Here is a 72,089-nt window from a genome sequence, read left to right on the forward strand (position 1 = left end):
TGAGATCCACAAACACCTGGGAGTCACCAGCAGCTTGGGTGATTTGCTGCTCACACGCCATCACACCAGACTGTGTCCAGCTTTTCAAGTCAATTTCCAGATCAGATTCCTGGCCTATCCTGATCTGCCCATTCTTCCTTGCCAGCACAGGAAGCTGGTTCCATGGAGGAAGTATCCTTATGGATTCTTCGCCTCTGTCACCTAACCCCTCCATTCTTCTCACCCCTGCTTTTGACCAAGCTGTCCCTGAGGAACGAGGTCCTTCGATTGTTCAAGAAGCCCAGAGGTCTCAAGATTGTTGAAGAAGCACCAGTAGAAGCTTAGGTTATATGAATGTTTGCCCCTCACTGGGCCCATCTCTATCCCTGCTTCTTTTTCTTTATTTTTTAAAATCCAGCTACCTCCTTCTCTAAGCCTCTTTCTCTAGCCCACCTGGGAATTCATACAATTGGGACTTTAAGCTAAAACACCTCTTTGCAGTTGAATGTACCTTTAATAGGATTGCTCTCATCACACATTTCTTTCCACTGTACCCCTCCCTTCAATAAACCAATTTAATCTGACGTGGAACTGTCCTACCTAGAGCTAATTTCCCCACTTCAAACTCAAATGCAAACTTGGGGTGTTCATCAATCACCCCGGGGCAGTTTTATTAACAATGTGGATGCATTAATGGTGCAGCTTAGAAGAGGCTCTGGACATCTTTGTTCATGTGAATGACCTCAACCTTTGTTTGGCTGAGCATGGAGTGCTCAGTGGCTTATTGGCTGAGCATGGAAGTCATGAGGCTATGTTTATTGGCTGTGCATGGAGATGGTGGAGTCCAGCTGGCCATTTGAGGTGTTCCCTTGCCTTGCCTGGCTCAGTCTTCTATGGGAGGGTTTTTCCTCTCTCCCACCTGGGCAAGGAATGGTGTAGGCAGCTTCTTATTTTTCTAAAATTTTGGATATAGGCAATAGTGATAAATTGATGGATCTAGTTCATCAGAGAAATGGACTGGTAAATCAAACTTGCGGGAGCGCCTTTTTACTTTATCCTGGAATTTAAAAATGTGTGTCTACTAAACTGCAATTTTCTGTAATCATGTAAATTATATCTTCTGTTTTAGAGTAATTTATGCTTAAAGTACACGACTCATATTAAAAACAATGCACCTGCAATCAAACGTACTGTAAATATTAATTCTATTGTTCTCAGCAACAAAAAGGGAAATGCAATCTCCTTCCATCAGGTTTGTCTTGATATCTTAACATAAGGCGAATTTGCAATCCTGTTACAAGTTACTGAGCTAGCAAGGGCTCTTCTGTAATAATTCAGACAGAGGACCACTTTCATATGACTGTATCCTGCTGAACTAATGAGACTGCTCATTTCATAACTTCAGTTCCATTCTTTATTATTTCATATAAAAAAAAAATCCTGGAAAGTCCTCATCCATTTTATGAAGGGGGAAAACACACACACACCACACACCAAACCTTAGCAAAATTCATTAAATAAGCATAAAAAATTCATTAAACAACCGAATTGCATTCATGGCAGCTGTGATGCAAATGCCCTTTAAGCAATGTAAAACTCCGTATTGGTTTAACCTTTCATGTTCTGTTATTTCCATGTGGAGATATATATATATATATATATCTTTATTCAAGGAATGAAAATTAAGTGCTGATCCCTTGATCTCCAGACTGAGTGAGGTGGATTGGCCAATATAAACAGAGGCCACTGATCACCCAGCATTCCCATTGCCACAAACAGCTGAGAAGGTTTAAACCTCTGCTTGGACTGTGCCACTTTAGGCCAGAGGTGTAAACCTCTGCTTGGACTGTACCACTTTAGACCAGAGGTGTAACCCTCTGCTAGGACTGTACCATTCCAATCAGAGGTTTAGACCACAGGTCAAGTCTCCTGAGAAATTACATTTCATTGTACCAAAAAAAAAAAAAGATTGTCCTATACACAGAAGAACAGCATGTCTCGAAGAAGGGTTAGGAACATAAGAGCATAGGGAGCTGCCTCCTAACGAGTCAGACCATTGGTTCATCTAGCTTATTATGGTCTACTCAGACTGGCAGCAGCTTCTCCAAGGTTGCAGGCAGGAACCTCCCTCAGCCCTCTCTTGGAGATGCTGCCAGGGAGGGAACTTGGAACCTTCTGCTCTTCCCAGAGCAGCTCCATCCCCTCAGGGGAATCTCTTCCAGTGCTCTCACTTCTACTCTCCCATTCATATGCAACCAGGGCAGTCCCTGCTCAGCTAAGGGAACAAATCATGCTTGCTACCACAAGACCAGCTCTCCTCTCCTGTTGGTTCTGTCGCAACTTTATCCATGACAGGGGCATTGCTAGGTAGGTACATAGGAACATAGGATCATAGGAAACTGCCATATACTGAGTCAGTCCATTGGTCTATCTAGCTCAGTATTGTCTTCACAGACTAGCAGTGGGTCTGACTCAGTATAAGGCAGCTTCCTATGTTCCTAAACTCCAAAATAACTTTTGTGCCCATAACCTTTGTGTGATGGTGACAGAGAACCTCTCCTGGCCAAAGGAGTTCTCTGCATTCGCCACTTCTGTTCCATCCCATCTACTAGGGCAAATGGTATCATGAACTTTGAGTGGGGGTCTCACCCAAATAGAAGGGGGCCCCGGAGGACACAGACTCCTGAATCCTGGCCTGGACATGAGCATCTCTAAGATGATACAACGACTCAATGAACTGAACTGTACCCTTAGAGGTTAGTGTTGTATGATGTCACTAAATCAGTCAGATCATATTTTATGGCTTCAGCAAATAAAATAAAATAAATGCTCCAAAATCACATAACCATATTATTCCATATAACTGCTAAATGTGGAAAGTTCAACTGTATTTTTGCAATATATATGACCCCTGGAGACCACAATGGAAGTTTGGCTTTGGTTACATTCAATTTTTCTGTTCACCACATGCTACAAGTTAACGAATGACACACAAAATTAAAACAAACCCTTACATATAAGTAATATAAACACAGAAATATTGCCACTGGCTAGGAAGTTCTTGACCATGCAAATTCATTCGAATTATATCAACCGGCAAATTAAGAAGAGAGCTGTTTAAAACACCAAAAGAGAAGTTATAATATAGCCACAAAATACATGGGTGTGTGTGTGTGTGTGTGTGTGTGTGGATTCCTTACTTTCATTTCTTCCCTTGTTTGCTGCTTGATGTACCAGATGTTGCAGCCAGTGCTAGGAAAATATCGTAATAAGATCATAATTAAATGGGTTGTTGAATTAGAAAGCAAAGACTCCACTTATTTGCATGTAAATGTGTACACACGTAATTGAAGCATCACAAGCTTCTCTCTGTTCTTGACTCCAGGAAAATATTTATCTACCAGCAGTTGGAAAACTTGCTCAACAATAGATTTCAATTCTGAAAAGGAAATGGGGAAAAGGAAGAGGAAAGAGAGCTGGTCTTGTGGTAGCAAGCATGACTTGTCCCCTTAGCTAAGCAGGGTCTGCTCTGGTAGCATATGAATGGGAGACTACATGTGTGAGCACTGGAAGATATTCCCCTCAGGAGATGGAGCTGCTCTGGGAAGAGCATCTAGGTTCCAAGTTCCCTCCCTGGCAGCATCTCCAAGATAGGGCTGAGAGAGATTCCTGCCTGCAACCTTGGAGAATAGCAATAGCAATAGCAATAGCACTTACATTTATATACCGCTTTATAGCCGGAGCTCTCTAAGCGGTTTACAATGATTTAGCATATCGCCCCCAACATTCTGGGTACTCATTTTACCGACCTCGGAAGGATGGAAGGCTGAGTCAACCTTGAGCCCCTGGTCAGGATCGAACTTGTAACCTTCTGGTTACAGGGCGACAGTTTTACCACTGCGCCACCAGGGGCTCCATTACGATTCTGTGTAGACAATTCTGAGCTAGACGGACCAAGGGTCTGACTCAGTATAAGGCAGCTTTCTAAACTACTGTTTATCTGAGGTGTGATCCTTTCCTCCTCCTTGAACTTCCAGATGTGTACATTTCAAGCAGTGGCTTATGAAAAATTAAAACACTGACAATGCACAGCAAATTACAAACTGCTTTTTTTTTTTAAAGGGCAGGGGAGAGGATGGTTTTAATATCACGTGTCAATTCTGGTAGAGGCATCTTCAAGGGCAGCCCTTTCATGAGGCCAGTTGAGGTGCTTGCTTCAGGTGGCAGATGATTGGTGCACCAGCAGAGCAATGAGATGAGGCTCGGTGGCAGAGCATCTGCTTTGCATGCAGAAGGTTCCAGGTTCACTCCCGGGCAGCATCTCCAAGTAGAGCTGGGAGAGACTCCCGCCTGAAACATTGGAGAGCTGCTGTCAGTCAATGTAGACATACTAAGCTAGATGCACCTGTTAGGAAACCCACAATATAGCACTGGGCACCTCAGAGGAATGGGGCACCCCCCTGGATTAGGGATGTACAATCAGGTTCACACATCAACATCGAACTGGTTCAATTCGACTGTTTGAGGTCGGACAACTCACCTTGGACAACCCACCTTGGACAACTCTCCGGGAGGGGGTAAGATTAAAAATATGAATTATTTTTTTAAAGAAACCTCACAGACCCCTCCTGGACTGTTGGGGGTGGGGGTTCAAGGGGGTGCCAGAACAAACTGGCCTGGTCTAGTTTGGGTGCAGTTCAGACTTCAACCAAATTGGATCAGCTGGTTCAGTGCACACCCCTACCCCTGATGAGGCCTCCCCATGCAGGTCTTATTGTGATGATCCAGTGGAGTGTGTGTGTGTGTGGTGGGGGGAAGGCTGACAAAACACCCAGCTGGTGGACTTCCTGCTGACCCCAGCAGGAATCAGAGGCATTGCCACCAAATGACGGTGTGATCTTGTGAGGTTGGGGGAAGCTCTTGTGAGACCTCGGGCTGGGATCTCTCAAAACTTTTCCTGAGTGTCAGGATATATATAAGGGAGGACTGGCCAGTGATAAGGGGCCAGGCCAGGAGGAGAGCTCACTTTGGAGGGAGACCTGGGATTCTGACTGAACCTTGGATGCAGCAGCACTGGAGAAGGGCTAAGGAGCATAACAAGCCCTGACCCTAAGGAGAAACTGCTTCCCCCCTGGCAGAAGACTCTGAGGTATTGGTGTGCAAACAGGTTTGACATCGAACGTGTTCAACATCGAACCAAACCACCCCCGTTTGGTCCAACTTCGGACCGAACCCCATTGGGGGTTCACAAATATATATATTTTAAAATCACTTACCCCTTCTGGGAGACTTCCTTTAGGTGGGGCCCTCTGTTCAGGCCTTTCCCCTCCAGTGTGGCAGCCATTTTGGAGACCACCACGCCTGCGCAATGGGCCTCTAGTAAACCCAGAAATCCTGGTAGTTTAAAACGCTGCCACCAAGCCACCTTTATAAAAAGTCTTTCTCAACATGGTTTGGGATGACTAGCAATCCCTGTTTCACTTTGCTTCCCCTTGCCAGTAGGCAAGAATAAAAATCAATTGTTCTCTCAGGCGTCTGCCTGCATGTGGAGTTAATTGTTAATTTGGCCACACTGTCTTTGAGGTGTGTTCTGCACCAGAGAAAATCCCCCTCCACCTGCTGGGTCAATAATCAACCCTCTGAGGTTTGTAAAAAAAGAACAGAGAAAAAAATTATTCAATTACTATAGATTGGTTCCATCAGAGGCTGTTAGCTTTTTAGATACACTTAAAAATACTTAGCTGATTACAAGTACACTTCAAAAGCACCCCGAATGATGCTGGGGTGCCATGTGGTAAAATCTTAGTTACTTAGTTGCTAAGAACAGATATTTTGGAAAATGCAAAGCCCACACACAAAAGCAAAATAAATTCCTGATGCACAGCCTGACTAAACAAACTGTTCCCTAGGTTAAATTCTTGAAGCCAAAATCCTGGCTTCTTGTCCTTGAACTCACCAAACTCCTGATAAGAAACAAGCCTCCTGCAGATCTCTCACCCTGAGAGATTATCCTGCAGCCTCCGCCATGAGGCAGCCGAACTCTTGCTAGTGCGCACACTCAGCCAAGCCTTCCTTTCTTGTTCCCAGAATTTTCCCCTGCAGCTCTCACGTCCCACCCACCTGTTGGACTGATTGGGTTGATCCCTGGAGTTCACCAGCCTGTCAGTCAAGACAAGGGTTCACTGCCTGTCAATTCTTTGGAGGGCGGGCAGACTGGTCACTACCATCACACTCTCACACTTCTTACAAAGCCTGGTAGAAACAGAATGAAAGAAGAGGAACTTGCTGTCAACCTTCCCACATCCGAATGGCTTTCAAAGGTCAGCTTTGAAAGGGAGCAGAGGGTCTTAGGTCAAAGCAGCATTTGACCTCTCGCCTGGGCACCTCAGGGCCTTGAGCCACCCCTGGGCATGTTTGTAATAGTTTCAGGACCGGGCCTTCTCAGTGGCTGCTCCCAATTATCAAAATCTTTCCCCAAGGAGGTCTGTTCATTTAACTCTCTCTTGATGTTTTGCAAGTGGCTGAGCACCATCCCCTTCTTTCAGGCCATTGGGTGCTAATGAGGACCATCATTACTGGAAACTTTCTGTGGCCTCCTTACTCTGCTATGATGGATGCTGTTCTTATGCTATTTTAGGAAGTGTTGCTAGCTTTGAAATGGACTCTTTGTGGTCCATTTTAAAATTATATGTTTCTAACAGATGCTGTCGCCACCACAAACAAGCAGTAAGCCACCACTCTTGACATCGTCAAAGAATGTCTCACTCCTGAAATTTCTCCTATTCCATTTCTCCTCCTTCGGAACCCTCAAATGCGATCAAATGTGATTCTCCTAGGATAATTTTTAGATCAACTAATAGAGTTGAGGATGCCCCTTTACAAGCAAAGGGAAAACCTGCCTTTACTTCAAGTCTATTATTCCTGATATGATCACCAGTGGGAAGAAAATCAACCATCTGCATCTTTTCTTCTCATCCTAACTGAAGCCTGCAAATCCAACCTATTTTTCAAAACACAGAACTGAAAGAGAGCAGAGGCAATATGAAGAAAAGCTAAACATTATAAAGATGCAAAGCCACCATTACATCTGTAGGTCTGCTTCACTGTATGTTCTGAATCCAACATTCCACGTAATACATTCTGAACGCCCTCGTAAGATCTCTCTCTCTCTCTAAAAACAGCTGGTTATGAATCACCCCATGGTATCTTTAAATGGATGATCAATAGAATATTTTCCCATAAAACATTTGGTTTGAAATCCGATTTTAAGTGCATTAGAGTTTCCCACACACCAAATGAGGGAACGTCATGATACATTGTCGTCAAAGAGAAAAGAAATACAACCCCAATGAATTGTCATATTTATTTATGAGTCTATAAAACTACATTGTGAAAGGCTTGGCACATTTTTGGGGGATGCCAGGTTGAACTTTGACGAAAAGTTAAAAGCCTTAAAGGGGACAGAGATTTGATTTATTGTTGGGCTGTTTTTAATCGCAGTGGCTACCAGTCACAGGTATAAAAGAGGTTCTGCCTTTAATGGCCACTTCTCTTGTGGGTTTTTTCCTCCTGCTTTAAAAATGATATACTTCTGAGATTTATTTTTTTTAAATTATTGATTTGGCAAGATTTACTGTGGATTAGTGCTATTTGGGTGTGGAAACACAAGTGGTCCCATTCTCCCAAGAGTAAAAAGCTGTAAAAGGGGAAGTGTGCCGTCAAAGTGTCGACTCCTGGCGACCACAGAGCCCTGTGGTTGTCTTTGGTAGAATACAGGAGGGGTTTCCCATTGCCTCCTCCCGTGCAATCTGAGATGATGCCTTTCGGCATCTTCCTATATCACTGCTGCCTGATATAGGTATTTCCCATAGTCTGGTATGTTTTCCCCATAGTCTGGGAAACATACCAGTGGGGATTCGAACTGGCAACCTCTGGCTTGATAATCAAGTCATTTCCCCACTGCGCCATTAGGTGGCAGTAGCAGGTGGAATATAAGGAGCCACCTCTGATGTAACAAGCATGGTCCATGTACCATGCAAAAGATTAAGAAGACAGACATTGCTGAAAAGACGGTCTCCCAATTTGTTTAGAGACATTTCCAAAATTCCCCTCCATTAGAATGTCTCCCCATGTTTTAAAGCTCTAAATAACCTGGTCTTGGGCCAATTCACACACTATGTTCAACACTTGTATGATGACACAGGTACAGTCATTCACATGCTATGCTGAACACAGGTAAAGAACTATGCTCCCTGTCTGTACCATGCATTCAAAGGGCCTGGATCTAGGTTCACTTTAAAAATGGACACAGGTGTAGTCATTCACACAAACACATGTGCAAGTGTACAGACATATGTCCACTCGCATGGCATAATGTCTGACTCAAGCTCTTGTAAAAGCAGAATCAAAGCATGAGGAATCCACCACTGAACTGTTTATCTCCAGATTTCATACCATGTGCTAAATACGCAGAAGAACAGCCTTCCTGGATCAGGCTCATGACCTATCTAGCCCTGTTTGCCTCAGTGGCCTACCAGATGCCTATGGGAAGTCACAAAACCAGGAGATAAAGGCATGCCCCTGCTCCCACCATAGTTGCCCTGCAACTGGCATTCAGAGGCTTCCTGCCTCTGAACCTGGAAGTAACCTATAGCCATCAGGACTAGTAGCCACTGATAGATCTGTCCCCCATGAATTCGTCTAATGCACAGTTTGATGCTACTTTCTAGTAATGACATTCAGCTCCATTTATTGTTTCATCCATAGGCCATCGCAGTGGTTACATTACATACACACGCCTAATGGTGAAAACTATAGTATCTATAGGCATGGATGATAGAGATTTTTTAAATCACATGCAGTGTAGAAAGAGCAAAGAGAGAGAAAATATTCATTTGTGGAATAACAGGAGAATAAGAGGAGAAAATCCCGTAAGGAATCTAGATCCGTCGAAACTATGGTGAGAGTCCTGGAATTGCAGATTCAAAACTATGGAGAGTCCTGGAATTCCGGATACCCCAGCGAGGGAAATAATCACTGGGGATTTCTAGAAGGAAAAATTACAGAGCGCATTCAAGTAAGTCTCCAATCCCTCCAGCAGCTATTTTCTTTCTCAAATGATCTTGAAAGAGCCTCAGAGTTATAGTTCCAATCTGATCGCATAATATCACTTCCTCCAAATGTGGCCCTGGATTTTCCCCTGAGTGACGAGTCAAGTCACCCTCCAATATCTCCCCAATGAAATCAAGCGAGGCGCCATATTCCATATAATAATCTACCTTCTTGCAAAAGTTAACACTCCTCATTTCCGCTTCTGCACTTCAGACTATTAAAACACTTGATCATTATCATCAGATTCACCTTGTTGGGGTCTCATATACAGTGGGGGTCTTTTTCTGCCTTCGCTAACATTTATATCTCCAGTTGGCAATCATCATTGAGAGAATGCAAATAACCAGGCAGACTCCACAAATAAACTAGCATCTCCTCCAGTTTGTCAAAACAATTAGTGTTCATTTTGGGTTTATTCAGTTAGATCTGCAGTGACTGATCAGTATAAATTATGTATTAGGCCTGCCCAGATATACTTGTTTATTCATGCATGGACCTGAAAAATTTCCATCTTCTCCATAGAAAAATATATTCAAAAACAAAAGGGCTAGACTCAAAGTCATAAATCTGCTTGGCCAGTAGCGTTGTTAAGTCCAATATCACACTCTTAAATTTCAGACCCTCTGTATCTTTGCTTATGACTCAGGTTTCACATCCACCTTTTCTACCAAATTATACTTTAGGTGCTTGTTTTAATTTCCTCATTGTTTTATACCCTTCGTTACCCCTATTTAGAAAGGTGCAGTTAAATAGGTGTTTCTAAAACACAGCAAAGCCATTGTCCAAACTAATTGTTTTTGATATTCCAAAGAAAACTATAGATTGCCCATAAACTCTTAGGTCACCTCTCTCTTTTTAATGCCCCTAACAGGAATGGGCAAAACTCTTGTCAGTGGTAATTCTGTATGTAATTTCACAGAAAGAAAGAAGGAGGTCATTGTTGGAAAATGAGGTTTGAATGATCGGACAGTGAGCGAGCCACTACAATTTTCCCATTTTAAAATTTTAAAATGTCCTGGTTTTAAAGCAATCATCAGTATGATTTCAAGACAGTCAGAAGATCGGCGCTGTTTCTCCATGAAATCAGGACTGTCTTGAGAATTCATTAATGTAAGGGTTATGCCAATGTTTAGAACGCCTCCTAAGAAAGAGGTTTCAGAATTTCTGACAAGCTGTTTGCCAGCCTGCTAAGTGAGACGAAAGAGATTCACCATAAGCAGTTGTAGTACTGCAGAGCCGGAAGCAACAGAAGACGGCACAAATTCTGACCTCCTTGGACTATCTATCTATCCCAATGGGAGAGGCAGTCAGGAAGAAGAGGTGGAAGTTGTATTTATTTCACATAGGGACCTAGTTTAATGTGTCAGATTGCAATGGGTAATTTGAAGTGGTCACATGCTTTGAGTCCATTGCAAACGTAGATCAGAGTACAGAAAAAAAATCGCTAAGGGACTATAGAGAGAGCATAACTGCAAAAGGCCATCTTATAAAGCTACTCTCGGCTGCTGGACACCTAGCAGGTAATTAATTCTCTCTCTTTTAACTTTTCTAATTAAGAAATGGAATGATTTGCATTATCTAAATGGCAATGTTGGTTTTTCTCTTTCTTTTCCATGATGATGGCTTGAGTTTCAGGTTTCTCGTTTGTTTTTAAGGACAGAAGGAAGGAAAATAAATTAACATTGCACTTTAAAACTAAAGATAATTGCACCTGCATATGATTCAACATGGTGCTTTCTCAGCTGCTTTACATTTTGACAGAAGGGATGTGATCAACTTTTTTTACTGGAATATTTAAGAATTAAGTTACATATGTGATTAATATACACACAGAGAGAGAGAGACACTCTCTCAATGTATTTCTTAAATCTTCTGACATATATGTGTGTACATAAAAATTGCTGAGCTAAGTGATTTAGAACAAGTAGTTTTATTTCACTATAATTAATATAATTAATTAACTCTCCCCACTAGGGATTAGTGCAATTAAATAATTTGCCATAATGTCACCCAGAGGTGTTCTTAATGACTTTTTGTATACGTTTGTCTCTGTTAACAATAACTCAAACTTCTTTTGATGGGGAAACCTATATTTCCTTCCTTTCTTTTTTCCCAAATTAAAGAAAAATCAGATCTTCATTAAGTTTGACCTGATGTTCATTTCCGCTCTTAAGGAAAGCGGATGAACTCTGGAAGAGCAAATGGAGTCTACCTATGTAAATGAGTAAAATAAGCTACAGTAATTGGCATAAAACATTACAGACCACCTCCTGCAAAGAAAAATCACACTGAATGATCTTTTAAAAGATGCACATAGTCTGGAAGTGATGTCACGTCACCACTGTCGTTTAGGCATAATGAAAAACTGATCCTTAAAAACTTTTTATGCTTTGGGTCAGATGTGAAAAACAACTGAAGGCATGGCTACACTAGCAATTCAGAAAATCAATTGCGATAAATTCTTTGGCCTGTCTCCCTCCAGTTCGCAAGCAAGTCGACAAGCAAGAAGGCACCTGTCCAATTCACACATTACACAGCTACAATTCTGGATCTACCACCAGGTGTACTGTACAACCATCAGGAAGACTCAGTCAAAGTCTATCCACTCTGGTGTGCACACCTGTATGGTACTCGTGTGTGCTCAGACACTTCTTCATCACATTCACACTTTGCATTTTTGGGCGACCATGTTGAAAACATATGTAAGAGCATGCCTAAAAAATATTGTGCAAGCAAGGCTGAGGTTAATGATGTGTGAAATATTTGCGCAATATTATGTGCAATAATCTGAAATATTGTGCGCAATACTACATGCAATAATGTGCAAACAAGGCCTAGGTTATTGCAGGGAAATACCCCTGGAATCTTTTCAGAGAGACTGTGGGATGACCATGTTATGAACACCACTCTCCCTCACTGATGCATTATGGGGGTTTTGCAGTTGCACAGACTCTTCCTCTGACTGAAAGCTTTAAAAACAAACAAATAAATGGAAGGCATGGAGTCTAATCAAGGCTCCATAGCAGCTGTGTGCACTTAAGGCTGCATTATCCACTGCCCTGGGAGAAAGTCCCATTTAAGACAACAGGGCTAACTTCTGTGCTCAGGCCCAGGTCATAAATTTTTGCAGGACAGCGCTTTACACCAAATTGGGAACCCCAACAATCTGTTATGGGGTGGGGTTGTTGTTTTATTGTTGTTGTTGTTGTTGTTTTGCACAACTGCTCTGCAATTATAACCACACCCACAATGACAGGTTGTTCTCAGAAATCAAGCACCCACTCTGTTCAAACAGACACTCCCCAAACAGAAGAAAAGCCCTTAGTATTAATTGCTGTTTGAGTATTAGCTGTTTGATTCACAGAAAGCTTTCACTTTTGCAAATAAACTGTTGGTAGCTTTGCACCACCTTCTCTTGGAAACCTTGTGTATAGCATTGTATTTACTGTAATGTTGATATTATGATGACCTAAGGCTAAATACAATAAAGTGATGACTGACTGACTATTGAAATCAATGGTCTTCAGATTAAGAGTTAGCAATTTACAGCCTCTGGGGACATAGGAAGCTGCCTTATACTGAGTCAGACCACTGGTCCATCTGGCTCAGTAATGCCTGCTCTGACTGGCAGCAGCTCTCCAAAGTTTCAGGCAGGAGATTTTCACAGCTCTACCTGGTGATGCTGCCAGGGATTAAAGAACCTCGGACCTTTTGCATGCGAAGCAGACGTTCTACCCCCCAAGCTACAGTGGCTCTGTATGTCTCTAGAAGCTCTCTCTAGAAAAGCATCTCCTGACCTTCCCATTGCAAGCCCAGGAGAAGAAAAAGTGGGGTGCGGTTGGAGGTGTCAGCTAAAAGGATGAGGTTTCCTGGCAGGGCACTTGAGATGTGAGAGGAGAGCTGGTCTTGTGGTAGCAAGCATGACTTGTCCTCTTAGCTAAGCAGGGTCTGCCCTGGTTGCATATGAATGGGAGACTAGAAGTGTGAGCACTATAAGAGATTCACCTTAGGGGATGAAGCCGCTCTGGAAAGAGCGGGAGGTTCCAAGTTCCCTCCCTGGCAGCATCTCCAAGATAGGGCTGAGAGAGATTCCTGCCTGCAACCTCGGAGAAGCCGCTGCCAGTCTGTGAAGACAATACTGAGCTAGATAGACCAAGGGTCTGACTCAGTATATGGCAGCTTCCTATGTTCTTACATGGAACGTAGTGGAAATCCTTTCAACCTCTTTTCAGACTGTTCCCTCTACCAAAATGAGTCAAAGAGCATTGCAGTGGGATTTTAAAAGAAGTGGAAGAGGTCTGTCTGTTTTATGAATAGCCATACTGTTGGGAAGAGTGTGTGTGCATGCACACGTATGTGCCCGTTTCAGTAGGAGGTAAAAGGAACAGAGCAAGGGAGAACTCTACACAGACACCCCCAAAATAGTGGGAAGGAGGACACACCTGGAAGGGTCCACCTCCCCAGTTTCCAAAGTTTGCAACAAAGTTTTGAGAGAGAGATCTCTGCTTATCTGACTGAGCTTATCCCACCCCCTACAAAAACAGGTTGACTCTCTGTAATTGCCTTTCTTTAGGAAAGCGGCAGGAGGGGAAACTTCTCCACTCCTCCTCTGGCATCTGGCTGGAGTTCTTTTGATCAGATTTCCGGCTTCACCCGCAGCTCTCTAGCGCCACCCTTAGAGAATGCGCGCAACTGCCGCTTTCTTTTTAGATTTATAGATTTTTGAAAAGATAATGCCCGGGCGTAGTGCGACTCCAGTGCAGGCAGCAGGAGCGATTGAAGGCGTGTTTGCCTTTTTCGCGGATGCAGGCGAACACTCTCCAAAGAGTTGCAGGGGGACTTTTGGAAGCGGGGGAGGAAAGGAAGGGCGTGATCTGAATTCTCTCCCTTTGGACTCCTGTTGCGCAAGCGAGTGAAATTGGCGATGTTGGCTGATAAGACTGCAGGGCTTTATGCATTCACTCGTTTTCTGGTCACTTTTCAAGTGGCGCCGCTATAAGCACCATTGACATACACTGGGGATTAAAGAGCGCGGAGGCGAGGCATACAGAGCAATTGCATTCCTCGCAATGAAACTCTGTGGGTCTTGGACCCAGAACCTGGGAGTGGGGTGAAGGAGCTGTGGGGCGGGCGGTGTCCATGGGGTCGCTAGTTTTAAAGGCGCTGGGGGTGGGGGGCGGTTGGTCCATTGGGTCTCTAAGTCACTCAGCATCTAGTTAAAGCATGATTATCCAGAAACGGGATCCTTGCCACTACACACAGACACGCAACACTATAATGCATTCGTGAAAACACACAGAACTCCCGATGTGGGTCTATATGCACACACAAAGAGAAACGACTGGGGAATCATAGAAGCACAGAACCGCAGAATGGCAGAGTTAGAAGGGACCCCTGAAGGTCTTCTAATCCAACCCTCTGAAAAGGGCGAGAATCTGCTGCAGCATCCTGGACGAGTGGCCGTCCATCCAGCCTGGGTTTGAAAACCTCGAGTGAAGGAGTGCCCACCATTTCATGAGGCAGGCTGTTCCGCGGTTATACTTCCGGAGTTCTTCCACATCACTCCAGAGTTTGTTTCAAATTCGCGCATTGAGAGAGAGAGAAAGAGAGAGAGAGAATAACAATTCGTAATGTTTTGAACCCAAATGCAGGCACACCGATCTGTAGAACTCCTGTTTTTTCCAGTGTGCACACACCAGAGGGAAACTACTCCGACATCATTCCTGACTCCTTGCCTCGTGTGCCCCCCTCCCCCACACCCCTTCCATGCCATCAGCTCCCTTGGACAATACCAGGGTAGCCTTGGCTAGTGAGCCAAGGGGCCTTCCCATTTGTTAACAGAGGCAATTACTCCCTGGTGGGGGAATGGTCAGAAATTGGTCTCTCCCAGCAGCCATCCGTCCTGATTTCATTGACCTGTCAGCGCCTCCCCTCCCCTCCCCCTCCCCCTGAATTCTCGGTGAGATCCTTTCGAGATCTGACCGTGTAAGGCTCCCACGTAGAAGGGGAGGGACCTTTCGGGACCACGGATCCTGCTTGCGAGGAGACTCCAGAAGGTGTCTGCTTGTGGGCGTGGTCTTCTTGGCCCCCAAGGTGGCTTGGCCCCCTTCGCCCCTTTAGTAGCACGACAACCTCTGGGTCCCGCTCCTTCTGCTTCCCGCAGGAAGGAAAGCCGTTTCCTCTTACGGCAAAATGGCAAGAAAGAAAGAGCTTTCGGGGCAGGGGAAGAGGAACACTGACTCCCTCTGTTCAAGCAAGGGTCCCAGGGCACCTTCAACACTGACACATTTTAGACTGGCCAGTTTGAAAGCAGCTGGAGAGCTGGAAAGATCCCTCCAGTTAATTAAAATGACAGCTTTTTTAAAAAAAGGTTATTAATAAAAGTACTTCTCAACACTTCTCCAATGACTACCATTTTAGGAGAGGAATTCACACCAACTGGGGAGAGAAGGGAGAAGGAAACCCCTTTCATTTCTGTCTATGTGCTACCTGTCTGGATCATCAAGCAAAAGTGCTTTGTTTTTGTTTTCTTTAGAAGGGTTTCCCCCGATGCAAATATATGTAGGTTTATTTGCATTTTTCTTTAGAGGTGTTTTTCTCCCATGCAAATATATGTAGATTTATTGGCATTTGTGCATTGCATACAAAGAGCAATAATAATTTTTTTAAATTAATGCACACATACAAGAGCCTGACCCTGCCATGCATACTCAGAAGCAAATCCCGTTAAGTTCAATAGAGCTGACTCCCCCGTCACTGTTGTGCCTAGGATCGCATTCGGAGGTGACCGCTTCGGGTCCTGGACATTGGACGCAGTCTCCTGCAAGCTGGGGGCATCCTCGGCTTCTTAGGCCTCAGAGCGCCACAGGATTCCTCGTGGCGCTGGCTGCAACAGACTCAGGGGGCTGGAACCCCGCCCCCTTTTCTCGCTACAGCAAAATGTCACTTAGAAACATGGATGGTTTTGCGGGTGAGGTGGGGGGAGAGCAGTTATTTTCTGCAGGAAAAAGCACCAGGATAAAGCCGTGTCTTTCTCAGTAATCATGCCATCAGCCCAAGAAAGTTGCCTCTTTTATAGTCAGGTTAAATACAGATCATCCAAGTGGTGTGGATGGATTGATCCAGAAGATCAGAAGAAGGGGCGTGTTTTGTCCAAGAGGAGGTGTAGGAGGTGCAGATCCGTTTGGAGAAAGAGAGGATGGTACGCACTCTGGGGGAGGGGGGAGTTCAACAGCACGCCTTTTATTTTGAATCAACACCTGCAGTCTTTCAGGTTCCACGAGATTCCTCTTTTGCTTAACATTTTTTTTTGGGGGGGAGGGGGTGGCTTGTGTTTGTGGCTTCATCTTTGTTTTAAAGATGAAGTCGTCGTTTCAAAGTCGTCGTAGCAGCAGGAAGCATCAGCACTTGCCAACAAACGGGAAAAAAAGGATGAGAAGAATGGTGCCATCGATGCACGTGGGGTTTTATACGGCCATCTCTAAGCTCCCTGCTCCGAGGCGCTTACAATTGTCGTTTGGAGCAGAGCGGCCGGATAACAAGAGAGGGGAGAGACGGAGTCGGCAAAAGGTGTGTGTGTGTGGGGCAAATACGCCCCCCCCCCCCGCTGTGCCGGGTGTTTGCCTCCCCGCAGAGCTTCTCTGTCTTCCAGTTAGGGACTCTTGAAGAAGAAGGAATACTTATAGTAGGGAAGAAAAGTCAAGTCTATGGGCTTCTTATGTCTATAGGGAGAAATAGAGGGGCGATGAATAAGGAACTCGTGAGCTACTAAGACGAGAATAGGGAGCTGCCTTATACCGAGTCTGGCCATTGGTCCATCTAGATCAGTACTGCTGGGCACTGACTGGCAGCGGCTCTTCAGGGCTTCAGACAGAGGTCTCCTTCAAACCTACCTAGAGATGCTGCCAGGGATTGAACCCGGGACCTTTTGCATCATGCAGAGCAGGTGCTCTGCCACTGAGGTGAAGCCCCTTCCCTTGTATGTGGAGTGGACTTAATAGAAGCTGGATGCGCATTAAGGCCATCTAGTCTGACCCCGGTTTGAGCCAGGCAATCCAGAGCTGCAGCATCCCAACAAATGGCTGTTCGGCCTCTACTTGAAGGCCTCCCGCAAGGAAGACGCCATTCAACCCCTAAGTAGCTGGTTCCATTGGGGACATCGGGATTTGGGATGGAATTGCTGAGACGATGGCGATTGGAGAATGTATCTGTCCTTCATGGAAGTAAATAAAACATATTGTGCCTATTTGGAGAAGGAAGGAAGACTGATGAAATGAGATAGAATGCAGAAGGAAGGAGGGGAGAACGCCTAAGATTTAAGTGGCCCTGGCAAGTGATTATTATTGGGGAGGGACTGTTTTTAAAATGTCGTTATTGTTCAACTTATATAACGTCTTTCATAAAACTCAGCTCAAGGCGGTTTACAAAAGCTAAAGCAATAGCTGGTTTTGTTGCACATCCGTTTTCTCCGAATCATGATGTGGGGGAAAAAAACTGGAAGTGGGGAAAAAGACAGGGGGGGAATGATAAAAGGAGAGAAAGAGAGAGAGCTCGCAGAAGAGAAGAAAGTGTGTGTGTGTGTTTGGGGGGCTCCTCAGGGATGCTGCTCCACTTCTTGGGGATTATGAAGGCGGGTTTAAGGAGCCAGAGTTCTTTCGTGGTACCTTCCCGTGGAGTAAGGAGGCTGTGTTAATCCGGGCCCCAAATGGTTTCTCAGATCCGATCTGAGATGGTGGGAGGGAGGGAGAGCGAGAGAGGGGGCAACATCCAGAGATTTCTGGAGGCGGGGGTGCCGGGGTGGTGGTGGTGGTGCGGAAAGAGAAGAATGGGGACGAACGGGGAGCGGGCGAGAGAAAGACCAACCGCGCAGCGAGCGAGGTCAGCGGCCGCCTGCCCCTTTGACGCGCGCTGCTGCGAGCGCACCCGATTAAATCCCCACCAAACAAGTGTTGGGCGCATCTTAAGATGTTCAGCAATGATTGGCAGCGATCCCGGGATTACTTCTGACGTCACCCGGCTCCCCTGCCAGGGAGCAGGGAGCGACAGGCAGACACAGCAAAGCAGAGGAAAAACCCCGTCCAAGCCACCTCCACAGCCAGCCAGCCTTGACGCGCCCCCCCCACTCACCAATTTCTTCCCCCTCCACCTCCCACCTTCCCCAAGAAACTCTGCCTCTCTCTGTTGAGGAGCTTCCCTATCTATCTATCTATCTATCTATCTATCTATCTATCTATCTATCTATCTAGGCATCTATCAATTAATTATCCCGATCGAATCGATCCAGCTCGATCTTTCTTTGAAAGAGTCATGATGAGGAAGAGGAGGGGGTGGGGTGTGTGTGCGTTTTTGGTGGAGGCTTTAAGCCTCTTCCCCCGCAGATGCCCGCTCCCCATCATTGATAATTGACGCGTGGGTGGGGGTGAGGAGAGGGAGAATCATAAAGAACAGTACTAATAATTAATAATCCAGAGGCAACGTGAGGGTGGGGTGTGTGGAAAGGTAGAGAGGGAGGGAGGGAGAATGAGGGGCTGAAGATTTGGGGAAGGGGAGGGGAAGGAAGGAAGGAAGGAAGGGGGGGCACTGCCCAAATCTTGCCTCTATTCCAAATATATACATTTATTTATTTAAAAAAATCTGGAGATCAGCAATGTCTTTTTCGCAGTTCGGCTATCCTTACAGCACCACTTCCCAGGTAAGTCCAAATATCCGTCACCTTTTGGTCCGGCTATGAAATGCACTATTACCCAGGCTCCGCTTCCCCTGCCTCCTTTTAAAAGATTCTTTCTCCTTTAAAAAAAAAAATAATCTAGTTTTTTGGATCCCACCCCCCCCCCCCCCAGAAGATGCGGTGTTTTCCCTTTGCTTTTGGCTGGAGCTGGTGTGTCTGTGTGTGTGTGAGCAGTGGATGCAATGCCGGTGTGTCCGGACGGAGCAGCTAGAGCGAGATTGCTGTTTACTCAGAAGTAAGCCTTCGCTGATTTTCGTGAGAGACTCTCCCAAAGAAGTCTGCAGCGGTGTGTGTGTGTGTGCGCGCGCCAATTTAGTCCCGTGTGCTGAGAAGTAAGCCCCACAGGTTTCAATGGGACTAACTCCCTAGTAGCGCGGGCATGGAATCTAAACCTTTTTTCTTTTTCTTTTTTGCATGGTTATGGAGTTCAGTGAGGGGCTGGGGCTATTCCCCAGTAAAGTGTGCGCAAGATTGAAACCTCAGTGGAAGGGAATTGCTCGAAGAGGAGGCCAGTGGCGAAAAGGAAAGGGGGGGGGGGGAGAGAGGAAAAGTTCAACTCATTTGCAAATCTGTTATTGATTTCCAAGTTAAGGAGATGTGGTGGTTTGGCGGGGGAGGGGGGGTGCGGTTGTCTTTCGCTTAGGCAGGATGTCTGCGTGGAGTTCGATGTTCTACCTGGGTCGATCAGTGGTCTTGCCCTCCCCCCCCAGCCCCCACCCACCCCCGCCGCTCCGAGCTCGCCCTGAGGAACTTGATTGAGATTCGAAGAACTTGAACATAAAGTTTGGCTGAGCTGTTCTGGGCTCTGTGGCCCGCGATTCTCAGAAGGGATTCGACTCCTTGCAGAAAAGAGATACGAGGCTGCACACGAGGCAGTCCCGATTGCAAAGAAACGGGACTGAATTCGGAGTCAGCCTGTTTACCCAGACCCGGTCCTAATTAAACTTGGGTTTTGGAATAGGTTTAATTGATTCCCATGTTTAAATCAATAGATTCGATTTCTTTCCACGTGCGGATTGAGTGTGTGTGTGTGTGTGTGTACACACACAAGTTGTGTGCACAATCTGGGGTCATGAGAGAAAGAGAGAGAGAGAGAGAGTTACTTACTTTATAATATTGTGTATGTGTTCTACAGACAGATTTACTTAATAGTTTAGTATTAGCAGTATGAATGGATTATATGTATATATTAATTGATTTTACTTTCTATTGAATAAATATGACCTATCTATACATACATACATTACACACGTGAATACATGTTTACTTTATATCATAGCATTAGTGTGTGTGTGTGTGTGTGTATTATACACACATATATGGTTTTTCTCGGAAGAAAATACACATATCTCTCCACAAATACAGCACACACGTGTATACAGATTTAGTTTGCAACATCATATTAGCATTATCAATGGATTATATGTCTGTTAGTAGTTTCTCTCCGTCTGAAGATAAATACACATGACGACACATGATAAATACACTGTCTGTCCACACATACAGAACACACACGTGCGTGTGTTCCAGAATTCTTCCATTGCTGCTAATAACTGATCCATAATTTATCTGCGAGTGGGTTTTTTTTAAAATACACCTGAGATCAGACCCGTCTATCTCTTCTTCCTCCCTTTTAAAGGTGGATTTCTCCTTTGCTTTAAAAGACACCCCCCCAACACACACACACTTGAAAACCTGCTGCTTCCTCACTCTGTCAGACCCCTTCTATCGCCAGCGAATCGCTGGGTTTCCTCCCCAAACCAAGATATTGTTCGGTCTCCAAAGTGCCTCCGTTTCGCGCAGTTTGCTGACAATTTGAGGCGGGGGTTCTCATTCGGATTGTCAAGATGGTAAACTCTCATTCTTTAGTTCTTGATCAGTCGAGTGCGGGCAGGAATTCTAGGGTGAATGCCACTTTTCTTTGGTTTCTGGGGGGCTTCCTAGCTTCACCAGCTTGGAACTCGCGCTGGAGAGGTTATTGGCCTGGCTTGAATGCTTTGGCCGCAGAATTTCACCCTCCTCTGAGTGCCTGATTCCTCGAGTCAGCTGTTTAACACCTGGATCCTAACCTCCTCCTCCTAAGTAAATAGGAAGCAACTGATTTCTGTAGGGCTTAGCTCGCTTGATGGGGATCCCCTCCTCTCTCCCAAATGTAGTTAGCAGCTCCTAAACAGCCCACTACCTCGCTCTCCTCTCTCCTTCCCCTCTTTCTCATTTTCTCATTTCTTTCTTTTTTTTTATGTGCATATAAAACACAGTTTTTCGTCTCAGCCAGCTCCAGCACCACCTGCTGCGACTCCGCATCCCGATCCGTGTCGGATGTGTCGTCGGGATCGTCCCAAACAGCCACCCTCTGCTGCCCCTCGTACGAGAACAGGCTCCTTGCCGGCTCCAGGACGGATCTCAATGCGGCGCTGGGCATGTACGGCTCACCCTACGCAGCTGCGGCCGCCAGCCAAGGTTATGCCAACTACCTGCCTTACAGCGCGGATCCGTCCACTCTCTATACCACGCTGGTGAGTGAGCGAAAGAGCGAGGCCACGAAAGGCCGACCATCCCTTCCCCGGGGCCTTCTCTCAGCGGTCCCCAACAGGGACCCCCAGATGTTATTGGACTACAACTCCCATCACCCCCTGCCATTGCCCACTATGGCTGGGGGTGATGGGAGTTGTAGTCCAACAACATCTGGGGACCCAAGGTTTGGAACCCCTGCCTTATGGTACAAAATGATTATCTGGGGGAGACGGGGGCGCTAGTCCCTGTGGATTTGCTGTGCCAGGCTTCGCAACCAGGGAGGAGAGAGCTAGAGGAAACCGATCGCTAGGTCTCCAGTTCCTTTAAGAGATGCGCAGGAGAGGGGCTTTCAGCAGGTGCGAGCGACTTGTCCAGCAGGGCAAAGAAAAGCTGCACCTGCTAAAATCCCGCCTTCTGCGTATCTATTAAAGGAACTGGAGACCCCCGCCCTCTTTTCCAGAGGACAGATCCGTCGTATGCGTATTTACTCGGAAGTAAGTTCTGTCGTGCTGCTCAGCGGGGTTTATTTCGCGGTCACTCTTTAGAAACGCTTCAATCTTGAGTGCCATCCCAGGGAGGAAGTCCCACAGAAATTAATGTACTTGCTCTAAGAAAGAAAGAGAAAAGGTTTTTAGGATCTTTGCAAGGCTGAAATCCTCCTACAAGGGAGCCCTATTGAACACAGTGGTATTTACTGCTGAGTAACCTAGGTAAGCCTATGGGCGGGAATATGCCCTGCGCAATGCTCCGAGGGGGGGTATGCTCTGTTAAACTCACTTAGAGAATGGTGCATAAGTGATATCTATAATGCTCTATTAAAGACCAAGCTGATCATCCTGGAGAGACTCTATCTATGTGGTCGCTAAGAGTCGACACCGACTTGACGGCACTTAATCAATCAATCAATCAATCAATCAATCAATAGTGCACTATATCTATAAAGTGCTATCTATCCAGTGAGACTGAATTTCAACTCTTACTTTATTGAGTGAAACTTATTTGGAGATGGGGGATATGCAGGATCCGGATGCAATGTTGTGCACTAGCTGTGTGTACCAAGTTCCCAAAACCGATATGCATATGAAAGGCGTCATTTGTGCGTCTCTTCTCCCTCTTGATTTGTAAACTCTTCGGAGGCAGAGAATTCTTTTCCTCAAATATCTTCTCATACAAGTTCCTGGGAAGGAGAGGGGGACTGTTCTGCCCCGGAGAGCTTACAAGTTAAGAGCGAGGAGAGAGACAGACACGGAGGACGTCTTTCTCAAGGTGGAGAGTGTGTTTGAGTAGCATAAGAGAAAATGTCCGGTCCTTGCCCCAAAGAGCTTACAAACTACGTTTTGTCAGGATGGGAGAAAAAAGAGGAGGAAAGGAAGGGCAATAAGGGGGAAAGCGCCAATGAAGAAACACCGACCTGTAGTGCTCAATCCTATGTATGTTTACTCTGAAGTAGGGGCCCGGCTTAATCCCTAGGAAGCGCATAGGCAATTGCGACAAAGGATCGGGTTATTAAAAGAATTTTTATATGAACTTATAGTGCAGTATTTAGGTAGTGTATAGTTGTTGATGTTGTTGTGTTTAAAGTTACTTAATAATTCAAAACAATTTACCTCGTCCGTCTAAAAGATAAAAACAAAATCTACGGATTTAAGCTAAAACCTGCAAAAGTGTGTGTGTGGGGGGGACAAACTGCAGGATCTTGGGGGCTTGAGATTCTGACGAGCAAAGGCTCCACTTGTGTGCACACTTCCTTGGGAGTAAGCGCCCCGCCCCGTCAAACCCAGTAGGACTTGCTTCTGGCTAAACAGACGCTGTGCGCCACACTCCTGCTTCGGAGCCCAGAATCCGCAGTGAGGAAGACTCCGGAGTAAAAGGCGGCGCGCGCCCCATCTCTGAGTAGATGCGGCCTCGTTGCCCCGAGTTAGTGGGCCTCTTTCCTCCCCTCCCAGCTTCAAGTGGGGTGGGCTGGAGTGGGAGAGGAGGAGCCCCCTTCTTCCTTTCCTCCCCTTGACAGCTTTCCGATCCGTTTTCCAGAACTCCCAGTACGAGCTCAAGGAGGGCTCTTCTGCCTTCCACGCGGGGATTGCGCAGCCCGCCGCCGCCTACTACACCTACGAGCATTCCTTGGGGCAGTACCAATACGACAGGTAAGGCGCGCTTTGATCTCGGCAGCGGGCGCTTTTGGGGGGGAACCACGTCTCTCAGCGACTGCACCAGCGGCGACATCAAGGCCTCCTTGGCATCTTCCCCGCCCCGCCAGATGACGTGTGTGTGAGTGAGAGTGAGAGAGAGTGTCTTTAGGCGCAGGTGATTTGCTTAACAGGCCTCAGGAAGCATCAGCGAACTCCATTTCCAACGCTGGAATGGTGTGTAACTAACTAACTGCAATCTTTGCATAAGTCAATCCAATATGGGATTGATTTCCGAGAAAACCTGCAGAGGAGGTCCACAGAGTCCTGAAAGCAGGGGTGACCAACCTGAGGCTCTCCAGCTGTGTGGGAACTACAACTCCCATCACCCCCAGCTGTGGTTGAGCTATAGCTCCTATCATCCCCAGTTGTGGTTGGACAAAGACTCCCTTCATCTGCAGCTGCACTCCAGGTTGGACTACAGCTCCCATCATCCCTAGCCCCTCTCCAGCTGTGGACTATGACCCATCATTCTTAGCTGCTCTCCAGCTGTGGTTGGACTACAGTTTCCATCATCCCTGGTCACCGCAAATGTGTCCAGGGATGATTAGAGTTGTCATCTGACAATATCGGGAAAACTTCAGGTTGGCCACCCATGGCTTAAAGCATCTGAAGAAGTTACTAGTCCTCTTGAGGGAGGCACACTTGCACAGGAGGAAATCCCTGGCTGAACTCAGTACAACTGATTTCTGAGGATTGGGTTGCATGGGAGAGAAGGTCTGACACAGCACTTAAAGCATTCTAAGGGCGTAACTCAGTGATTCTCAAACTTGGGTCCTCAGGTATTATTGGTCTTCAACTCCCATAATCCCCAACCAAAGGCCACTGAGGCTTGGGATGTAACTAGTCCTGTAGTAAATCTCCCATTGAATTCAGTGTGTTTTCCGCGTAAACATACGTAAACCTTCTACGCTGAGTAGAAGGACAGTGTAGGTCAGACTCAATTGCCTACACACACACACACACACACACACACACACACACACACACACACACCTGAAATACTTAGGGTTGGCCTCTTTGCCCAAATGACCTCCCAAACTGATGCAAAAAATGAGATAAGAAATTATAAGTAGCATAAAATGCTTTTCTCACAACTGCACCCCATGTGTACGAGGGGCATACAGGGCTTTTCCAGAACTTAAATTCAGCCACAGTGGGACTTAAAAACTTGTTTGATTTTGGTGGGAGACAATTCCAACAGAATAGCAATTGATATGGTGGCTCCCTAATTAATCAGTGTGTCTAACTCCTGCTAGGTATGGAACGGTGGATTTTAGCAGCTCCGCCAGACGCAAGAACGCAACCCGAGAGACCACCAGCACCCTCAAGACGTGGCTGTACGAGCACCGGAAGAACCCGTACCCCACCAAAGGGGAGAAGATCATGCTGGCCATCATCACCAAGATGACCCTCACCCAGGTCTCCACCTGGTTCGCCAACGCCCGGCGGCGCCTCAAGAAGGAGAACAAGATGACTTGGTCTCCCAAAAACAAGGCAGGAGAGGAGAGGAGAGAGGACAGTAGAAGGAACGGGGAAGACTGTGGCAGTGAAAGTGAAGACAGAGGTAAGAGTGGAAAGGGAACGTCCTTTCCCCCCAGTAATGGGAAATAATATTACATCAAAGGAGTGAGCACAGCTTGATCAGATCAAAGGTCCATCTAGTCTAGCATCCTGCTTCCCACCAGGGGCGTTGCTAGGTACTAGATCCGGACTCCAGGCTCACAGCTCCCTTTTTGATAATTAAACTCAATCATACTCTCTCCAAGAATAATTTTTTTAACTCTTATATTACTGTGCCTAAAGGCAGAAGCAGCAGAAAACTAGGTGAGACTAGGACCTCTCTCCCCCCCCCATGCTTTGTGCAGGTGTCTCCACTGCTGCACTTTCTTTTTTATGGAAGAGGTCATGGAAGAGGGAGGTGGCTGATAAGAGGTGGGGCTCTGAGCAATTCAATGGGGGCCCATACCCCATGGGCCACCCCTAATGACACTCCTGTTCTCATAGTGGTCAACCAAATGCCTCTGGGAGGTCCACAAGCAGGGCATGTATTCAGAGGTATACTGCTCTTGAAAATGGAAGTCCCGTATTGCTCGTATTGCACTGATGTGGTCTTTCCCAGGACCAGATACGCCCCAGAACTTGGACAGCTCCCAAGGCAAGAGGTCAGGACCACAGACAGAGCTGATCAGGAAGATTCAAAGCTGGGTCTCTCAACAAAAGCTGAAGTTGCTCCAGCAGTGTTTCTTAGTGAACTGCTTGGCTCCACCCTGTGACTTGGTCCCAGCCATTCCAGGAGCACGTTTGGGTCTTTAAAGGGGCCTTGCCCAATTTTTCTGGCATCTGCTTTGACAGCAATGGGAGGCTTCGATCGTGGCTGGGAGGGCCCCGGAACATTCCTCCAAATTGGAGAATATCAGCAAGGCCTTATTGTTCTCCTGCAATAGACTCTCCCCCAAACCCACAGAACTATTTTGCAATGTACCTACAGGAGCTCAACTTGCTTTGCATTGATTTTCCGGCTTTTTTTGACCCATTTCTTTCCTTCCTCCTCTTATTCTGATGCACAGATCCAAAGAGCTGTCAAGAAGAAAAGGAGTTAAGACTGAGTGATCTGGAGGACTTGGATGAAGAGGAGCCAGAAATCAAGGTAGAAGCTCAGCCGAAGCATCCACACCCAGAGGGGCTGATCGTCGGCAGCGCCTTGGCCGAGTCTGAGAAAAGCAACTGCGGCTTGACCCCACACAGCCCTTTCCATGCCTTCTCCTGTGCCAAGAGTGGTCTGGCAGCTGCAGGGAACTTTCTTAGCCACAAGGGGGCCACCCTAGCAGGCAGCCTTGGAACTCAAGGACAACCCTATGAAGCTTCAGAGAAGCCCAGAATCTGGTCTTTAGCCCACACCGCAGGGGCCAATGTGATTGTGGGTCCTGCCACCACCCCTGCCCAAAGGACAGAAAGCCCTGACTGTTTGGTGCTCCGGGGAAGGCTTCCCGGGGCTGCAGGACAATGCAGTGAAGCGAGGTCGCTGGGCAGCCTTGTGAGAACGCAACCTATCCATGAGAAGGCTTTGGATGATTTGGCCCAGCCAACCAAGCTCTTTAGGAATTCCACCTTCAACCTGCAATCCATCTCTCTAAACTGTGCTTCCTACCCAATGCTGGGGGAGACCTGTCAGTACTCAGCAGGCGCTGAAGGTAGTTGTCCACCTGAGCTCTTTTCCTTCTCCCCCTACCCAGATGCAGTGCTCAGTTTGGAAAAAGTATGCTTATTCTGTGCCATAAATGATGACAGCAGTCCCATCTAGGGCCACATAATTCACAGCCACTTTTGACTTTTGATGCTGTCATGGAGAGGGAGCTGTGATGGCCACTTTTGCATGCTCCAAAACATGGATGAGTTTCACTCATCAGACAAAACCTTTGAAAACTGGATGGGTTGGTAGTTTGAGATTGTGAAATGATATAGGATTTTTCTTCTTCCGTGTCTTTGTACAGACTAATGATCCAAGTGTAGAATTTCCCTGAAATTATTCCTAGGAAATGGCCTTATACTGAGTCAGGGCACTGATCCATCCAGCCTAGTCCTTGTCTTAGAGAAACTCTCCAGGATTTCAGGCAAAGAAAGGTCTTCCCTAGTTATCCTAGCCAAGATCCTTGCAAACTGAAACCCCAGGGAATGAAACTTGAACCTTGTGCATGCAAATCCTATGCCCTTTCATTGGAAAATGTTTCCCACAAATCTTGAGATAGTGGCTTGTTACTGTTAGAAAGTCTTTGAGATGCAGGTTGAAGTGGTGATACCCACGTTCTCATCCTAACATTTCTGAATGCTCTGACACATTCCAGACAACTGATGAAGACTAAAGCAAAAGAGAAGTTCCTATTATTAAAACATGGTGGCTTGGCCATTTCCAAATGGCCGCGTGAATCCATCCACTTTCCAAAGATTTCTTTTCCTGGGATGTGGTGAATTGAAATTATCTTTCCCTGCCACAGAGCATGTGAAACATAGGAACATAGGAAGCTGCTATATACCGAGTCAGACTATTGGTCTATCTAGCTCAGTATTGTCTTCACAGATCGGCAGCAGCTAGATGCTCTTCCCAGAGCAGCTCCATCCCCTGAGGGGAATATCTTACAGTTCTCACACTACTAGTCTCCCTTTCATATGCAACCAGGGTGGACCCTGCTTAGCTAAGGGGACAAGTCATGCTTGTTGCTACCACAAGACCAGCTCTCATTGGATCATGCTCAGGAGAGCACATTTTGATGATAAAATAAATAGAAGACATTTCAAAGAAAAATCAATGTGCTAGAAATTCTCCATCCAAAACATGATGGCAAGAATGACCAAGACAGCAGGTTGCTGAATCAGATGCTAATCCACATATAAGGTCTGGCTGTGAGCAGATTTGCTGAATCAGATGCTAAATCTCCACTAAGATCTGGTAGTGAGAGTGAAGAAAGGGCCTCTGTGCTCAGACACATGTCCTGATCACCTTCATTCAGCTTACAGGTCCAGTGAAAAAGAAATTTCAGTATCAGTTTGCAGGATTCAGATCTGATTTGCAATGAAGTTCTACAGCAATTTGAAATTTGCCTTGGGAATGTTACACCTTTGCCTTGCAATGGAACCATCTGCGGGGGGCGTGGGCAGGGGAGAGGTCTTGTTTCTTAATCTGTTTTAGAACTGCAACATTAAGCATTTGATTGGCATAGTCAACATTTCTGTTTTTCTTATAATGGCATCAATGGTGAAAGCTGTCTCCCTCAAATCAAATCAGGTGCATATGAATTCATTTTCAATTAGGTGCACATTGATTTTTGGTTTTTACCAACAGATTTGGAATAAAAAGAATTTTGGTTGGGACTCCCACCACTGCCATCCTGTTCCGTCAAATTCAGTGGCCTAAAATTGAGATTCTCGGGTCAAATTAAGCACTGTCCAGAGATACCATAGACTCTCCAAGACATTCCCCCTTTTCTCCTTTGGTTAATTATTGTTGCTTCCATTTTGTTGCCTTTGGTCAGTATTCATTATGACAATAACCTGTGTCTTAAAGAACATAGGCTCTGCTTGCAGGGAAACTTTCTCCTTATTTTTGCACCATTTTGTCTTTGAAGTTTTTTTTAAAAGTCATTTGGCTAGAGTTGTACACCTGATTTTAAAATGGCCCGGAAATGAGCATAATATGCATGGGTTCCAGGTTCAATCCCACACAGCATCTCCAGGTAGGGCTGGGTGTGTGATTCCTTTCTGAAACCTTGAGAGATGCTGCCAGTCTGTGTAGACCAGGGATTCTCAATGTCGGGTCCCCAGATGTTATTGGACTTCAGCTCCATTAATTCCCAGCTACAGTGGCCTTTGGCTGGGGATTATGGGAGTTGAAGTCCAATAACATCTGGCGACCCAACGTTGAGAATCCCTGTTGTAGACAATACTGAGCTGGGTGGACCAATGGTCTGACTCAGGATAAGGCAGTTTCCTACGTTCCTAATGTGAGTACCACTAGCCTGTGTCTTATTTCCATGCCACTCTGAAAGGGGGATATGAGGAATATAGGCAAATGGAAGGTTTCACTACTATGCAAATATTTCTTAACCCTCGGGGAAAGTGATCTTAGTGCAGGAAGGTAATCATACAATTTCGCCTGCTTCTGTCCTTCCATCCATCCAGATGTTAGTGGTATAGCATCCAACCATTTCTCAGTCCTCAGTGAAGCTTCTTCTAGGCTAAAATACACTCCTTCCTCGCATTTCTGCTAAAAAAAAATAAAAAAATGCATGCCTTTAATTCAAGGCCAAGCAGATCCAAAGCCATGCTCAAACAGGTCAAGTCTGCATTTGTAGGAAACACCACTATGGTGCAGATATCCCTCCCTGGACCACTCCAATGAGCAGATCAGATTAGACATCATGTATGGCATGATAGCAGAGTTATTCTTTCTGTTAACTTAAGAGGCATCCCATCCAAAGGGAAAGTCTTAAGTCCTGTTGGCTTCAGGGCCCCACAGGACACCAAATGACGGTTCTGTGATGGAACACCCCATGCATTTGTATACCGAGAAAATTCAGGGGAGGGTGATCTGGATCAAGGCCATGTCATGGAGGTCCATAGGAACATAGGAAGCTGCCTGTCATGAATCAGAACATTAGTCCATCTACCTCAGGATTGTTAATGTCTTTTTGCAAGAAAGAACCAAGAGCAGGGAGGAGAAAGAGGAATTGCCATGGAATGGCTACCCAGAAGCTCATTATCTATGGCAGGGGTGTAGCTATAATTGAGCGGATGGGTTCAAAGAACCCGGAGCCCCAAGCTCCAGAGGGCCCCCCAACTCCACCCCCTCTATTTTCATCATTATCTCCCTCACTCTGCCAGAAAGAGGGGTGAACACAGGCCCCCTCTCCCCTAGCTATGCCCCAGATCTATGGAGGGGAAAACCTGTGAGCCCCATGTCCACAAACCTATGGACATAGCTAAGAACTGCTGTTGGGAGGGGAGAGCATTTTACTCCAGTCCATACTCTGCCATGAATCTTGCAAGGTGACTAGGAAGTGGGCATCATTATCTCATGGCCTTACTTACACTTCAGGCTTGTTCTGAGGATGAAATGGGCAGACATTCATGGGGTGACTTGGATGGATGTTGTGGGTTTGCAGGGAAGAGTTAGACTGTTGTCCCTCTTCCATGCCACTTCCCTGATCCATTTCCGGCTCTGTGCTGCTGCATTTTGAGATAGAATAAAACATGGAGAGTTCCACTAATTGAATTCCTTCATGACATCTTCTTTGGCCCTCAGTGGACAAGCTTTAAGCTTGCAGATAATTCTCTCATTGAACTTCAGACCTTCCTTTGGGGGCATTGCTTGTTTAAGCAAAGGGCTCCACTGACTGAGATGGAGAAGCTTGTCTAAGGCTACTTAGCAAGTGTAGGGAAAGGCAAGATTCAAATGGGAGAAGTCTTCATTTGTAATTTAGTCTCTTTACCACACACACAAAATAAATGTAGGGGGAAAGTAGCAGAATACAATCCAAAAGGATGCAAACAAAATTCCAAAAATATGATCCAGAATACCCATAAATACGATCCAAACTCATGGAAACAAAAAAATAATAATCCCAAAATAAGATGCAAAATGATGCAATATATATATTTATATACCACTATTCAACAAATATTTATATATCGCTTTTCAAAAAAAAGTTCCCAAAATGGTCTACATAGAAATAAATAAATAAAATGGCTCCCTGTCCCCAAAGGGCTCACAATCTAAAAAAGAAACATAAGATAGACACCAGCAACCGCCACTGGAGGGATGTTGTGCCAGGGATGGATAGGGCCAGTTGCTCTCCCCCTGCAACTGGGGGATCACAGCTGTTAAAAGGTGCCTCTTTGCTGAGTTAGTAGGGGTTTATATATCCATAAACATGAACCAAAATGATACAAACACATCCTTTTCTCAGATAAACTGAATGGCTAGGATAAGAAGCTTCCATAAGTGTATACTACTCTCTGGTTTAAAACTTAAAGGTAAAGTGTGCCATTAAGTTGATTTCGACTCCGGGCGCCCACAGAGCCCTGTGGTTGTCTTGGGTAGAATACAGGAGGGGTTTACCATTGCCTCCTCGCGCACAGTATGAGATGATGCCTTTCAGCATCTTCCTATATCACTGCTGCCTGGTATAGTACCAGCGTGGATTGAACCAGCAACCTTCTGCTTGTTAGTCAAGCATTTCCCTGCTGCTCCACTTAAGGCACAGATAAATCATAGAACTTTTAAGTTGCAAAGTATCTTAAGGGTTATCTAGTCCAACCACTTACTCAGGACAGGAAACGGTTAGAGCAAGAAATAAGTGGGAGCCATCTTCTGAAGTGTGTCCTGTGTTGTCACACTTATGCTCCCTGTTACCTTTCTGTGCAGCCTCAAACATCTGTCACCACAGCTGGAGACAGGGCCCGGTGTTTGGGAAAGCCAATGCAGCTGTTGCTGTGCTATGTTCTGTACAGAGTATCAATTTCCTTCTGTTGTCTGATGATATACATTATTGTTCAGCAGTTTGTGTCTTGTGTGTGTGTATTTTGTCTTGCAGTTTGTGTCTTGTGTGTCTGTATTTAATTAATGATTATAGGATGCAAGGAAAAGGCTTTCATATTATCCAAAGTCTCCCTCATTCTCGATACTATTTTCAAGTCATTAAAAAGTCACTTGAGCACTCCTCCTGAAACTTTTGGGCACTGCGGCAAACTGCTTCTCTTTTGAACTGAACACCAAGGAAGATCTCTTCCATACCCTAAACCCTTTCAGAATAAAAGGAGGGATGATTCACTCTTGGAGGAGCTCACCTCCTTTATTTATGATTCTGCATAAAATATCTGGGAGTGGACTTCCTGACTGGAAGGAGGCAAGGCCAGATCAGCAACTCATTCCGAGACACAACAGACAGCCTCATCTGAGAACAGATGGTCATTCTACTGTGTCTCTTAATCGGGAGTGTTAAACAATCCAATTGTATTCCATATAGCGATGTGGCAGGATCACACAAATTCAAACTGAATTCCAAAAAATTGTTTTACATTCAAATCTGTTCCAAAAATCCAATTCGAATTGAATCTGAATCTATTTGACCCGGTTTTGGTGCCTTTTAAAACCGATTTGGGGGGGGGGTGCTGAATAGTTTTTAAAAAGTGGCAAACAGCTCTCTAACTGAATTAAAATTGAATTTCAAAAATTCAATTTGAATTCAAATTGGATTGCCCTTCTAAGGGGTGATTCGATTTGAATTCAAATCACCCAAATCTGAGTCAAATCTATTCTAATTCAGATCAGTTTGCACATCCCTATATTTAGCATGGCCTTTCTGTCAGAGGGTGGGAGAGTTCTAGATCAGAGGAAAAACTGCCCTGCTGACTCCATTCCAGTAAAGCATTTATGTGTTTTCCTTTGTTAAAACAGGGTTTGGGAGAAGTATGAGAACCACTCAAGGGTCTCTAGATCTGAGTGAAGTTTGTCTCAGTCAGCATAAAGACAAACTGAGAACAGCTTTCAGGCCAGTGCTGAAGAGGTGAGAAAGGTAAGTTTCTGTTTGTTTGTTTTATTGTTAAATTTATATACCACCTTTCATTAAACAATCTCAAACAATGTTGTTGAGACTCAAATGTTAATCATTTCTCTTTTGGCTTACGACATTTCCTAACCTGAAGATACAGTAAATTGTTTTGTCATTGTGGAGGACAGTTATTTATTTCCTTACTTCCATCATTTATATATCACTTTTCAGGCAAATCTCACAAAGCGGTTGAGATACAAACTATTTCATCAGTGCACATGAACATTGTGAAAGCCCTTCACAAGGAGAATCTTGATGCAACTGTTTATTATATCACATCAAGACTGACTTTTTGCAGTGTGTGATGAATATTTAATTGGATTGTTGATTTTTATACTTTGGTTCTGCCTTTCATTAAAAACAATCCCAAGGCAATTTGCAGCACATTAATACAATAAAACAAGTCAATATAAAATAGGTAGCTCTCAAGCCAGAGGTTACCGGTTCGAATCCCCACTGGTATGTTTCCCAGACTATGGGAAACACCTATATCATGTTTCCAATAGTCTGTGATATAATAAACAAACAAATATTGGGCAGCAGCGATATAGGAAGATGCTGAAAGGCATCATCTCAGACTGTGCGGGAGGAGGCAATGGTAAACCCCTCCTGTATTCAACCAAAGACAACCACAGGGCTCTGTGGTTGCCAGGAGTCAACACCGACTTGATGGAACACTTTATTTATTTATTCAATTTCTATACCGCCCTTCCAAAAATGGCTCAGGCACACTTTACCTCTAGCTCTCATTAGGTTCTCAGCAAAATGGTCTACTCTAAAAGGTGACTGAGGGATCTAACATAACATTTCTCCACATACCTTCTGCCAAACACAAGTGAGAACCCTGATCTCCTTTCTCTTCTTTCAGGCTTAGCCAGTCAAATATGTCGGTGAAACTTCTCAAGAAGGTTTGGTACCTCCCCAGCTTTCAAAGGAAGACATCAGACTTCAATGTGAATTTTCTCTTTCTCTCCCTCCCGCCCCTCTCTGCACCTTTCAAAGCATGAACTGCAGTTTTGTTCTCGTGGTGGTGAAGGACTATTCTTATATATGCACAGCTTTCAAGGGATACCACCACAAGCTCATCCAGAAAGCTGCGGTCAGAATCTACCTGTTTAACATTCTCTGAACTTGATCCATGCACTATTCTGCCACCAGGGTTATACCAAACTGAACTCCTTTTCATCTCTAGCAAGTATCAACAAATGCATTCCAGGAGGCCTTGCCTTCTCTTGTATTGTCCTATGTAAAATGCAAACTATCAATGTGGTTACTAAAATAATAGCTCTCTCTCTCTCTCTCTCTCTCTCTCTCCCCCTCTCTCTCTGGTTCTGTCATTTAAAAAAAAAAACACACACAAGCCATTTTCAAACATTTTTAACCCTCTTGTCCTCATTTTTTAAATTATTATTTTCTAAACATGTATTTGTCAGCCCATTTGTCTTGTACTCTGAAGGGGGTTCTTTAGTTGTGCAAAATACCGGTTTGTTTATTTTCCTTCCTTGTACAAAGATATCACGGAAAGTATTTTTAAAGGTCTCTAATTAAAAACCAAACAACTGGATATTGTCAGATAGAAATGTGAATGTGAGTGGAGAAGGAATACCCCATGGGCTGGGTAGAAGGAGTTGCTATGTCTGAATAGCTGTCATATCGGGAAGAATATACAATAGACCATTTTATATTTCTTTGAAGAAATGGTATAAAGGTGCCTTATACTGAGTCAGAACACTGGTTCATCTTCACTAACTTTGACTTGTCTTTCTCAGTACTGCTACCTGGGATCATTTTAACGTTGGTTGCTGCAGAATTATTTCTTATTTCTTAGTTTTATCTCAGTCGTCCACCAAGGAGCTTACAGCAAGGTATATATTTCTTCCCCCACTCGTGTTTATCTACACAACAACCCTGCGAGGTAGGTTAGGCTGAGAAAGCGTGACTAGCCCATGGCCACTCATGGATGAATGGGGATTTGAACTTGGGTATTCTGTTTCCTAGTCCAGCACTCTAACCATGGCACCGCACTGCACAGAACATGTATGCAAAACAAATGCTTTATCAGTGTTCTACGAGCTCCTTCCTTCCTGCTGTGGCCATGCAGGAGACCTGTATGATAGGGGTTCTCAACATTGGGTCCCCAGATATTGTTGGACTACAACTCCCATCATCCACCAAAAGCCATAGCAGCTATGGCCTTGATGTAGGGTTTGGCAAGGTCTTTGAAGATCTGGACATACAGACAGGACAAGAGGATGGTAGCAGTTTGCCTAATGAGTCGGTAACAGGGCAGAAGATCTGTTCAACATGAGCTGCAGGACCTTGGGATGATCTGAGGCTGACAACATGGTCCAGTGTGGGTGGGAGCCAGACAACATACAGCAGAATGTGGAGTTAGAATCCTGAGCTGCTATAACGATTTTTGCCATTTCAGAGTATAGGTGGAGGAGGCAATTCTGAATTAAAAAAACAATTCCATAATTGAAAAAAAAGTGGCTGACATAGGTAGCTGTCTTACACTGAGTCAGACCATTGGTCCATCTAGCTCAGTATTGTCTACACAGACTGGCAGCAGCTTCTCCAAGGTTGCAGGCAGCAGTCTCTCTCAGCCCTATCTTGGAGATTCTAGGGAGAGACTTGGAACCTTCTGCAAGCATGCAGGTGCTCTTCCCAGAGTGGCCCCATCCCCTAAGGGGAGGACCCTGTGCTGCTCACTCATGTAGTCTCCCATTCACATGCAAACCAGGATAGACCCTGCTTAGCAAAGGGAACAATTCGTGCTCGCTACCACAAGACCAGCTTCCTCATACATACAGTGAGAGAGCTGCCTAACATCAGCAAGAGAGCAATCGAACAGAACTTCCCGACCAGTGGGAAAGCAGCCATTTCTGATGCTCTCCCCTTCCCCAGGAAGCCCTCTGTGCTACCCAAAAATATGTCCCCGAGGGCTGCACAACCCTGAGACAGAGTCAGCAGGGCCGTTTCCCCTCTGATCTCAAACTCTCCCACCCTCTGACAGAAAGGACAGAGAGCGCCCTGCTCCTGTCTGGGTTGCACTGTTGGCTTGGCAGATTAATATGGGTCTTCCGTGGCCATTTCATCTGGATTGGTGCTGGAGCCTATAGTTGGATCCCAGTACTGTCTCTCTCCCAGTATCTGGCTCACTGAGAAGGACTAGGCTGCTTCCTTCCAGGAGAAAATAACCACATTCTGGAACAGGCAAAGTAGGGCATTGTTAGTGGGTCATCATCCTAATTCAGTTAAAAGAGCAACACAGCACTTGATGAGGACAACTGAAAGAGAAGCACACCCCTCTGCATTCTTTGCCTTTAATTAAAAGTGTCACCAAACACTTTCTATGCAGACTAATAACCCAAGCCGAGGCCAAGGAAAGAAAGTGGCTTTGTTTCCCCCCTCTGTCCCCCCATCTCTGGAAGCTGTGGCCATAATTTAATCACGGTGCTAATTAGGAGGTCATCTATAGATCAACCCCTTACCAGCTTTTCCCCAAGTTCACTGGGGTCAACGTTTTACATTAAGTCATCTGGGATCAATAGAGCCCAATGGATTCTGCTTTCATAAATCAGTGGAATCAATCCGGCAAGTTGAGTGGAGGTTGTTGTGTTGATTTGAGGCAAGGAAGGGACCACGTCTGTGGGCAGAGAGCTGGTGGGGTGGGGTGGGTACTGACAGGATAGTCCAGAGACCAAAGTTGAACTGCTGGGGCTGCTTCACATTTGCACATAATCACTTGGTTATTCTACATTCATCTGCAAATGAGCATGCTGTGATTGAGTGAGGCGTATGCATGCATATGAATCAGCCTTCCCTAGGGGGCAAAACATGTTACACAGGAACTTATGGAGATGCCTTATACTGAGTTAGATCATTGGTCTACCCAATGTTGTCTACTCTGACCGGCAGCAGGCACTCAACAGTGTTTTAGGCTGGAGTCTTTCCCAGCCCTACCTGGAGATCTTTCCCAGCCCTTGCCAGGGATTGAACCTGGGACCTTCTGCATGCAAGCATGCAGAGGCTCTTCCACTGAGCTGAGGCCCCATCCCCTAAGGAGAATAACCTAATAACAAGTTATTATGAATAACTTGTTCATGTGTAGTCTTCCATCCAAATGCAAACCAGGGTGGACCCTGCTTAGCAAAGGGGACAATTAATGCTTACTACCAAAAGACCTGCTCTCCTCTCCAGTAATGTTGAGAGCTTATGAGTATGAATGTTTTGGTGAACACTCCCTGGATCAAAGTGGTATGGTGCAAGAGACGTGTGTGTGTGTGTGTGTGAGAGAGAGAGGGGGGGGGAGGGAGAGGGAGGGAGAGAGTGTGAGTGAAAGTGTGTGCAAGTGTGTGCATGCACACACCAGTTTAAATGCAACTCCATCCAGTCCCTTCCTTTGTGCATTTATATGTATGGGAACATTTCTGATATTTTTCTGTCTGTCTGTCAGCCTGTCCTTTTCTTGCAGCCTTCTTGGCTAAGCCCAGGAGATCAAGGAAGAAGCTGCACAAGCTGGTGGACTGACCTGCAGCTTAGAGGCAAAGAAATTAAGCTGCGAAAAGATAAACATTATTTCAAGTCGGATTTGAAGGATTAGTGCTTGTAATAAAGAGTATTAGGCCCATTCAGGGGTTTCTGCAAGGTGGCCTCCTGGATTTCTCCTCCCCTTTCCTTTCCAGGTACATCCTTGAATTCAGTCAAGCTGTTCCCATGTTTCCCACACATTTTCATTAAGGAGCTGGGAAGTGTATCTCTCTAATGCCAGTGGATTAAGGCTATCCGATTCTAGAACCAAGGCTAGCTTGACTTCACTAGTGGTCGTTGCTCTTGATGGATCTACAAAGGTCCCTTTGCATTGGGGCATGAGTGCGATACAATCCAAGCATCTGGTTTTGCTGGGCTGAGCATACCATGTTGACTTGGCCAATACCTGTTGTGAAAGCCACTTATGTCAATTACGCTGTCAATTCCTGACATAATAAGGCAGTTCACATGATTGCAAAGAGGGTAGGACAAGTAACCTACCCTGATTCAGGAGCTGTGTGTGCTCCTGATTTTTTATTGTGTGCTAGCAAACAGCCAGGTAGGAGGAGGGGAGAGTGATCAGGACAGAGAGCTGGGCAGGAAGGCATTGCCCTATCCAGCACTTATACCAGCTTTTTAACTAGGTAGGAGGAAAAGCTGTCCTACCCATTTTCTTTCTCACAGATGATCACTCCCCTCTACTCTGACATAGTTGTTTCCCTAACAGACAACCAAAAATTGGGAGAATGCATGACTACAGAAGCTGGGTAGGCCACTTTTCCTAGCCCATTAACAATTGTATGAACAGCCTTAACAGATTTGGACTTGAGGCACCATAACAATAATTCATAATTGAATTAATAAACTTTACTGGTTAGTCTGCTCTCTGGGAGGCTCACAACAGTGCATTAAAACATCAAGTAAAAACACATAACACATGAAATCACAAGCAATGCAAACTACAAAATACAATCCAAAACAATTTAAAAACATTTTTGAAAAATCAGTTTTAAAAATGGAAGTTTTAAAATGGTTTCGTATTCTTAAATGACTTATAATAAATGCTCTCCAAAGTGCTGATTGCATTGACAATGTAATCACATCTCTTTTGTCTTGCTTCGGCTATTTCTGCCTTGAAGGATATCCTGGTTGTATCTTGCATGGCTTTGCTTCATATTACTCATGCATTACTTGCTACATCTGCGCCTTTATTTAAAACTCTTACCAACACTGAGTGCTCTGTACTCTGAACAACATAAACACATTAGTGCTAGGCCAAAATGGGAAGGAAGTTTTGCAAAAGACCTTGTCCAAATCAAAACATACGCAGTGGTTCTTTTAAGGATTGTTGTGAAAGGGTTGAGGATCCCTTTTTTAGATCCCTGATAGGCTAGGATGACTTATGTGTTTATAAAAGGAGGCACTGCTTTCACTCTGAGAAGCTTCGTGCTGTCAGTATACAGCTTGAACTGGCTATATAAGAATGTGGAGTCATCATGGCCACTATGTGATTCCTGACTGGCTGGGATTGTTCAATAAATAGCAACACAAAAATGCCCCCCAAAGTATCAGAAAAGAGTGAGAGAAGAGTGGGGAATCAGTGACTACAAACATTTCCAAGTAGCTATGGAAAAATGTAGGCTTTTTAAGGGAAGAGTTTGGCTTCTCCCTGAAACCACTACTTTTGAGGCGAGAGAGAGAGAACATTCAGTTCAGCCATAAATCCCATGCACACAATGAACAAGCAAGAGGAGAAAAACCCCACTGCCAATAAAGCAAAAGAAAGAGGTGAATATGAGTCATTCCACCCCATGTCACAAACATCATGACCAAGAGTAATGCAATAATTCTGTCCACACACAAACCAATAAACACAGAGATGCCATTGCAGGAACAGCAGTGATTACTCAGAATGAGTCCCTTGCAGCCTGGACAAAAGAAGGAGGCAAGCTGGGGCCCAGAAGATATTCTGGAAAGGAGTCTCATCTCCTGCTCCACTGGACCTGCAGGCCTAGCAGACCAAACATGGCCTTCAAGGGGGCCATCTCGCCTGCAGTACCAGCCTGTTTTAACACTCTGTCAGCTGACCACAAGATCCAATCCCTGCCCACCAGGTCCTATAAAGCTCTAGCCTCAGAGCTGATTCCTCAGTTTGAGTAACTTGTCTCTTGGGTGAGGATGTGGCCTAAGTCCTGCCATGGATCTTGAACCTTTCCTGCCTATGTCTGCACCTGTGGTTGTTGCGCTTATGATCCTTGATTTAATTCCTGCCTGCCTGGGATCATGCACCCATTTCAGAGCCTATTTCATTTCTCTCTGTCCAGAGAGCCAACTCCAAAGACCCATAATGTGATGGCCTGAACTGTGTTCCCTGTAACAGGGAAGGATTCCCAGTTGCTGTGGACTACAACTCCCATCATCCCCAGCTGCCATGGCCTTTAGCAGGGGATGATGGGAGTTGTAGTCAACAGCAACTGGGAATCCCTGTTACAGGTACTCTGGCCTGGAGTCTGACCCTGCTGAGGCCTGGAAATAGCCCCTAGGCCTTCTCCACTTTCATGGCTTCCCACAATTTGTCCCAACCTACACAAGATGCTTCTTTAGGGTATCATTCTAGCCCTCTTGCGTTTGGGCTCGGGCTACCTGCATTAGGGAAATTAATTCTGAAAATGCTGATTGCAGGACAGACTTAAAATGCAGTCAGTGTGGTTTTAAGAGCTGGGCCACTGAATTAAGGTGACTTATTGGGAGTCTTTTAAGATTTTTATTTATTCCCCCCTCCAATTCTCCTTTTATTAAAGGTCAAGCGAGCCTCACTGCAGATTATCCAGCTATCTCAGGCCTCCCTGCAATCTGTCATTCCAGCAAGATATGTATCGCAAATCTCTCAAAATATAATCTTTTGGAATCATATTCTGAATACTGTTTTGATTAAAAATCAGAGCGAGGACTGAGGTGGAACTAATATGAAAAGGACGAGGCATGCACTGTAGGGAGCTCCTTCTTATTAAATAATCAAAATAATATAATGGGTTCACCCAGATTGGTCTTTTAAAAGGGGGGGGGGAGAACCCTTCCATATAGTCATTACATAAAATAATTAACATGCATCCGTTTATTTAAGATCTTTATTATATACCAAAAAATAATACCTTGTGGATTCTCACTCCTCCTCTCCTTTGCTTCCCTTCTCGCAGGAACTTGTTTGCATTGGAAACGATAATTCTGATTTGTTTTTCTCAGAACAAAAGGAACGTGTAGGCACTGATCCTGCCAGGTGCTGTGTTCACGACGGGCATTCCCCTACTGTCTCTTGTTCAGTGCCATAAATGTGCAGTTATCAAGGCCATCCGTTGATTAAAGAGCTTTTAGTTGATTAATCACCGGTACATTAAACCATTAACTGATAAATCAATTAAAATCAAATGCTTCCAGGTATTCCAGATCCCCAGTAGGTTGGGAACGGAGCTGTCACTCAAGGGTAGATCATATGCTTTTCATGCAGAAGACCCCAGGTTGAATCTTGGGCCTCTCCAGGTAGGGATGGGGAAAAAACCCCATGTAGAAACCTTGGAGAGTTGCTGCCAGTCTGAGTAGATAGGGAGCCAGAAGGATCAATGGTCTGACCCCACAAAAGGCAACTTGATATGGAAAAGGTACCTTTTTGAGATGGTAAAGAGAACACCATTACAATTTAATAAACAAACCCGATCACTCATTGTAAGAAGGAAAGACCAGCCTTCAGTTGAGTTTCCCCCAACCGCACTCAAACTAAACTAGTATGCCCTTCAGTGTTCCTTCGAACATGGATTCTCATATGGTGTTGACTACAACTCCCATAATTCCCAAGCAAAAGCCATTGTAGCTGGAGATTCTGGGAGTTGTAGTTGTAAGACTGCTACCCTTTAACTTGTACCTCTTGCCAATTCACTGGCTGCATTTGCGCGTAACATGGAGCTGGAGTTTCAGGAGACAGAGATTTTCCTACCGTTATGTGCAAATGTGTTCAACTCCGGTTCTGCACGGCAACCGACCCGAGGTTCCATTTTTTAAACTCCAATTTGAACCCTTGGGTTGTAGTGAGTTTCACTGCTGCAATGTGAGGTTAGACGCAACCTGTGTTGCATCCCAATTCAGAACCGCAGGCTGCGTCCCCTTCAACCGCAGTTGAGGAAAGAAGCTCCTCCCTCAACTTCGGCCATGATTGGCTGTGTGGGCTGTTCTTCATGCCAGAAGGAAGCCCACACAGCCAGTTCCCTCTCCTCTCTGCAGTCTTGCTGACTGCAAAGAGAATGCTCTCCATGACATCCGAATTCGGACAGGAGAGCTGGGGGTGGGGAGTGAAACCATGGGTCTATTGGACTTGTGGCTGCATGTTATATGTGAATGCAGCTGCGTAAACATTTGAAAGCTTAGAAAGAATGCAAGAAGAGCTCATTAGTCCTTGTGTCCTCAAACTTGAGTCCCTAGATGGTTGGACTACAATTCCCATCACCCTCAGCCTTTAGCCATTGTGGCTGGGGATAATTAGAGTAGTCCAACAACTTCTAGGAACCCAACATTTGGGTGGGTTTTTTTTGGTGTGTGTGTGTGCGCGTGTTTATAGGTGGGGCCCATAGCTCAGTGGCAGAGAATCTTCTTTGCATCCCGAAGGCCCCAGGTTCAATCCCTGCCATCTCCAGGTAGGCTGGGGAGAGATTCCTGCCTGAAACCTTGGAGAAGCCACTGCCAGTCAGTGTAGATAACATGAGGGCATAAAAAATAGGCTCCTGGATCAGGCCCAAGGCCTATCTACAAACAAACAAACAAATGTATATTTATATACTGCTTTTCAAGAAAAGTTCCCAAAGTGGTCCCTGTCCCCAAAGGGCTAACAGTCTACAAAGAAACATAAGACAGACACCAGCAACAGCCACTGGAAGGATGCTGTGCTGGGGTTGATAGGGCCAGTTGCTCTCCCCTTGATAAACACAAGAGTATCACCACTTTAAAAAGGTGCCTCTTTGTTCAGTTAACAGGGGACAATCTATCTAGCCCACAGTGGCCCACCAGATGCCTCAGGGAAGCCCACAGGTGAGAGATGAGGGCATGCCTTCTCTCCTGCTGTTGCTCCCCTGCAACTGGTATTGAGAGGCATCGTGCTTCTGAGGCTAGAGGTGGACCACAGCCACCAGACTAGTAATCATTGATGATAACATTGAAAAAGATAGACCAAGGATCAGATTCAGTAGAAAGCAGCTTCCTGTGATACTATGACAGATAGACAGACAGAAGTAAATATTGCTGGGTACCATATTAAGTATTTTGCATATCAAGATATGAAGTGGGGGACAGGACCTTTTTTCTCCTGGCTTAAGCATTCCCAAACAGATGGAATCGTATCTTCCCAGATGTCAATCATTCCGGATGTAGGGCTCCTGACTTTAGAAGAAGAGGAAAAACCCCTTCCCAGATTAGATACAAATGTACAAGTTTGTGGATTGTCATTGCCTGTTGTTCCCCAATTAGCAAACATGCAGAAATTCCATGCTCCTCCTCCCATTCAAGATCGTGTCCTCCTGCTCTCCTCTGCCCCTGTTCTTTCTTTCTTTCTTTCTTTCTTTCTTTCTTTCTTTCTTTCTTTCTTGCATCTCGTGAGATTTGATTGGAGGAACTGGAAGCTCTTGATGGATGCCAATTGGGTTAGGAAAACATTTATTTACAAAAAAACAAACCACACACACACACCAAACACACATACAAAGAGAGCACACACACACACACACACACACACACACACACACACACACACTCTTACACACACTTTATGCTAATAGAGTTCAAATGTGGATTAGGACATCCCATCTGCACCCTTCATTACACTCAGTCAAAGCGGGCGAGGAGGAAAAAAATGTGTGGATGGCATTGTTTGGGATCATTTCTAGCCCGACGTGGAATTTCTGGGACAGCTGATTCCACCCTCTCCTCATCCAGCGTTAATGAATTTGTGTCCAAGATAATTAGAACATCTAGCGGAGCTGCTGGGACTCGGGCTATCTATGAAAAGCTGGCTTTGTAAACTGGAGACTCGCGGCTTGCTCCAGTCAAGTCCGTCTCCGATGAGTTCCTCTGTCCTCCTTGTGACCCAGGCTGCCTGTGGGCTCAAGCCGGGGGTGGGGGTGTCCCACCACAGCTGATCAGAGGCAGCCTTTGGCTTCCATAGTCTTTGCGACCTACATTTCCAGTCACAGGCTAAAAAAATAAAAAGGGAAAGATTCAGGCCTTATTGAATACTAAAAATTAATAGATGCTAGGGACAGACAATGACAACAATGATGTTGATGATGATAATGACTACCACCAGCACCATCACTACCACCACTAGTACTAAATTTTTAGACTGTGAGCCCTTTTGGCAGAGGAAACCATCTTATCTATCTATCTATCTATCTATCTATCTATCTATCTATCTATCTATCTATCTTTGTAAACCACTTTTGAGGATTTTGGTTGAAAAGCACTATACAAGTATTTGTTGTATGTGTGTATGTATGTATGTATGTATTGGATTAAAAAACCCACCTGATATAAAGCATCTCCAGGCAGCTTACATAGAATCTGGAAAAAGCCAACAATTAAAACCATTATTTACAAACAATTAAACACAATTAAAACAATATCATTTTTATAACAGAAAGAAAGAAAGAAAGAAAGAAAGAAAGAAAGAAAGAAAGAAAGAAAGAAAGGAAAGGAAAGGAAAGGAAAGGAAAGGAAAGGAAAGGTGTGTCTTCAGGATCTTCTTGGAGACAGCCAGAGATGGGGATTATTCTGACAGGGAGTGTGTTCCAAAGTCCCAGGCTGGCTATAGAGAAGCACGACTAATATTCTCACCCCATTTATGGAATAGCCTCCCCAGCTCTGTTCCCTCTAAGGCATGTGCATGCACAACTTTTTGGATGTCCATTCAGTTCATTTTAGATCCCACTCAGGTTGAATCAGGAAGGCTCCACTCTGAATGCAGTTGCGTATACACAGCCTTGATACTGTCACCCAGGACACAACTCATTTTGCACAGAGATGGAAAAAATTAGAGGGGCCACTGCTCCCCAGTGAGGTTCACCTGGCTTCATCACTTTGTTCTTTTAGATGCCAGGTAAAGGCCTTTTTGTTCACTCAGGCCTTTTAAATTTGGGTTTTAAAATTTGGGTTTCCAGATTTGTTCTGATTTTAAACTAATTTTAAAATGAGTTTTTAAGCTGTTTTGTTTTGTATTTTGTATTTTTAAAACCTTTTTTGTCTGTTATGATTTAATGTGTTATGTGTTTTTATTATATGATTTAATCCTCTGTTATGAGCCGCTCAGAGAACAATTTGTTATGGGGTGGCTAAAAAATAAAGTGTATTAATTCTTCTTCTTCTTCTTCTTCTTCTTCTTCTTCTTCTTCTTCTTCTTCTTCTTCTTCTTCTTCTTCTTCTTCTTCTTCTTCTTCTTCTTCTTCTTCTTCATTTTATACCACATTTTAGGAATAGCACTACAACTATTTAAACTGTTTTTCATGAAAAAAGTTCTTAAAGTGATTTACAGAAGAGGAGGAGGAGGAGGAGGGGAGGAGGAGGAGAAGGAAGAGGTTATCTGTCCCCAAAGGTGCTCACAATCTATAAGGGAAGAGAAGGGAGATGCCAGCAACAGCCACTGGAGGGATGTTGTGCTGCGGATGGATATGGCCAGCTGCTCCCCTGCTGCTTAATGTAAAGAGAATCACCACTCTGAAAGGCGCCTCTTTGTTCAGTTTAGCAAGGCCCTTCCATCGGCCTGAGGAGGGCCAAAGACCTTCTGGACCCTCCCCTCTAACAACTTGATTGTGAGCCCTTTGGGGACTGTATTATCAGTTCTAAAGAATGCTGTATGCTGCTCTGAACCTTTCAGGAAGAGCAGGATACAAATGTAACAAACAAACAAACAAACAAACAAACAAACAAACCCTAATGCCTGGCTATGGCTCTAGTCGATCAGCATATATCTGTCTTTTTTCAAGAGAAGGAAATAAAACAGAGCTATGATCCACAGGCATGCAAGCAGCGGAATGTTTTGGAAAAACTCTTCTGTGGAGGCAACTCGTCCTTACAGATTCTAGAAACAGGGCTAACTGTGGTTCCTGAGAATTATTGTGACCCAAAAGCAGTTGCCTCTGAGCTCGAAACCTGAAGTCTGCTGATCTTGATGCCAAATGTCATTTCAGGACTCCAGCATCTGCTCCTGAGCTCTTTGTTATTTTCTTTTTACCTGCTGTTCATCTGAAAACAAATTGCAGGCCAGAACAAGGTGGATAACATCCTGGAAATATTTAATGATTTATTTAATCTGGATTTCTGGGTTCCCCCCCTCCCCAATCTACTAAGAAGGATCACTTTTTAAAAGCCTGAATCTCAAAAGCTGGATTTTTGTGATGAACAGGAAACATCCTCGTGCTCTTCTACTTTACTGTAAGCCGTCACCTTGACTCTTTTAACTATGTTGTGTGGGTAGTTCTCAACCTTTCCCCTGGTTTCTAGAAGCTTAAATGCTCCTCAAATTCTTCTCTGAATTTCTCCCTGGATTTTGGAGCCCTGAATAAAACAATCTTGTTTTTGAAGTGGGAGCGATACCCTAGGAATCCTCCATTGTGTCAATGTGGTATTTCTGCATATTGTACAGAAAGTGCACCCTTGTTCCTCAAGAGTGGGAATGAAGGTCTCAGAACTAGGAGAATCTCTCTTCACTTGTCCTCATGGGAAGATCAGCTGGACGGCCAAGAAGATCTATGTTCAAATAGGCAGATGTTGCCCCAGTCCTACCTTCTCCTCCCTTTCCTAGCCTTTCCATTCCATGTATATTTGCACTGGATGCATCTAGAGAACAGTGGTGCCTTCTTGGGCTTTTGGAAGATTTTCATCTACCAACGTTCATCTACCAATGTTGCCTTGATGGCCCATCAAAATTCACAGAACATTTTCAGACATTGGTACTACATGACCCTTTTGACTGCACTCTCATGTAAAAAACCTTGCGTCACTCAGGGCAATTAGGCCACAAGTATCTAAACAGGAAATGAGAATGATTTTCCTCATTTCCTTTCAATTACAGTGATAATGTAATCTGTCTCTCTCTATACCCTTTAAAGAACCTTGGCTAAAAGGATAATGAATGCTAATAGCTAGAATTTGATAAAAGAATCAGATACAATGAGAATATTGGCCACCTACTAGACAAACGGAAGGTCTGAGGAAACATCAGGGTTGAGCTCTTCGTTGATGTACCAGCAGGTAATTGCTACATTGGTTTTATGTCTGCTTTTGATGGGGCCTTCCATAATATTGTTTTTTTGATTGATTAAGTGCTGTCAAGTTGGTGTCGACTCTTAGCAACCACATAGATAGATTCTCTCCAGGATGATCTGTCTTCAACTTGGCCTTTAAGGTCTCTCAGTGGTGCATTCATTGCTGTCATAATCGAGTCCATCCACCTTGCTGCTGGTTGTCCTTTTCATCTCTTTCCTTCAACTTTTCCCAGCATTATGTACTTCTCAAAGGAGCTGGGTCTTCACATACTGTATCCAAAGTATGATAGACAGAGCCTGGTCATTTGTGCCTCAAGTGAAAATTCTGGATTGATTTGTTCTATGATCCATTTGTTTGTTTTCCTGGCTGTCCATGGTATCCTCAAAAATCTTCTAAAGCACCAAAGTTCAAAAGCATCAATGGTTTTTATATCTTACTTCTTCAAAGTCCAGCTTTCACAGCCATAGGGTGTCACGGGAAAAACCATTGTCCAAACAATTCTAATCTTTGTAGGTATAGACACATCACGGCAGCATCTAAATATCCTTTCCAAGGCCTTCTTCACTGCAACCCTATCAAATGCTTGTCTTACAATAACTATAACATTCATAGCTAATAGTATTATGTTGGATCAAAGAGGTAGTCTTCAGTCTGCCCAGTTAGCTTACTATCTAAAAATGATTCCTGCCATGATGGTCATTGGGGGAACAGGGAGCACAGCTATTTGTCGTTTTTGTCACCTGTGCATCTGCATTGCATCTGAACTTTTGTGTCTCCCCAATGAGGTAGCATGGGAAGTGCTTATGCAGAATCGGTCCACACACTTCCCTGCAGAGGCGGATGAGAAAGCTCCCTATTGGAGGTGACCTGGCTGTATAGTAGAACAGGAAGCTCAAATCAATTGAGCTTCCTGTTTCTCTCATAAATCAATTTAACTTCCTGTTTCTCTTATTTATTGCCAGTCCAAAAAATGACTTAGAGTAAGGCCTGATCGACACAAAGTACAGTGGTAAAACTCTTCCTGGACTGCACCATTTCAAGCTACAGGTGTGGGTGCTTGCATGTGTGAATGCCTGCCCCCCCACCCACGACAACATCAAAAACAAAATTCCTATACATCCCTAGAAAACTAGCATGGTATGGAAAAAAATAAAAGCTATAACCTTCCTCTTTATCTAGTTTACCATACGTTAGGGCAAAACCAGAATATTTCATCTGAGAGCATTTGAGTTGAAATTTGGGGCAAGTATGGGACGGAGCAGAGCTGAAACCAACCCCTAGCTTAGCTTACTTCACTTCTACTATCTGTTTTACTGTGGTAGCCGTGGTGTTCAACCCAGCCTCCATTAATTTCCCCCACAATCCCTCCTTTAAATGACACTACATTTTCCCATACCACCATTCCAAGGAAGGTTCTGAAGACAAAATGGTGTCCCCTTCACAGCCACCGTTTCCCTCAGAACTCCTCTCAGAATGATGCGTTGCTCAAAGTGGGGATTGTGAAGTGTCTGCTGGTGACTCTCACATTCCCTTAATTTCACATCCACTCACCCTTGAAAAGCTGTGGATTCACCCATTAGCTACTTACAAATGGTGTGGCTAGAGTGGGAATGGAGAATTCTGGCTCACCGCGAGACCTGGGATGACATTCAAGCCTCAAGAACTCCACACCTACTGTCTGAAGTGATACAACCAGGAGTGAAAGGTGATTTTACCAGGTGATCTACTATAGTATTTCCTAACCTGGAACATGGCCAGACAGAAGTCAAGCAGAGTCCTCGATTGACCAACATGGCGGAGGGGTGACTGGGGAAAGGCCGCACCATATCAATAAATCTGTAGAGATCCCAAATTGCTGCCCCAAATCTAAGATACCCAAATTACAACCCTACAGGAATCCATTCAATTTTACTATAGAAGTTCCCCACACTTTTAAACCTTTGCATTTAGAGTCTCTTTTTGGAACTCTGTTAGTTTTGTTTATACACATTCGAAATGAGTGTATAGACTCCGTTGCCTGTGTTTCTTTTCTCCAAGGATATTTCTTTCCCTAGCTGCTTTGGAGGGAGAAATGTAGTACAAGCATTTCTGCTTTACCATATCTGCCCCTATCTCTACAGAGAGAGTAGAAAAGAATAAAATCAACCAGGAACTCTCTAAGAACATCCCTGCAGAAAGGAAGGAGTGAATGTTCATTTCTGGGCTTATCCTCTTCGCTTTTTACAAATAACTGATCCCCCCTATTGTTTTACTCTTTCTTCCAATTGATTCCCCCCCTCCACCCTTTTCTCCTAGGAATTCGTTCTCTGTTTCCTACCTGGATTCTCGGCCAATTTATTTGCTTACTGCTGGACTGTTGGTTCGGAATTTGAGCAATGGGGGAATTGCTGGCTTTAACACATGCAAGAGTGGGGATTTCTAGTTGTCTGCCCTTGTTAAAGCAAATAATTCAGGCTTGGGAGGGAAAGGAAAGAGGATATAAAACAGAAGTCGGAGCCCTTTCCATTCCAGCTGGTCTCCACACCTGGCTCCCAAGTTTCCTAAGGCTGGGTTGGTTTCACAACCCAGGCTGGCTTATGAAACAACAGAAAACAGACTGGAAGCTCATAGTCCTTAAAAACTATGTTTAAAAACCCAATTGTGAGACTTTACTATCAACACAAAAGCAAATCTTCATATAGCCGCTCCAATTTTATTTATTTATTTCTACATTTCTATCCCACTCTTCCCCCAAAGAGCTCAGAGCCGTGCAGATTGTTATGTTTAGCATCACAACAATTCTGTGAGGTAGGTTAGGCTGAGAGAGAAGTGACTGGCCCAGAGTCAGAGAGTGAAATTTGTTGGAAGTTAAGGACTTTGTGCTGTCTCTTGTCTCAGACACTGAAGGACAGACTAGTGAGTCAGAGGGCTAGAGGGTCAAGACATTGGTCATCCCTTCTCTACTGCTCTGACACTATCCCTTTGGAATGTAGATTGTTAATCTCAGGGACTTCCTTCCTTCCAGCAACTCACTTCCTCTCTCTCTTCCCTACCTGTCCTTTTACCAGTACCTTGCAACATGGCAAGCTCCTCTCCCTGCACCATGTGTGCAGAGAAGATGCAGAATCCATCTGCATCCAGCTAGATAGATAGATTAGAGATCCTAACTCCTCACTTTCCTATCTAGAATGGAGTTCCTTAATAAATGCCTTCTATATTGATTTGAAACTATGAATTGGCTCCAAGTTACTTTACTCTCAGCATACACACATGCCTAAGTAAATTCCGCTGTGTTGTGCCTCTGTGCACTCTGCTATAATAAAAAAGGGTTTCTCTCACCAAAGAGAATGCCCAACAAGATTCATGGCTGAATGGGGATTTGCACTTGAGTCTCCCTGGTCCTAGCGTAGAACTCTAACAACCACACTATGCCGGCTGATACTGGGTAATATACTGCCATGTTCTCCAAGGTGTGCGTTGGGTAAGAAGATAAACATTGCCATGCAATAACAGACAAAGGTCCTTCTAGCACTTTGGACAGCTAGACGGCTTTGGATTACCACAGACACAAAGGTGGGGGTCTTCCTTTGTTTGCAGAAGGCACCAGAGAACCTGAATGAAGAACTCTAGCAGGAGGGCTGAGACACTGTATTCCCTGTGGCATCATAGCAGTTCTCAGGGGAAAAGGAATTTAATTAGCCGAGTCTCGGCTGCATCACAGCGCCACCTATATCATGGGCAGAACTGGTACTGCAGCTTTTTCGTTCAGGTGACCTGAGGATCTGCCTGGTCTCATATTGTTATTTGCATTTCTATCCTGCTCTTCCTCCAAGAAGCCCAGAGCGGTGTACTACATACTTGAGTTTCTCTTCACAACAACCCTGTGAAGTTGGTTAGGCTGAGAGAGAAGTGACTGGCCCAGAGTCACCCAAGTATCATGGCTCTGAATGGGGATTGGAACTCAGGTCTCCCCGGTCCTAGTCCAGATAACAGTCCCAGCCCAAGGGTTGGTTCTTCAGTCTAAGCAATGTCCCTCAACAGAGCAAAAGGGCAGCTTCACCGAGCCTCATTCTGTTCTGGATCCTGTGAAATTTGTCTACCTGATCTAGTATTTTACTCCTGCCTGTCTTGACTGCTATCCTGTCCCTGGTAGAAGCTCACTGGATTCTAGGAGGCCAAAGTCAACAGTGGAAAGGGTCCAGTTCAGGGCAGGAAACTGATGGAATAGGATCAAAGCCCGCTCTCAAGTCTTGGAGAGTTCAATTGTCTGTGTGCAGGGCACCCGCCATGGGATGGGTTTCAGTAGCGGTCTGGTCCCAACTGAGCTTTCAAATAGCTTTGCTCTCTGGCTCTGGTCTCTAGCACCGCCCCCTCCTGCAGGAATTGATTGATTGATTGATTGATTGATTTGATATAGTGCCCAATCCACAGACTCAGGGTGGTGTACAAACAAGAACAGCATCTGAGATTTAAGGGCGGGGGGGGATAAATAAACAAAACAACAACCCCCAAAAATATTAAAGGGCAAACACCTGGTGGAAAAGAAATGTCTTCAATAAGGTTTTGAAGGCTGAAATGGAGGAGGCAGAGAATTCCAAAGTGAAGGGGCAGCAGGAATGGCCAGGGCATTGCTCTATTAAAACATTTTGCTGGCATTTAGGGACTTTAGACATTGCATTCAAATAACCGATACTTGTTCCAAACCCCTGAGTCCCATAAATAGTCAAAGTAGTCCTGAAAGCAGCAAAAAAACATGCAGGCATTCCTACCTTCTAGTACAACTGCTCTCTTCTTGGAAGGGAGGTATAGAAATCGAGTGAATGAATGAATGAATGAATGAATGCAGTTTAACTAGTAGCTTGACTAAGTGCAGTTTAATTGCGATTTACTGCTACTACCATTATTTCTATACTGATTTTCAGTGAATTATCCCTCAGTACTGCCTTGCATGGCAGCATGTTGACAAGGATGTTCCATCTAGTTTTGATCAGGCTGTGTCTTCCCAAGTCCATTTTAAAGAGATTATTTGTAGTCTAGTCGCCGTTTAAGTTTATGATGTTATGCAAATAGAATCCATGCTAAAAATCAGATGGCCCAATAACTGATGGTTACATCTTTGATAAATTATTTGATATATACAAATTTAAATCAACTGAAAATCAGCTTAGCATGTAGTCCCCTGGGTCTTCTTTTGAGTCCAATAACTCTGTAGACCTTAAGCTGATCTCTTGATTGCTTTAAGTTGCGAAACGATTGCTTTTTTTAAACTACAGTAGTGAAATTGAAATCAATGAGGTCACACCTGGTATAATTTAGAACAGAATTAATCCACCATGTAGCAAAGTATTCTTTATTATATCTATCTATCTATCTATCTATCTATCTATCTATCTATCTATCTATCTATCTATCTATCTATCTCCAGGGGACATGGGAAAACACCAGGCTCTGATTTGATGTACTTTATCATAATCCTTCCCCTAAACCAGTCAGAACACCGCAGGTTGATAACAGTGCCGGGATCAGAATCCAATTTATTCATAAAGATACAGTACTGTTTTAAGCAAACTGCTCTTTTATGGAAATGACAATCCCTGATTGGCTGTGAGAAACAAAGGTTGCTTTCACAGGCCAATAAAAATGGAGCAGGACAGCAACAGTCTCTTGAAGCCCTAGTATTGCTCTCCACGAGCATGCACTGGACCAGGAATAAAATCCCACTCCCTACTGAAATGAACAATACAGTTCAATGGAGCAGGATTGTACTCGGAATGGTCATCTCCTGGCTGGCCATTGTCACTTTGGAAAAAATGTTTTACTAAACACTCATATTTTCACTTTTGCATTTCCCTCTTCATGAATGACTTGTATTTTCTTTCCCCCCCCTCCCTAGGTTAGTTATCTATATGTGTTAACTCAAAGTAACATAGGAAGCTGCCTTATACCAAGTCAGACCATTGGTCCATCTTGTTCAGTACAGTGTACACTGACCAACAGTGGTTCTCCAAGGTTTCAGGCAGGAATCTCTCCCTGATCTACCTGGAGATGCCAGGAAGTGAACCTGGGACCTTCTGCATGCAATCAAATGCTCTCCCACTGAGCTATGGTCCAATCCCTTAAGGGGGATATCTTGCAGCACACACATGCCATCTGCCATCAAGATGCAAGCCAAGATGGACACCGCTGAGCAAAAGACATAATTCACACTTGCTACCACAAGCTCACCACCTTAAGCGGAGAAATGCCTGACTAACAAGCAGAAGGTTGTTGGTTTGAATCCCCACTGGTATGTTTCCCAGACTATGGGAAACACCTATATCGGGCAGCAGCGATCTAGGAAGATGCTGGAAAGCAATGCTTAAAGGCAAAGGTAAACCTCTCCTGTATTCTACCGAAAGAAAACCACACGGCCCTGTGGGTGCCAGGAGTTGAAATCGACTTGACGGCACACTTTACCTTTACCATAAGATCACTTCTCCCCTGGAACTCATGTTCCATCTATCACTTCCTCCTTGCTTGGAAATGCCTCCCTTTCCTCCCTCTTTACTCACTTCTCTTTTTTATCATCATCATCATCATCATCATCATCATCATCATCATTATTATTATTATTATTATTATTATTAGCTCACGAGCCAGCTGTCAAAGACTTGGAGGGGTTTTTTGGCAGGGAGAGGAGGTTTCGTTATTTAATCTTTATTTAAACAATAACGGATGATCATCATCTTCATCATCTCCCCCACCATTTCTCATAACAAGCCAAGTGACCATACATTTGTGTCTCTGGATCTTTGTTGCTAAGGTCTGGAAAATAACAACGCTCCACCCATCCTCATGTCATGACTTGTGCTGAAATGCCTGAGAGCTTGACTACAGATGTTCAGAAAGTTGGCAGTCGGTCGACCACATTTATTCAGGGTAAACCATCCCTGCTTCAGAGCTCCATTTTCGAAAGACTCCAATGTTTCCAAATCCGGTGGCCCTGTCATCATTAACTGATTTGCGATTCATTGCCAATCTGTCATTAATCACCATATACCAAGGCAGCACACAGCACAGACTTCTCCACAGGATTTTTGGGAGGCGGGTTCCGATGTCGCAAAGCATGTAACAATGAGGCACCGACACCATTACCCGGCAAAGCAACTCATCAGCCTGTAGCTTAATAAATCATGGCTCTGCCCACAAGCAAATAAATGTGTTTGAGAATTAGGGAGCGAAAAAGAGCACACAGCGTGTGACATCCACAACTTTCAGGCCTCTTGTTGGTAGCATTAAAACAAAACTAGCATGCTAATATGACATTTACTGAACCACAGTCTCATTAACTTATTGTGTGCTTGGTAAAGCAGTGTGCATATTGTATTAGAAGGCAGGGGAAGAAACTCACATTTGTTTTGTTGTGTGGGAATAATTTAACACATCTGCATATTCCACAAATGCTTTCAGAGAGGTTTCTTTTCTAATGCAGAAACTGTCATTCTGGATCAACAACATTAAACAGCAAAGACATAGGAACACAGGAACTCCGTCTATACCAAGTCAGACCATTGGTGCATCTGGCTCAGTACTATTTACACTGACTGGCAGCAGCTTTTCCAAGCTTTCAGGCAGAAGTCTTTCCTAGTCCTATGTGGATATGCCAGAGATTGAACCTGGGACCTTTGGCATGCAAATCAAATGCCCAGCCACTGACCTATGGCCCCATCAACACAACAGTCTCAGAGGATAATACATAAAACCACCTTACATCCATCTGCAACATCTGCCCATCATTCTTTTCTTGTCACCTGTCCTGGAACTCTGCTAACACAACATTCTTAACTGCCACCTTGCCAGCTGTATCTGCTCACACAAACTTTAAAAAAAAATCAATTGTAAAATCAATCAATCGTAATCGTAATCAGAATCGAATCGTAATCAGAATCGAATCGGAATCAGAATCGAATCGGAATCGTAAAATCAATCATAAAATCAATCCAAAAAAATCAATGCTCAACTAAAATTTGGCTGTCAGACATCTTTTTTGTACAATATAGACCTAGATATATCTCCAGACGGAGTCCTGAAGGATCAAATCCTAGTGTTGCCTGGAAGGCCCCAGCCCCAGGAAGTGCTGGCCAAAGGTTCAAGGCCTGATGGAGAAATGCCATCTCAAAAGGGGAGTGGGAGGCTGCAGGAAAGAACATGGAGAACCAGCAAGAGCCAGGCTTGACCTGGAAGCATTTAGAAAGAGGTCAGGTTAGGGAGAAACAATGAAGAACACAGAAGCATAAGAGACTGCCACTGAGCTGTGGCCCCATCAACACAGGGCATAAGACTGCAGCATCTGGGGCTATTTACTTTGGAAAAGAGGTGACTATGGGGAGACATGATTGAGGTGTATAAAGTTATGCATGAAGCGGAGGAGGTGGACAGAGAGAAATTTCTCTCCCTCTCTCACAACACTAGAACAGGGGTCATCCCATGAAACTGAAGGTCGGGAATTTAGGACCGACAAGAGGAAGTACCTTTTCACCCAGCACATACTTAATCTATGGAATTATTTGTCATGGGATGTGGTGATGGCCACCAGCTTGGGTGGCTTTAAAGGGGCTTAGACAAATTCCCAGAGGACAGGTCTATCAATGGCTACTAGTCTGGTGGCTGTGGGCCATCTCCAGACTCAGAGGCACGATGCCTCTCAATACCAGTTGCAGGAGAGCAACCGCAGGAGAGAAGGCAGCACATACCTCTTGCCTATGGGCTCCCCAGAGGCATCTGGTGGGCCACTGTGTGAAACAGGGTGCTGGACTAGATAGGCCTTGGGCCTGATCCAGCAGGGCTGTCATTATGTTCTTATGTTCCAAACTGCCTTATATCAAAATCAGGCCATGGGTCCATCTAGCTCAGTAATATTAACTGGCAGTCTCTCTCCCATGCTTCAGGCACAGGATACGTTTCAGGTCCTATTCCTACCTGGAGATGCCAGGAATGGAACCAGAGACCTTTTAGATGCTCTACCACTGAACTATAGCCCCATCCCCATAAAAGTGGTCAAAAGCCCTGAAGGCAAGCCCTTGCATATACATACGCACATACTACTACTACTATTTATATACCACTTTTCAACAAAAGTTTCCAAAACTCTTTCCAAAGAAAAATAGGAGACAAACAAACAACGTGGGGAGCTGCCTTATACTGAGTCAGACCATTGGTCGCTCTTGCTCAGTATTGTCTACACTGACTGGCAGCGGCTTCTCCAAAGTTGCAGGTAAGAGTCTCTCCCAGCCCCACCTGGAGATGTCAGGGCGTGAACCTGGAGCCTCCTGCATATAAAGCAGATGCTCTACCACTAATGGCCCCATTCCCCAATTAGCTATCTGGGAGTAGAGCCTGATGGGGACAATAATGCCCGATTGCCCGGCCACTCTGCAGTCTTTGAACAGTTTCTCATAAGGGGCAGGAGGCAGAGTGCAACACCATCTAGATCCCAATGTCCCCTTCTCCCCAGTTACAGAAGGATAGTTCTCACTCAACATTGTCCATCTCCATTGTCCAAGAAAGCAGCCCTTCTCGTGTGGCAAATCTCATGCTTAAAAACACTTGGTAATGAAAACTTCATTACTGAGACATCGAACTCGCCATCCATCATCTCTAAATAAGCAATCTCCAAAATGGAAAACTGTCTGTATTTAATTTGATGGACTGGCTGTACATTGCTTCTATTCTTCTGGGGCTGCAGTTTATTTCTTCCCTCCATTAAAAAAAAAAAAAGACAGGTGAGTTTAGGAGCAAAGCTTGCAAGCAATCTGTTGGAAATATATCCTATGCTGCAACTGTTTGTTGATCAGAGACAGCCCCTGTTTCCTGGTATCTCTTGTTCTTCTCTTTGGGGGATACTTTTAAAATAGTTGTTAGCAGAAGTTGCTAAATGTGATTCAGTCCAGTAGTGGTATCTCAGGCCCAGGAAACGGTGAAAAGAAGGGGAGGTTGGGGGTTTGGGGCTGGAGAGAGATTGGGAGCTGGGTGCATATGTGGTAAGGAATCCAAGAATTCTTCTCCGGTTCGAACTTTAATCTGAACCAGGAAACAATCTGGGGACTTGAAGTTCGCCAGTTCTTGCAGCGAATATTACAAATGCACAAGAACTGTTGTCAGGCTTGAGCCCTGAAAACTTTATTGGCATTTCTATAGCCCTGTTTACATGCTATGTTCAACGCATGCACAATCTGTGTGCAGTGCACGCCAATTCAGTTATTGAGCCGTGATGTACAGCTGTGTATTACCTGTCAGCAGCATCCTGCATTTCAGAGGGACTGCCCCCAGGTTTGCTTTTGGGGGGGGGGGGAAATGAGAGGGGCACAGAAGGGGCAAAGTGCATTTATGGGTGTGTCCCACATAGAAATGGAAACAGAAACAGAAATGGAGGGGCAAGCTAATTTTCTGAGGGTGCTTGACCACCTATACACCCCCTCTGGAGATGCCATTGTGAAAACGAGTGACAAAATACCCCTCCTTGAAAGCCACCTAGGAGGGGTCCGAATGAATCTGAGGGTGGGGGGAAAGCATGCTCCAAAGAAGAAGGGCAGCCACAAAGGAGGCCCTCCTACGGGCCCAGGCACCATGCTCTACACCAGGGCTGGGATACTAAGGAGGGCCAGCTGAGAAGACCTCACAGGATGGGATACAACTGGCCAAGAGAGGTGATCCTGGAGATATACAGGTGCTAAGCCTCCAAATATTTTGGAGGGTTTCTCTATATGTATTTCCAAAAGAGCTGAAAATGTTACGATTTTATGGACGCATAACCAGAGCACCTGTGAGTGAGAGGGAGGTACAGGCAAACTTGGGGCAACCAGCAGGTATGTTCATTTCACAAAAACTGGAAGAAAAAACCTAAGAGGAGGGGAAATGTCCCAAAACTGCCCCGGTGAAACTCTATGGCACGGAATGTTCATGGACTCGGAGGGCAGTTAACAGACAACCAGGTGGGTATTGCTGATTGAACTCAGTGGTGAGGAGGAGGGAGGAGGGCTTGAATAAAAACAGTAGGAGATTTCTTGGCTTGCTTCCTCAAGACAATCACAACCCATTCTACTTCCAAAGGAGAAAGTCATCTAAAGCTTTCACCATGCTCAACCACAGGCTCAGGTGTCTCATGCACACCAGAGCTATTCTGCAATATTTTGTTGTGGGTGCATACTTGTGAAATATATATTTGCAATCTGCTTATTTCCTCCAAATTATAGACCTTGTGTTGAAGCCAATTATTACTGCTGAGTTATCCCTTTTTTGTCTCTGTCTTTCTTTTTTTGTCCTGTACAAAATATTTGAAGCATCTGCTGCTTGCGCATCCTTTCATATATTTATTTCCCAATTTGGTTTCTAAACTCTTCGTGGTTTTCTGGGGCTTCTTTTGACAAAGCCACTTCTTTGGTTCCTGTCCTTTCACAGCGCTGGAGGGCACTGCAGAACAGACCAAATGTCTTTCTAATTTTACATCTGCCAAAACACATTCCTGGGTTAACAAATACATGCCAGCAAAAATTGTGAGGCCTCCTCCCACGATTCCCACAAGACAAACAACACCAAGAGGAAATCAAATATGACCAAAATACAGCACAAATATTTTCACACTTCTTTTAGCTTGTGAAACCTCATTCTGGAGCAAATGGGTTTTTTTAACAGTAAATCTCCCCGGAGACATTTTGGGATCATGTGAAATGCCGTTTCCTAACTTTGCAGAATAGAAGGTTGACACAGCAGTCTTAGGACTTGCTGGACAGACAAGAAACTCAGGAGGGGACTTTGGTAGACTGCTGAGTCAGCCTGAATTCCTGAGTCAGGCCAAATTCACTCAGTGGAGGTGGTCAAACTCCCATGGAGCTTTCATAAGATCATAAGAACAGCCCTGCTGGATCAGGCCCAAGGAAGCCCATCTAGTCCAGCATCCTGTTTCTCACAGTGGCCCACCAGATGCCGCTGGAAGCCACAGGCAGGAGTTGAGGGCATGCCCTCTCTCCTGCTGTTTCTCCCCTGCAACTGGTACTCAGAGGCATCCTGCCTTTGAGGCTGGAGGTGGCCTATAGCCCTCTGACTAGTAGCTGAAGATATACCTCTCCTCCATGAAGTCATCCAACCCCTCTTAAAGCCATCCGGGGTGTTGGCCGTCACCACATCTTGTTTCCCAAACAGCAGGCTTTACGGTGTGGTTTTCTGTGAGGCTTTACTGCAAGTTCGAAGTTGCCCCCCCAACCGATGCAAAAAGTGATTTTTTAAACCCTGGATATAAATTGGGTTACACTCTGAATGCATGATGAAAAATCTGAAATGTGTGTGAAGTGCTGCCCAATAGCTTGCAGTGACTTTGGAGTAAATTTGGCCGATATGTGAACACACACCTCTATTCTGGAGGAGACATGAACTAAAAGCCGGTGAAAAACTTCATGGTGAATTCATTCCTGGTAACTTTTTATCATTTGAAACCATCATTATTAGTTACATTTCTGTCCTACCTTTCCTCCAAGAAGCAAGGAACTGTATACAAAGTACTCTTCCCCTTCCTAATGTTATCCTCACAACAACCCTGTAAGGAAGGTTAATCTGAAAGTGGCTCAAGGTCATCCCGTGAGCTTCATGGCTGAGTGAAGATTTTAATCTGTGTCTCCCTGCTCCTAGTCCCTCACTCTGACCACTACACCACACTGCCTTTAAAAAAGGCAATGCAATCCAATGAAGTCTGTAAGATTTCTATGCAGAATACATGTGGGCTTTGCATAGGAATATAGTAAGATGTCTTGCTCTGAATCAGAGCATTGGTCCACTAGTCCATTACGGCCTACTCTAAGTAGAAAGCAGTGATCTTTCCTACTCTGTCCACTTGAGAACATTTACCTGGAGCTGGTAGAAAATGAACCTGGTTTGCAAAGCAAGTGCTAATCTACCCAACTGCTGGCTACAAAATTATTTGAATGGGCACGTGCCTTTTCTCTCTCTCAGTGGACTGGAAAGCACCAGAATACCTTTGACTTCCGTATCCATTGGTGTCATAAACATGATGTATGTGCGGTATCTACAGGGATCTCCACTGAGCCCTCGATGAGAAAGAGATAAACATGATTTGTACAAAAAGCCAAATTAACAATCAATTACATCCTAATGGGCCACAATCAATAGATTCATTTGACTAAAAGGAGCAGGGGAGAAAGGAAAAGACAAACTTGTAATTTAACAAAAGCGGAATTGTTGAAAGAAACTGGCATCCCAGCTGAAAACCGAGCAGGAAACAGTGCGGTCGGAGTGTTATTTCCATCAGAGTTCTCTGACCTTTCTCTTTTTGTGTGCTTTAATGCTTAGAGTGTTTATTAAGGAGTAATAAAAAAGGGGGAACAAGTTTTTATAGTCTTGGTGGAAGCAGAGTCTTCGGAACAGCTGCTTGGCTCGCCTAGATCCGGAATGCTTGTGTCAGTCTGCTCCCTAGTGTTGCTAAGGAGGTGCAGCATCTCTTTCAAGCTAAAAGGGCATCTGCATGCAGGCAAGGATGAGGAAGATGGAAGGATGTGACATGAGAAGCTTGTTAAGGGGGGGAAAGGATATAAAATGCCCAGATCAGACACTTTGCTCTTGTCTGATGTGGTTTCAGGCAAGAAAAGAGAGAGTGGATAGGGAGGGGATATATGCATGTCGCTTATTGTGGACTTACAAGTAGGAGACGGTTTGCCATCGAGCCAGCCCAGTCTGAGGGCTCACCCTTGAGCCAGACCAGGCCCAGTTCTGCTTGAAGTTGAGCCAACCCCTAACCCCCGTGTCGGGCCAGGGCCGATTCAGTGTTTTTTTTACTGCCTTGGAGGCCTTGGGGTGTGCTGCTACAGCTGCAGGGGGCTGGTTGTGACCTGCCCATGTGTGGTCATGCTCTGGCCACACAAATGGCCCATGCGCAGGCGTTGTGGCCTCCAAAATGGCCACCATGAGCTTGGCTGAAACATGGGCTGGAATGGCTCATGGGAGACCAGGGGGAGGCCAGTGGCGGGGAGGGGGCCACCAGAGAACTCCTCGCAGCCACAGTGGCACCCTCCCAAGGCCTTGGAGGCGGTAAATCTGCCATTAAAAAAAAATAAAACCATCCCTGGTACTCCTGAACAGGGCCCAAACTGGTTCAAATTTGAGCTGAGCCGGGCCCCTTGTCCAGGATGCCAGAACCAAATGGTTCGAGCCCAGTTCAGTTCGAGCCCAGTTCAGACGCGTTTTGTGCACATCCCTACTGACCTATGATGAGCAGCTTTGGCATGGTTGTGAGGGCAATCATCGCCATTCAGTGTTGGTGTTGCCTCCAATTGATTTCGCTTTCGCCGGATTGTTTCCCGTAAAGCTGCAGTCCTCAGAATTACAGCATGAACCGCTGAGGTCACATTGGACATGCAGGAATGAATAACCTCGGAGATTCACATTGAGTTGTCCCTGCAGTGAGTCGGCCATGTTGAGATGTCCCACAGTGAGTTGGCTGCAGAGAGTTGTCCCATTCCCCTTACAAGCTAGCATCACTGTGTGGGACAGAATACTGCTGCTGCTGCTACTACTACTACTACTGCTACTTCAATGAAACTATGAATAATGATAAACTTCAAGAAAGTTCTCAAAGTGGTTTATGCAGAAAAATAAAAAAGACGGCTCCCTGGCCCCAAAGGGCTCACGATATAAAAAAAGAAACACTAGGTAGACACCAGCAATAACCACTGGATGGATTTTGTGCTGGGGTTCAATAGGGACAGTACTCTCCTCCTGCTACTGAGAACTGGGCCTTTTCTGTAGCTGCTCCTGGCCTATGGAATGCACTCCCGGCAGATATCTGCAGTTTAGGCTCACTGTCGGCCTTTAAGAGAGCCATAAAAACTTACTTGTTTGGCCTGGCCTTCCAAGGTTTGTAAATTGTTTTTTTTTTAAGTATTTTAATTTTCTTTAAATGGTTTTTAGTTGTTTTTGAATTGTTTTTATATTGTTAGCTCTGTATTATAACGGTGTGTGTTTTTATGACTTCTTAAATTTGTTGTACACCACCCAGAGCCTTTGGATGGGACGTTTTATAATGTAATACATACATACATACATACATACATACATATATAAACATTCTTTTAAAAGTTTAAATGGTTTAATTTTGTTCTAATATGCGTTTTAAATTGTAAACTGCCTAGAGACGTGAGTTTGGGCAATATAGAACTATGCTCAAATCAAATCAAATGATCTTTATTATGGCCTTAGACCAGCATATATAAATATGCTAAATAATAATAGATTTAAGAAAACCACTACTTTGATAAATCTAATAACAGAGTCACTAATTTGGTGGGCCACTGTGCGAAATGGGATGCTGGACTAGATGGGCCTTGGGCCTGATCCAGCAGGACTGTTCTTATGTTCTAATTTCTATGAAGCTACCTAATGGCTCAGAGGGGAAATGACTTGACTAGCAAGCCAGAGGTTGCAGGTTTGAATCCCCGCTGGTATGTTTCCCAGACTATAGGAAGCACCTATATTGGGCAGCAGCAATATAGGAAGAGGCTAAAAGGCATCATCTCAGACTGCACGGGAGGAGGCAATGGTCAACCCCTCCTGGATTCTACCAAAGACAACCACAGGGCTCTGTGGTCACCAGGAGTCGACACCAACTTGACAGCACACTTTACTTTACTTATTTCTACAAGAAATATCTTTCACAATGCATGCAATCTGAAGAATAGTTTCCAGAGTCCCTGGAATTTGTCATAAGCTTCTCTCTTAAAATAAGCATTTTTAAAAATCATTATTTTTGCACAGGTGCCCCAAAGCAATAAATCCACTGTTCTATCTCCGGTTTGTCCTTGGCTATGCATTTCTGAAGTAGAAGGCGTTTAGCCAGAATTAGTTCCTGCAATAACCATAGTTCTTACCTGTAGATTAATCCCAGTGCCTTGGAATAAGTCCAAGAGCTTTCTATAGGAGGTGTAAATTCCAAACTAGAATGATAAGGGGCTTACTCATCTCTCACACAATTTGTGCACATTTTGCATTTGCGTAACTTGCACAGCTGACACAAATTGCTCCAATGCAACATTCCTAGGCGGGCATACTTTAGTGCAGTATGTCAGCCAGTGAGTAGAATAATGCAGTTTTCCCCCTGCCGTGTGTTCTGGTTCAAGCATCTGCAAAAACTAGCCCACTCCCATTATGATAGGGGTATGTTAGGCAGAGCATGCAAAGCTACACTATACTGAATCAGACCATTGGTTGACCCAGCTTTGTTTGACTGGCAGTCTCAGACAAAGCAGGATCTTTTCCCTTTAAATGAAGATGCTGGAACGTGAGCCTGGAACCAACGGCATGCAAAACAAGGACTTGGTCACTCAGCTACTACCTGTGTCAGGCAGGAAGGTGAGACAATCAGTGCCTTGAAGACAGGAAGGCAGGGCAGGCAGTCTAGAGGCCTAGGGGGTTATCCTGGGAGTCTTCCTCGGCATTGAGTTGCCTAGAACAGGGATTCTCAACTTTGGGTCCCCAGATGTTGTTGGACTTCAGCTCCCATAATCCCCAGCCCCAATGGCCTTTGGTTGGGGATTATTTTATTTTATTTATTTATTTTATTAGAGACATTTAATATACCGCTCACTCTGAAGAGTCTGGGCGGTGCACAAAAACATGCAAACAAGGCAACATAAAAAATTACATTCTAAATTAAAAACTAAAGTAACTAACAAAAAACAAATAGGTAAACTACAGGGCAAAAGCCAGGCGGAAAAGAAAAGTCTTCAATAGAGATTTGAAGATCAGTAAGGAAGGGGCTAAAGGAATCTGGAGGGGAAGAGAGTTCCAGAGAAGTGAGGCAGCAACTGAAAAGGCACTTTCGCGGGTCTTAGAGCCCCGAACCTCTTGGAAATCAGGGGCCGACAAGAGGGCCATCTGAGATTATCTAACTGGGGATTATGGGAATTGAAGTCCAATTATGGGAACTGAAGTCCAACAATATCTGGAGACCGAAGGTTGAGAACCCCTGGCCTAGACTAGGGGTTCCCAACCTGCAGTCCTCCAGATGTTGCTAAACTACAATGCCCATCATTCCTAGCCACAATAAATTGGCTGGGGATGGTGGGAGTGGTCGTTCAGCAACATCTGGAGGGGCACAGGTTGGGAACGCCTGGCCTAGACTAAGGAAGAGATCTGGGCACTTAATAGAAGGTATAGCTGTGTTCGTTTCAGGATGAATAGTCAACATGATGATGGCGAGGATCCATTTCGTTCGGCTCATCATCTGCCTGAGTTGAATACAATTGGCCATGGACCAGTCTGGAGGAGGCAGTCATATTTGTCAGCATTCAGGTATCAGGATGGAATCTGATTAGTGCCCTCAGCCTCACTTTTGCTTTCTATCCATGCCACAGCCATGGAGGGAGGGGTGAGGGGTGAAAGAGCAGGAGAGAGAGAGGGAGAGGGAGAGAGAGCGAGAGAAAGAGAGAGAGCATTCACATGAAGACCAGATGGGAGACACGATGAGAGACATACAGGAAACCAGTGAGGCTACAAATGCAACATATACTAAACATATGCAGTTGCTTTACAGTGAATCAGACCATTGGTCCATTTATTTCTGATTGGCTGTAGCTTTGCAGGGTTCCAGACAGGGTTTCCGCCCCAGCCCTACCTTCAGATACCAGTCCAGGAATTGAACTGGGCTCTTCAGCATGCAAAATGTGTGACCCATCACTGAACCATGACCTCATGAAACCAAGGTGTTCAAAAGTTGAACTGGAGAGTGGGTGAAAAAGAAGCCACCCATTTCATACACAATTCGAATGAGGACTACCTTGGTATCTATCAGCAACTTTGGAGAGCCATTGTCCATCTGAGAAGACCATATTGGGCTGGATGGACCAATAGTCTCACACAGGAGTTCCCAAACTGTGGTGTTTCAGATGTTGATGAACTACAACTCCCATATTATCCAGCCACAATAAATTTCAGCTGGGGATGATGGGAGGTGTAGTTCAGCAACATCTGGAATACCACAGGTTGGGAACCTCTGGTCTAGCACAATATAAGGTACTTTTATTTGTTATTATGGGGGGAAAACAAGCCTAAGGGGAAATGTGATTTATCATCTCTTAAACAAGAGGCACCAAAGTAAATAATAGCCCATTTCACTTCTTTGGACCTGAGCCCTAGCACTGAAAACCAGTCTCTGGTTCAAATGAGATCCTGCATGAAAGAAACCTCCAAAGCTGTTCCCATTCAAATCTGATTGATGCCTCAATTTCTGTAAAAGTAGAGAGCAGAATATATGCATCAAGCGATGTGGCCACCATAAAAATGTCGTTATTGATCGTGTTTGCTGTAGTGCAGATGGGAAATACCAGTGAGTTGCCCAATTAGCATAGCTCAGAATTAGACCTCAGGTATTAAAACCAATTAATGGACTTTAGGTTCCCCCAAACAATTACTTAAGAGTTCTTTGGAAGGAATCAGGGTGATTGTCAATCAATGAAAATGGCCATGTTGCACTTTGGTAAATAAGCAGTATGTGGAGATATCTTACTTATCGCAATAGTGTGCTTGTTCATTAAGTGCTAATTGCAGAGGTCGCCAAATGAAGCATCACAAAGCAGATTGCTCTCCATTGCCGATGTTTCAAAAAGCCTGCAAACTTTCTTATTAGCTCGATTTTAATTATGAAAATAGCTACAGCAGAGAATTCTAAACACACTCTTTATCCTGGTCATTAGTTACAGGGGCAAAAAATTGAAACACTTTTGACAATGAAGTGTTCATATTTCAAGCTTATACAGTCACTGCTAAAAGGCTACACTCAGGGAAAAAAATCAATTTTATTAAAGTCCTCCCAAGCACCAAAGGGACTTGCATGCAACTAAGCAATTTTGAAAACATGTCCATAACCAGGGACTCTTTGATTCATGTTTACAGCAAGATTATATTTTGCCTATTTTCAAAATGGTTCACAGGCCTTCACCCACCCCGACATCCAGCAAAACAGATTCTGAAATAGTCTGGGAGGAAACCTAGAAGGAGATCACAGTCTCTCAAAAGTTTGGTCGTAGTTTGAGCTTTATAAACAGGGACTGGACATTGGCTCTCAGAAGACTGAGATGCTTTTAACTTGAGAGAGAGATCCTTGCTAATTTCCCTATGTCCTATTTTCTCCCTGGACTTCAGAGTTCCAAATTACTTAGTCTGGTTTCTGAAGGACAACAAATGCATCATTTCTGTTGTTCCAGTCAAGAGAGTCAAGAAACTATCTGCCCGCTTTGCGATCTCCACATCAGCTGCATCATGGAAATAAGAGAAGCACAAGATAAGCAGCGCTACTCTGGTGAGAAGTAAATATTTCCGGTGGGGTATAAGGAGTCCCTTTTGGATGAAAAGGTCCCATACGGACATGGCAGAGTAAGTTTCATGGTCCCTGACAAAGGCAGGATTTAAATTCGAGGGCTCTTAGATTGGAAGAGAGTATTACAGAAATGGGCAGGGATGGAAAAGGACAGGTTCTGAAAGAACGTTGTGTAATTCACATGTCACAGCCTTGGGATGAGAATGGGTGTCCTGCTCCAGCCACTGCCATAGTCTCTCCTGCAACAAGGACCAGGGATGCCTAGACCCTGCACAGCTCCCAGGGCAACAGGTCAGGACCATGGTCAGCGCGGATCACAATCATTCAGAGCTGGATGTAGTCACCAAAGGGGAAGTTGCTCCAGCAGTGTTCCTCAGCCAACTGCAAGTTTTGTAGCCTGCTGTTCAGGCTGGGTGGTGTGATCCCACCACTTCCAGGAGCAAGATTTGGTCTTAAAGGGGGGGATTGTCCTCCTCCTCCCTCCTCCTCCCTCCTCCTCCTTTTTTTTGCAGGCATCTGCTCTGACAACTCTGGGTGGCTTCAGTCATGGCTGGGATGTCCCCAGAAGATTCCTTTATTGAGAGGACATTAGGCTTCCCGGGTCCTAGGCTGGACCCACCCACTCAGGCGGGCCATTGGGCCTTCGTAAACAGGACAGTCTATAAAGGCTTCCTGGATTATCTAAGATCTTGCCTGAGCAGTCAATCTCATTCTTTAGTGCCTGGTGCTCAGCTTGTCTTCTGGCTCCATCTTGGCCATTGCTCAAGATTCAGTCCTGACATCAACTTCAACTCCAGATTATTCAATGAGACTTTATTTAAAATAATTGAGAACTTGCTCTTCAAGGGTTTTTGTTTTGTTTTGCTTTAAACCTTCCAGGATGGTTTAATATTTAAACATTAAAAATATAGAACTATTACAAACTAATTACCAAAATGATTAGTCTCAGCAGGAATAAATAAACAAAGCAGGAGATACAGTTAAAGTTCTATGTAAATTAAAAGATCTTTGTCCAGCACCAGGTATACATAGAATTTGTTATTAGGAAAGCCTATTGGGAGGAATTTTCCCACAGACAGGGTGCCATCACTGAGAAGACCCTTCCTGGATATTGTCTTGTTACTTTGAGGGTAGGAACAACCAGAGAATATCCTTGGAAGATCATTTGTCAAAGTGCTTTATTTTGACTCCTATTTTTGTGCATCAAATGTTCCGGATTTGAAACTATATTTTCCAAATGCGAAATGAATCACATGAGAAGGCTCCCAAAAATTTCACAGCATTTTTTGCAGTAAATATTCTAATAAGGGTCCATCAGTAAAAGATGGTCAACTGCAATGGTTCTAACCTTGCCAAAAAAAATTTTATTTGAAGGACAGTAGATATACTTTCATTCCACTAAAAATGGAACTGGAATATTTAGCAAAGGTAGCACAATACAGGGAGGAAAAAATGTATTTCTTAAATAGAAACTTCACACCTCTGATCCATAATTTCAAACAATCGCAATGTTTCAATGAATGCTGAACTTTCTATGGATAGCGTGGTGAAAAGGCAGAAGTAATATATTAGTGCAATATTAAAATTACATTTTAATATAAAGTACCTAGAAAAAAACCCCAAACTATTAACCCTAAAGCCAATGACTATTCATTAGCTAAGTCAATTTTGAATCCCATTAGGTTTCACTTTGTGCAAATTCCCACTGAAATTGATTTACTAAACCAGGGCTTTGATGGGCCTGAAATTAAAAGGAGAGAAGAAAGGATACTACTAATTGAAGAACATAATTTGATCGCCTGTACAGGGTGTGGAGTCTAATGACTGTGGGATGGTAGTTTTAATTAAAGATAGTGGGCCAAACCCTGTGGGGTGTAAGGAAGGTATGAGTCAAGATGGAAAACAAGTCCTGAAATGTTCACCCTTAGAGATCTACCACACACCGAGGAAGGAACAGCAATGCCAAGCTTTTCAGGCCTCCTGTTCTGCCCTTGTCTCTTAGAGTCCCTATGCCTAGAGTCCCCTATGCCCAGCATACTGGCATGATGCTCTCTCCTTCAAAGCCCTCCTCAAACCCATCTTTCCCACGAAGCCTATGGAATCATCTCCTAGTCTCCAAACCCTACTGTAATATTAATGGTGGTGGTACACAATCACCAGAAAGTCCAGCTTTCTGAAAGCATGCACTTTCGGCAGGCATGTTATGTGAACCCTAGTGATCCACGCGATGGACCTTAGGTTATGTGAATAGGTTATGTGAACCTTACCCATCCACCTGATATTTTACAGACTTTCCCACAACATTCTCTGCTCACTTGGAACCAAAATTTGAAACTAGGTGGTGAAAGTCCATAGAAAGTTAGGAGGATGGCTTGGGAATTGAACTGGAGGTTCACATGACACACCCCTTAGAAGCACATGATCACTGGGAACCAGAGTTTCTTGGCAACTGGACTCTACAGTAGTTATGGGATGCTTCCCTAAGCATAAGTACGTGTCACTGAAATAATCGTTGGTGGGGAGGGGTTTGACTAACCCAGGGCTGCCCTCCAGCTGTTTTTGGACTACAGTTCCCATAATCCCCAGCCACAGTGGCCCATAGCCAGGGATTATGGGAGTTGTAGGCCAACATCTGCAGGAGGGTGAAGTTGAGCAGCCCTGGACTAACCCCAATTATAACAAAACCAGTGTGAGCAGTAAAGGATGAGCCCATTAAAGAAGCCAGTCTCTCAAGTTTTCTCTGCTCCAGCATCTGAATTCCCTCACCAAGTGCAAGGGATACAATTGTTGAATATAAGAAAGAAATTTAGTCCATTGAATCCTGTCCATATAATATAAATAACAAGATTGACTAAATGGTGTTCTAGGAGACTGGCTGATTTCTTGAAGTAACTTGATTGATTGATTGATTGATTGATTGATTAAGTGCCATCAAGTCGGTATCGACTCTTAGCAACTACATAGATAGATTCTCTACAGGATGATCTGTCTTCAGCTTGGTCTTTAAGGTCTCTCAGTGGTGCACTCATTGCTGTTGTAATTGAGTCCATCCACCTTGCTGCTGGTCGTCGTCTTCAACTCTTTCCTTCAACTTTTCCCAGCATGATGAACTTCTCAAGGAAGCTGGGCTTTTGTATAACGTGTCAGAAATATGATATTTTGAACCTGGTCATTTGTGCCTCGGGTGAAAATTCTGGATTGAGAATTCTGTTTCCTTTTACATGGGTACTCATCCTTATAACAGGATGAGAGCTAGTCCTGTGGTCGAGCATGAATTTTCCCCTTTGCTAAGTAGGGTCTGCATCATATTGCATTTGGTTGGGAGACCACATGTGAGCACTACAAGAATATTCCCCTTAGGGGTCATAGCTCAGTGGAAGAGCTTCTGCCTGCAAGGCCCCAAGTTCAATCCTTGGCGGCATCTCCGGGCAGGGCGGGGAAAGACTCCTGCCTGAAACCTTGGACAGCCACTGCCAGTCAGTGTAGCTAGATGGACCAATGCTCTGTCTCAGTATAAAGCAGCCTCCTATGGGGACAGGGCAATTGCTCAGTGCAGAAAGTCCAAGGTCCAATCCCTGGCAGCAATCCCTGGAGAGGCAGAAGTGTGCAAAAAATGCGGTTTACCCAGTTTGGTTTGAGTCCGAACTAGAATTGGTTTTATGCCCCTCAGACCCCCAGCTTGGCTTGAATTTGAGCCAGTTTTGCAGGGAGAGGGTCTAAAGTTTTTTCAAAATAAATAAATTAAAAACACTCTGGCGGTCTCTGCGGCTGTGGCTGCAGTGGGGCTCTCTGCCATTTTCCCCTCTGCACTGCTCTTCCAAGGGCCATTTCAGCCCTTTTGGGGGGCATTCCATCCCTTTCTCTGGTGTTGGTGGCCATTTTGGAGGCTGCTGTGCATACGCCCTGGTAATCTGCATGGCCTGGGTTATGACGGCGGGTTTTTTCTTTTTAAAAAAGACTATAGAATTGGGCCTGGTCCGGCATGAGGGCAAACCCTCGAGCTGGACCGGTTCGAAGGCAAACAGGCTTGACCTTGAGCTGGTTCGCACATCCCTATCCTCCAAGTAGGGTTGGGAGAGACTCTTGCCTGAAACGTTGGAGATCTACTTCTAGTCAGTATAGCCAATACAGAGATAGATGGACTAATGATCTGACTCAGTATAAGGCAGCTTCCTATGTGCCTAAACCACAAAAGCTAGCTGCATCTAGAGGTGTGCATGAACAGCTCACGCATGGGCTGGTGGGGCAGGGAGCGGTTACCTTAAGGAGGCCGTAAGGAGCTCCTTACTGGCTCCTCTCCACCCCTCTTCTGGGCATGGTGTCCAGTCCCCAGCTGGTTGTGCAGGGCTGTGACACATGTGCGACACCCATGTGTGTACTGACACTGCATGGAGGCTGCAGGGGACAACTGCTTGAACAGTAGGTGGAGGTCAGAAGTACTTTTGCCCAGCTTCATCTGATTTGCCAATTACGCCCTTACCTTGATCGGCAAGCATTAATGACAGTGACCCATGCCCTTGTTATCTCCCGCCTAGATTACTGTAACGCTCTCCATCTCGGGTTACCTTTGAAGACTATCGGAAAGCTACAACAGGTCCAGAATGCAGTGGCCCATTTACTTATGGGTGCCAGAAAATATGACAGGGTAACACCTCTCCTGCGGTCATTGCACTGGTTGCCTATTCGCTTCCAAGTTCAATTTAAGGTCCTGGTTTTGACCTTCAAAGCCTTGCGGGGTTTGGTGCCTGTCTACCTACAGACCCGCCTCTCCCATCCAGTTACACCCCGTCCGGTCAGATCATCTCAGATGGTCCTTTTGTTGGTCCCTGATTTCTGAGAGGTTCGGGGCACTAGGACCCGTGAAAGGGCCTTTTCGGTTGCTGCCCCACTTCTCTGGAACTCCCTTCCCCTTCAGATGCGTCTAGCCCCTTCCTTACTGATCTTCAAACCTCTATTGAAGATTTTTCTTCTTCGCTAGGCTTTTGCCCTGTAGTTTACCTATTTGGTTCCCCCCCCCTTTTTGTTAGTTACTTTACTTTTTAATTTAGAATGTAATTTTAATGTTGTCTTGCGTTGCATGTTTTTGTACACCGCCCAGAGTCTTCAGAGTAGGCCATATATTAAATGTTTCAAACAAACAAACTCCGCAGCCCTATGCAGCCAGTTGAGGACCGGACACCATGCCCCGAAAAGTGGTGGGGTGGAGAGGAGCAAGTGAGGAGCTTCTTTAGGAAATCGCTCCCTACCCTGTTGAGCCAGCTTGAACTCTGGAATCTGAGCTGGTTCGCCGCTTCCCAGAGGAGGTGCCAAACTGGCTTGTGCACATCCTTGGCTGCAGCTACCGGGGGGGGGGGGGGAATTGGTCAAGAGAGGTTAACAGACACCCATTTGGGTAGCGAGCAAGTTTTCCTCCAAGCTTGGCCAATGGCAGCCCTATACATGCCTATGGCCCAGACAAGTTGGACAAAAAAGTTAAATAGACTTGACCTCCTGCAACTTCTTCCATTTATTGACTTGGGGGGGGGGATACTCCCCCTTGCCTATTTGTCAGTGGTTCCAAGATGCCTGGCATTCAGAAAGATTTGTTATGTAAATGACATAATTGTACGTTTCCATATTTTAACATCAAATGGGATGATTGACTACAGAATCCAAGCTGTCTACAGGTGGGTGTCAATTATCATCTGAATAATCACACTGCCACACAAGAATAGCGTAGCTGTGGAGTGTGACATACTTTTATCTCTATGCATTTCAATGAAGTCAGCCTGGTACATAAAAGGTTATCACCTAGGAAACATATTTTCCTAAGCACAAGTTAAACATGCAAGCGAGATCCGCATAGATATTCAATTTAGCCAGTCAACCCTAACCTATTAATATTTTAACAAAATCCAGGGAGGATAATTTTTTTCTTCTTTGATCCCATTTCATTCAAGCAGCCTGGGAAAAGGGAAGAAAAATTAAAAACAAAATAGTCAAGCATACAGAATGAGGTTATGTATTAAGTGGGCTATTTAATGTTTCTGGCATTTCATAGCCCTGGGGGAAGACTGGATGGATTTAACAATCAAGATCGGTGTTTCTCTGGGACCCACCAAGTTCGAGAAACATAAAATAATCTATATTTCCAAGCTGACAAATCGTACCTGACACTCTGCTTCATCTCGCCGGGACTCTTTAGATCAGCGTTAATCATCTGTTACAGGGAGTAAGAAGAAAAGTAAATCACACTTAACTGAAAACCGAGATGGAAGGGCTTTGGGCAGAGGTTTTAATCAATAACGGGCTGGAGAATAACT

General features: G+C 44.7%; 1 protein-coding gene across 6 annotated transcripts; it reads left to right on the forward strand.

Annotated features, from left to right (window-relative positions):
• Positions 1-10,344: 10,344 nt before the first annotated feature.
• IRX6 (iroquois homeobox 6) lies at positions 10,345-34,182 on the forward strand. 6 transcript variants are annotated; one of them, XM_053271275.1, is made up of 7 exons: positions 10,345-10,610; positions 21,076-21,333; positions 23,363-23,475; positions 24,777-25,084; positions 26,088-26,711; positions 32,471-32,588; positions 33,493-34,182. In XM_053271275.1, exons 2-6 carry the CDS (start codon positions 21,238-21,240, stop codon positions 32,581-32,583), a joined length of 1,254 nt encoding a protein of 417 aa, XP_053127250.1. In that variant the 5' UTR covers positions 10,345-10,610; positions 21,076-21,237; the 3' UTR covers positions 32,584-32,588; positions 33,493-34,182. The 6 variants fall into 6 exon arrangements, with proteins under 6 accessions (XP_053127250.1, XP_053127245.1, XP_053127246.1 ...); XM_053271270.1 differs by lacking the exon at positions 10,345-10,610 and adding an exon at positions 16,536-16,659; XM_053271271.1 differs by lacking the exon at positions 10,345-10,610 and adding an exon at positions 18,657-18,781.
• Positions 34,183-72,089: the final 37,907 nt, after the last annotated feature.

Source organism: Hemicordylus capensis, chromosome 9 (genome assembly GCF_027244095.1).
Source record: "Hemicordylus capensis ecotype Gifberg chromosome 9, rHemCap1.1.pri, whole genome shotgun sequence".
Classification (NCBI taxonomy): domain Eukaryota; kingdom Metazoa; phylum Chordata; class Lepidosauria; order Squamata; family Cordylidae; genus Hemicordylus; species Hemicordylus capensis.

Coding starts and splice junctions, on each gene's coding strand:
- IRX6 (XM_053271270.1), top strand. CDS start 16,543: ATGCACGTGGGGTTTTATACGGCCATCTCTAAGCTCCCTGCTCCGAGG. Junction 23,476..24,776: donor GGGCAGTACCAATACGACAG/GTAAGGCGCGCT, acceptor AACTCCTGCTAG/GTATGGAACGGTGGATTTTA. Junction 25,085..26,087: donor CAGTGAAAGTGAAGACAGAG/GTAAGAGTGGAA, acceptor TCTGATGCACAG/ATCCAAAGAGCTGTCAAGAA.